Below are 72,089 nucleotides of genomic sequence, written 5' to 3' on the forward strand. Positions count from 1 at the left end.
CCACTTCTACCCAGCCTTTAGACATCCTAGTGAGGGGATCAAACAGATCTACAAGGGTGAGTTCCTTTTCTGAAAGCCTCCTCAAATTCATGGAGACAGTGAAAAGACTTGGATTTATCCCTTAGTATTTAATAGGCTTTGTCCTCACCCTTCTGTGGTATCTAGTTCTGGAAATACAATTATATTCTGCAAAGAGAAATCTACCTAACCTGTAAAGAAATGGGGAAGTGTTCTACTACTCCCATGGCAAATGGTATGAGCATCACCACTGCACAGATCTGTACCAAAAAGTAATAAACAGCGTACTCATAACTGATTTTACAATGCATCAAATGAACCAAAAAAAAAACCTGGAAAGCTTCATTCCAAAGCTTATTTTGTTTTTTGAGAAAAATCAACAAAAAATATTTCATTTCATTGACACTTTGCACAAGAATCACTTCAGGTATATGTTTGGAGAAAAATAAGCAAATGAAATCATGCTTAACATTCACAAAACTGTTGAAGGAAATGCCATATTTTGCAGTTAACAATCATTCAAGGCTGAGCAAGATTAACCAGAGAGGAGAAATTCTGAGCTGGTTGCAGGCTGAGGAGACCCAAACACAATTCTTACTGCCTAAATGATTGCCCTAACTGCTGAGCAGCTGGGCAGAAAGGGGTAGCGTCAGCTGCTACATATTTTCTGATTGGTACAAAATACTGACTTTGTCTCTAATATTTATCAAAAGTCTAAAAGATCGGCCATTCAACAAGGAGACAAAACACCCAAGTACTCTAGAGAATGTTTAATTGTATTTACTAAATAAAACAGCTCAAACAAGCAACAGTGAGAAACCATATATTTCATCTGCTAATAACACCAGAATACTTGCAGCTCAGCTGTTGTTCCCTGAAGGGGAATTACAGGTAAGGTTTAGGTCTTGCACAGAATCATGAATTGCATCTTCTGCTGGACCAAAGGAAGGTGAGAACTTCTCCACCATTTTTGTAATTCTAGCCCAGAAAATATATTCCAACTTACATAGCAAATACCACTTCAGATCATGATGTTAGGGTAACTAAACAGCAAAGCTTAAATTTTGCCACAAGCTTAGTTTTAGCTGAAAGAAAAAATGCTCAGCTCTAATGATAACACTGCAAAATTGCCTGAGGGTTAAAATACCTTAAAGAAAGGACTTATATAATAACAGTGACTAACTTATGGCGCTGGAAAGGTGTGGGAGTTTTTCATTGTTATTAACTGTAGCTTTTTGAGGTCATTTTGAGAACCTGTCCTATATGAAAAATGTTTAACTATTTTCATGCAGCTATCTAAAGCATATATCAAATTCAGCAAAAATAAATTGAAGGTGCAACTACTATTAAGGAATATTGTGGCTAGATTTTGATCTCCTATCTCATTTGGCTTAGAAATGGAAAATGCAATTTAATGAAAACAAATCTATAGTATTAAGTCTGAGGTCAGTAAAGCTAATAGACAGTATATCCTTAATATCACAACTACAGAGAACATTGACCTGTAAATGAATTAAGAGCTATGCTGTAAGTAATCTTTATACCACCATCTCAGCTTATCACTCATGGAAAAGTAATTCATAAGGGTACTAAGAAAGGAGACTACCTTTAGCTTTTTTTGCTAACACCAGTGATCTTCTGGATTGGGGATATGTAGTAACCTAAGCTAAGTAAAACAAAGCTGGTTATTAATTTAGCAAAACTTGGACTGGAAAGATTAGTGCAAAGACTAAAAGGTAAAGCAAGGTAAGACTTAATTGGGAAATAATGAGGGATCTGTTGTGGTTTAACCCCAACCAGTTGAGGCTGAATTCAAACTGAATTGGCTCCTCACACTACTCGGGACAAAACCAGCAAAGCATCACAAAGAGAGCACGCTTGTTAAAATGGGGTTACTTTTGATGTTCCTCAAGGGTAGAGGGAGGCACTGAGTCTCTTTAACATTTTCTGTAAAGACACTGGTACAAAATGCCAAGTTAATAAAATTTCCTGAATATTCAGTGATGAGTATTAAATCAACACAAGAGCCTGAATGGTTATATATCAAGAAGTATAACTAATCTTGAAAATAAAAATATTAGGAACAAAGTTAAAGTTTGCTGTATGAAATATAATATCACATATATAATATGAAATAATATCAGTATTAAATGTTATTTTACTAGGATTTCAGGTGTCAGAGGCAGTCCCTTTTCTGCCTCCCTGTTGTTCCCAACTGGATAGACATGCTTTGGTAGGCACAATCAGAGCACATCTGTGTATTTCAGCAGCAGGCAGCATGGCAGTCCAACTAGCAGCCTGTGCTGAGAAACCTGGGCCTGACTCTGAGTGGGCACCCAGAGTCAGGCCTTCCTTCTGGATAAAGAAGATCGGCACTCAAAGCCATTTGTAACACAATTATCAGGACTTCTTGTTGGAGCTATTTTGTCTTCTGTGAAACAGTTTCATGTTAAATGGAAGAACAGGAATGCTAGTCTTCTCTTATCAGACAGGTGCATCCTTTATAATTTACAAGGTCGTGTCCACCCTTTCTACAGCTTAATGAAAACTGAATAGTTTATATAGTGACTGAATAGTTTATATAATATTTGAAGACAATTCAGCAACTTGGCTGAGAATTACCTGCTGCATAATTGTCATGGATTGCAGCATTTCTTTCAGTGATTACTGTCAGGAGATTGTTTATAATTCATAGAGAGAAAGTCCTTGAATCTTTTGTGTATTTCCACATTGATGCTATCTGATGAGTACAAAGCTGCCAACCTTACCCAGTTTCTGGGCAGGACCTGAGCTCCAGGTGAAGCAGGTGTTTAAATTTAGCACAAAGATATCTTATGACTTCTGTACTCATCTCTGCAGCACTTTGTATTGGGCAGGCTGGACAGCATCCTGCTCAGTTTGGTAGCTCCTGTGAATTCCATTCTCTAGTGAATATAGGTCACAGAGCATAGAGATGACCAAAGTTTATCCCAAACAGCTGTGATACCAAAGGATGTTCAAAGCATGTATGTCTTCATGTCTTTGCTCCTCCTCCATTCACTCTGGAAAGAGTTCCCAGAGCATTAGTTACAGCAGTACTCCTCAGTACACAAGACGGTAAGCAGAATAATTATGGGTCTTTCAGTATAACCCTTTGGGGGCTCTTTTCGGTCTTGCTAATGCTAAATTGGATTCTTCATCCCATTTACTCTCTTCTAGCTAACAAATCTAATAATGCCAGCTGCACCTATCTTTCCTTTTTCCCTCCTGCTCTTCCCTCAGTTCTGCAGCAAGGAAAAAAAGAAAAGAAAGTTCTGTTTTGAAGTGCCAGATCACAAGATATCTTCAAAGCAAGTAAGCTCTGTTAATTTTCCACTTGACCTTTGGTCCTTACATCCCATTTCACTCCTGTTTTCTCTCAGAACAGTTTTTCTTTATATAAAAATAGAAGACTCAGTTCACAAAAGAGATGGGTGAACGAGTCCCTGGAACCATGTGGTGTCCTACTGCTCAGTTCATGTCTACATTCATGTCTCACTCAGGTCTGTTGAGTTTGAACACAGTGATTTAGACTCTTGCAATTGAGTCTAGTTGGAGGCCTGTATCGTGTGGTGTCTCCTAAGCTTCCATACTGGCCCCACTATTGTTTAACTTATTCATCAGTGACTCAGATGAAGAGGAGAGGTCTTCTCAGCAAGTTCACTGATGACACAAAGCTGGAAGAAGTGACCGATACCCCAGAGGGCTGTGTAGCCCTTAAGAGGGATCTTGTCAGGTTGGAGAGATGGGCTGAAAGGAACCTTCTGAAAATCAACAAAGGCAGTTGCAGGGCTCTAGGAAAGAATAGCCCCATGCACAGGATAGGAACCAACTTGCTAAAAAGCACCTCTGAGAGTAGGACCTGGCATCCTGGTGGACAACAAACCGTTCATAAGCCAGCAGTAGTTCTCTTGTGACCAAGAAGGCCACTGGTATCCTGGGGTGCGTTAGGAAGAGCACTGTGTCAAGGGAGGTGATCCTGCCCCTCTGCTCAGCCCTGGTGAGGCCTTGGAGTGCTGTGTCCAGTTCTGGGCTCCTCAGTACAGAAAAGACATGGACCTCCTGGAACAGGTCCAGTGGAGGGCAACAAAGATGATTAAGGGACTGGAGCATCTCTCTTATGAGGACAAGCTGAGGGAGCTGGGCCTGTTCAGCCACAAGAAGAGACAACTGAGAGGGGACCTTATCAGTGTACATGAATATCTGAAGGGAGGGTGTCAGAGGAAGGATCCAGGCTCTTCTTAGTGGTGCCAAGCGATCAGACAAGAGGCAATGGCAGGAACTGATGCAGAGGAAGTTCCACCAGAACATGAGGAAGAACTTTACTGTGCGGGTGACCACGCTCTGGAACAGGTTGGCAAGAGCATTTGCAGAGTCTCCCTCACTGAAGATATTCAAGAGCTGTCTGGATGCAATCCTGTATTATGTGCTCTAGGATGACCCTGTTTGAGCAGTGAGGCTGGACAATAATACCCATTCTGTGATTCTGTGAATTGGTTTCAATCTTTTGACAATCCCTGAAGCTGGTTCTATTCAGCACTCATTTACAGTACAGCATCATGTTCTCTAGGATCCCATGTCCCAGTTGCACTTGGCTGGTCTGATTTGCAACCTACCACAGAGTGTGAAGGAATGATCTTAGCACATCTCCACATTTAAAAGAGTCACTCCCAGATGCAGCCTCGTCCTGTCACAGGGCTGACACACAAACTCCTGTTTAAGAAGGAACATATATGAGATCTGTGATTTAGGAGGTCTGGGGATCACAGCTTTTATTCTTGTCTTTGTCCTGCAAAGCACTATGCACAGAATCTAATTGCAGCCTGAGTAACCGAATAAGAAATAAATCATCATTAATGACACAAGCAGCCCAGCATCAATTTTGAAAAATACCCAGGTGGAAACATCCAAACCTTGCCTAACACTGTTTCTGCTTTCAAAAAGGCTCTTAAATTGCCAATTTGTCTTGAACAGAAAAAAATTAACATTGCTTTCCAGACAGCTACCCAGAAGTGGCTGTAGGCATTGTGGCTGGATATGTTATTGGACTGCATCCCAAATAACTACTGTGTCTGGGAGGCAGGAGGGGAGAACAGGACAAACAGTGTGAGTCAGAAACACACAGCCCACAATTTGAACACACGTAACTTTTCTGCCTTTGGATTTGGGGTCATCTTTGGGTAGTTTGTCCCAAAAAAATCTTCTTTTTGCTTCAGGTGTTTTCCTTAGAGAAGAAGGGTGTGTACTGGAGGGAAAGGATTATTTCCTCAGCCTTGATCCATTTCCATTTTGCACATATTGGAGATCACGTGACATTTTTACAAGAATCTCCAGGAGAAAGGTTTGGAAAGGTCTTAATTGACTTCTCTGGAACAATCAAATATATAAGGAAAAAAAAGTTTGCTTTTTTGCACATGGTTCTAAGGATCACTCAAGTTGCCCAGCAAAACACTGTGTGCATCAACCCAGCCCCATGCCTTTCTCACCTTAGAGAGAAATGTGTTCTACCTTTTAATGATTCTCAGTCCTCACTAGCTGCTCTGCAAAAGCACCAGAAAAATAAAGGCACCAAAGAAAATACATGAAACAAACCAAGCTGGAACTCAAGAACTTTTTACTTAGAGTTTTCTTTATTAATTTTCATAAGCATGGAATTTGATTTTATCAATGAACATAGTTTTATTTTATTCCGCTCTCTTTAATAAAGACAGATGTGTCTCCATTAGTTTTTGGATTGGCCCCACTACAATCATGGAGGTGAAATAATTGCAAAAGAAATCTCAGATCACATTCTTCACATCCATTAAACTCATGTGCTAGCAGTTTGAGCACTCTCTTAAAGATAACAATGTCTGTGGTATCTTTTCAGTATGTTTTGTGTTCAGACAGGTTACTGATGAAGGCTGCTGTCAGTACCTTCCATATTTCTTTACTGTCTTCAATAACTCAGTAATGTTTGCGAATAAGTGACAAGTAAAAAACTCAGATGTAAAGATGGAGCTGTTCAAATTTCTGTTTGGACACAATGTGTCCAAGAACATGGAATGCTACCTGAAAGGTAAAATTTCAGGTAATTACAACAAACACTTTATTATGATCAGATTAATTATGAGAAAGTGATTTGGTAATGTGCAATATGTTAACATTGAGATAGGAAGTACACCACAGGAAAATAAAGACTAGTCCTGTAACTGAGGAACTCTTTTCATAGTCAGTTTGGATTAAACTCTGCCCAGTGTAACATGTGCTTTGTGTCTGTTCATATGAGCACAGTGGTGTTCATAGGACCATTTTATGGTCTTTTCTATTCAGCGGATTATTCACCTTGTTATAGTTGTGCCTGTTAAAGTAAAACACATACAGTAACTCAGAGTTACCAGACTTAAAAAATATTTTTTAGGGCTCTTGCAGTCAGCTTCGTGACAAAAAAATTCAAAAGATGGAAACATTACTGCCTTTACAATTAGAACAACACAAGGAGAGGAACTAGATTCAAACAGTGATTTTTTTTTAATCCTAGAAAACTCATGAGCAGTTTCTGAGGAATTTCAGTATTTTCAGGATTAGATGTATTTTAAATACTCACCAATATTGTGAAAAGGACCAAACATCTGATTAGCAAATATTCAAGCTCTGTATGGATTTGGTGTAGCAGACCTCCATAACCTTCACATACTTCAAAGCCTAATAGATATCGTCTTCATGGATTTTTCTCTCTGGGGTGGTTTCTATCCCTTTTGTGGACTAACTCTTCACTCCTGAAATGAGGCATCGGTGAAGTGGTGGCAGCTACATTGCCACCACCACGTTTGCGTTTCCTGCATGTTTCTCTCTTTCTTTCAGGACACTATTGCCATCTTTCCTAATGTTGCTCTTCACTCTTCTCTTTCATTTGCATCCCTGAGGAGGGGAATTAGGTACTTCTAAACGGGTGAAGCTCCTGTGAAGCTAAGACTGGAAGGAATCCTCATTCTGTGATCAAGTAAAGGGAGAGAAATACACATGAAATGTCATAAAACATTGTAAATAGTGAAACCTGAGCAGGTTATTGTGAAGTCTGCAGTTTCAGGAAGATGGAAAAATTATGTATTTGACAGATCATTCAAGATGCAATCTTGGGCTCTGTAGAAAAATAAGAAAACATTATGTTCTTCAGAGCAGGGCTAAACCCAGTGTGTCAAACCAAACAGCTGGTTCTTCTAGCAATGAATTCTTAAATACATGATAATATTTTAATCTCTGCTTCAGCCTTAAATGAGAATTTAGAAATCTCGAGAATTCTTCTCTCCCAAACCACACACTCTCACCCAGTTAAACACCCACTGTAACATGTGGATTAAACAGTTAAACAGATTTTAGGAACTGCAGATGAAGGAAGAGTATCCATAAGTTATGGGAGTGTCAACATCCTCAGTGCTTTATGGCTTCTGTGCATTATAAATTATCTTTTAAGCGTTACAGATAAAGTCTAAATCGCTAACTTGCAATAAATAGAAACATTAAAAAGAATGTTATCCTGGATGTAGCTCTGAAGAAGCCAGTGAGCAGGTACTGCAGTTGAAGTATCAATGTAAAATTTTCTAAGCACCACTGCAATTTGCTTCATGCCAATGGCATATTTCCCATCAGGTATAGTACACGTGCCCTTTCTGCTTTCATTCGTCTTTTATCTCCCTCAAGAGACCTGTTACAGCCAACAAGCAAAAGTTGTGGTATGGAGAATTATTACTATTATTAAAAATGAAATATAGAAGGAAAAAATAATATTATTTATGTCAGTTTAGTGAACCAAACAAGCCTAACTCCTACTCTTGCAGATGTGGGGGCTGAAATGCCAGAACTGTGTTTTCACTTCAGACTCTCCAGCATTAAACGTACTGTGCTTGTAGAGAAAAGCATATCCAAGAATGAGCAAAAGTGATGTGTTTATAAAAGAAAGGTCTACATGTTTTCACTTCTTTCTTTAAAGGTCAGCTTCGAAGTAAGCATAGACTGACTAACACCAAATGATGCCAGCATTTTGTATAGTACTTACAGGACTACAGAGGCATCACAGTTCTTTTACGCAGCAGCATTTAGCATGGGGTAGATATATTAAAAGAGTCATATTTTGTAATAAATAATATGGATTTTCTCAAGTCCTTCTCTGCTCTCAGCATCCTGGGGAGGTGGCCTCCCTGGCACTAAAACAGGCTGTGTGTCTCCCTGGGGACTTAGAGCTGAGAGGCAGACAGGGAGCCTGGTGGTGTCCTTGTGTTCCCCAGCACCACCCAAACCACGGTTGTGGAGCACTTGGATTCCACCCAGTCACCATTTCCTGATGGAAAACAATTCAGATGAAAACATTTCAATGAGCTCCACTAAATATACAAAAGTTTTGATATAAGAACCCTTTAATTCTAGGTTTATTTTCAAGCTTGGGAATAAGGTGCCAGCAGCAGTAAAATTGTGTAGCTTTGTCAGCATTTGCTGAAAGCAAAGATTTTGCCTGCAGAATTTCTGGTTCTTAGATTTGCTTAGCCTGTGTTGGGAACAATATGCAAAAATCCAACCAGTCCCATTGCTGACATTAATCACCTATTCCTGTCACTTTGATCATTCTGTGACTGAAAAGCAGAAAGTCTGAGAGAAGGAGTTAACACTGTTTTAGGAAAATCTGATGCAATTCATACAGGGCCTGATCCTGAAGGAGGCTAAACACCCTGGGCTGATAGTGGCCTCTGATGGGAGACAAAAGATTTACAGGTTCCACTGAGTTTCTCTTCCTACAAGCATTCAAATGTACCCCATTTAAACTCCGGCCATGACTCCATAGACAGAAGGAAGATAGATGGGAGAATTTTTAAACTGGGTTGTTGTGTTTTGCTGAAAATGAAAGGGTTGTGCCCTCAAAGAGCTATCAAGTCATTGTCCCCTTCCCCTCTGCTAACATATGTCTTAAGCTTTCTCTTTTATTCTTGAAATATTTTTACAAGCTGATAAGAGAAGAGGAGGAGGGGAAAGGGGAAAGGGGAAAGGGGAAAGGGGAAAGGGAAAAGGGGAAAGAGGAAAGGGAAGACTCAATCATTTTACGTTGTCTAGTAAAAAGCCAAAAAGTCATGTCCCTCTGCTGTGATCCATGGAGGGCTGGGCTCAGTTTTCCTCGGTTTCTGATGCACTGTGTATGGTGTTTTTTAATATTCTAGTCATAGAGATCATCCCACCGCATTCCAGTTGATAATAAAATTTCTTCTCATTAACGAGAATTATCAGTTCCCCTAGCTCAGTAGTCAGTCTTGTAGCATGGGTAATTTAATGAAAAATGCCTTGCCTTCATATTCCTTGCCACATCAGACCACAGTATTTATGACACACGGAGTTTAAATATGTATCGTCTTTGCTGTCTTTATACCCCTTGTTCTTGTTGCTGCTTCTCCTACTTATTCAAGCTGATTCCCAGCTGAGAAAAGTAGGTCTCTAACAGTCTGTGAGGGATGGTGACACCAATTCTCAGTAAACCGTGACAAATTTACGTGCTTCACAAAGCCAAAACCTTCTGTTTTCATCAGTCAGCTGTCCAACCCCTCACCTCCAAGGTGTTCTCTTTTCTGCTTTTCATAAAACATCACTTGAACAAAACATCACTTGAACTTTTCTCTGCTTTTCTCGTCTTCTGCACTTCTCACACCTTTATTACTTATGCTGTTCCATGTAATATTTTTATTCCCATGTATTTTCAGCAGAGCAAGACCTGCCTGACTGGTCATTCCATCTAATATTAATGTTACATTTCTAGATTTTTTGCACTTGGAAAACAGGACATTTGTTGTCCCTTCTATCTTCTTGAATACTTTTGCATTTATTTTTATTTAGATTATAGACTGCATGTCTTTCCTTTAAGACATCTTAAGAACCTCTTTGTTCCTGTTTCCTACAGTGACAATGTTTGTTGGAGAAGTCCCTCTTTTTTCTCAGCAGGTGACTCAATAAGTGTCTGATATTGAGACAATACTATTAGACAGATTAAGCGTCTCTTAGTTACAGATCGCTAGTCCACTGCAACAGTTTGCAACCTAATCAGTTCCCTTGCCACTGTGGCAATGAGTTCCAAATCTACTTGGCAGAAAAGTGGTTCTTTAATTCTGCACTATGCTGAATTTGGCACTTCCAGGTCACGTATCTTATCCTCCAGAATAGCCATCAATTTCCACTTTGTGCATCATGAATCTCCCCAGCCTTTCTACAGAACTGTATAAAACTGCAAAGAAAAGTCACAGTAAGGGTTTCTTTATCCATCATATTAAGCAAACAGCTCCCCAGCACATTTTCCTTACCAGCACGGGCTCTGTATAATGTAAATACTAATGATGAACATATGGATCCAGACCCTGATTGATTGAGACCTGCAAAGCAGTGTCAGACAGACATTATTCACAGTAATGTTTTAAAGCACTGCTCGAAAACATTTGAATCAATGGACTTTGTCAATCGTTATCCTGTCTTGCAGAACACTGTGAAACTAAACAAGTCTAAGTGGTGTTTAGTGCTGTTGGTGAAGCCACGCAGACAAACTACACTCAGAAAAGAGCCTTTACACCTACCGCTGCTTTGTATGATTCCTGCAGGCCACTGACCAGAGACACTTTACAGAAACAGGTTTGAAGATCAACAGCTCTTCCTATTAGCCCTTGTGCCCTGAGGAAATTAATAATGATCTCTTGACTGGAGTCTGGAAAAATCTGCTTTACCTGAAAAGATTTCATTGGACATCTTTGTTAAAAAATAAAATTTTCACATAGCAATACATTAGTACATAAACTAGAATGAAATTTTAAAAAAACTTTAATATGAGATTGTCATGGGTTAGCATAGCTCCGGAAGTGATTTTCTTGCAAAGAGGTGCTTACAGCTTCCTCTACGACCTAACAGAACCTATCAACTGGCTAGTTTGAATATTGACAATTTTTTAAGCCACTTAAAAATTTTGATACGCCTCTGTGGTCCACATTTAAGAATGGACAAACCCCGGGAAAGGTCTCTTGCTTCTGGTCTTGGGACAGGTAACTGGCCTGGGCCCGTGCAGCCCAGCAGGGCCGGGACACAGCCGTCCTGGAGCCGTGCGGCCCTGTTCCCTCCATGGCCGCCCCCCCAGCCCTGTTTCGTGCAGATGGCGGCGTGGCCCGGTTTCCCCCCTCCCCACCCTCTCCTGTGTGGCAGAAGATTCAGCTGAAGCTGCCCTGCTGTCTGGCACAGATCATGTGACCAACAGCGATAATCGAATTCCAGCTACAAGGCCTGGGTAAGATTAACCCTTTTAGTGCTGTAAGTTTCCTCCAGAACAGATGAAGCCTGCAGACATTAAGTAAAGAAGGAAGAGCTGAAACCCTGAGGGAGGAGAAAGAGGAGATGCTTAGAAGCTGAAATTCTGTTGTAAAGCTATGGTGGTGATTGGCTGTGATATATCAGAGTACCTGTTGTAATTCCATGAAAGCATGGGGGATGGAGCGTTCAAACTCCATTTGTGAGCAAAAGTACCTGTGCTGAAATAAGCAAATGCTGAAGCAGCTGTAATTTGATGAGAAGTTTGAACAGGGAAAGATGGAAGTGATGAGGACTCTTGCTCCAAATCGGAAGGAGAAAGACCTCTGTTCCTAGAGATGCTCCCAGAGATAGTCCTAGAGATGAAGATGATGAGGACCCTTTTGCTCCCAGGGAAGGGGAGGGCCTCTATTCCTAGAGATGAAGATGCTCCTGGAGATGGGTGAAGAGAACCTCTGTTTCTGAACAGCTCAACCTTAAAATGGTACCCCAGTAGCTCAAGATTGGACCCTCAAAAGCAGTTGTGGGGAAAGCTGCAAGTCGGGGGAAGGGACTCTCACATCCGAGCAGAGAACCAACCTGGGCGGCCATCTCGTGATACTGAAGTCATGAGAGAACTTCTTGTGGAGATGTCTCCATAGCATGAGCAAGAGAGACTCCTCTCCCTAAGTGAACTGAAAAAGGTTATCATAGAAGTGGTAAACTGACTGAAAATCTCAAGGGTTGTCTTTTTACATTATCAGTGGGAGAAGGGAGAAAGGTGGGGGGAGGAGAAGTGTTCTGAAGGTGTGGTATGATTTTTTTTCTTCTTTTAGGTCTGTTAATGAACTTCTTTATATTCTTTTAAGTTTTGTGCCTGCTTTGCTTTCTCCTAATTCTTATCTCACAGAAAGTAAATAAGTAAGTAATGAGTATTTTGGACCAAACCACTACACTCTAATTGCTGTTTCTGCCTGGTTACAAACTGAACCCGCTACAGAGATAAAACCTGAAAAGCTTCATGTTGGATTCCTGTACATTACAGGTCTGACATGACTTTACTATCCTGCTCTCCTTGCTTATATAAGGAGGACAATGACCAGAACAATTGACCAGAACAATGGTCCTGTTGTGAAGTGGGTATCAGCTTGGATATAGAAATCACATACTATATTGCATTAGAGTCTTTATTTATATCCCAAGATTTAAAAGTTTAGTTAAAAACCTTGGCCAAAATTGCCATGGTTGTATTGCCAAGCATTATTAAATGGGTTTAAGAGCCATATCCTTAGAGAAACCTGTATAACTGAGCAGAGATAAGGCTAGCAGTAGGTGCTACTACCATTAGTGGTAATCCACCAGAGAGTCAAAAATTACTTCTAGGTGTAACAAGAAGCCCTTGTATCAATTCTTCAATATTATTCTGCCTTTTGAACATGGTAACAGAACATGTTGCACTTGTCTTCCATCTAGCATCATGAATCTTTCAGCAAGCCTTGCAACTTGCAAGTTTTTAAACTCCACACTTCACCTCTGGACACTCGCTTCTATTTTATTACCTAATTCATTCACCCATTATTTCTTCAGACTAAAATCAATTATGACGCTTTAAAGCTATTTGCTGTGGAAGGTGCTTTAGTGTCAGACTGCTAAAGTAGACAGTAAAACCCTTGATTTAGTGACAAAAACATGGAGAAACACTGTTAGATGACTAACTTGTGTAAGCTCAAGGACTAGCTGGTCTTTCTGGGTCACAGAGTTTCTTTATGATAAATACAGGATTTCAGCTGTCTGAAAGCATTTTCAGGAAACAAAGATGGCCAAGAGGAAGATGGGCAAGACCTGAGACAAGTTTTTAAAAACTGTTGGAGGAGGCTTCCAAAAAGGAATGAAAGGAGTATGTGATGTTTTTCCCGGAAGGCCTGGCTCATAGCCTGCAGACAAAAGCAATGCCTTTGCTGTTGAGGCAGCCTTAAAATGTGTCCTGACAGATTGGCAAACTCAGCTGTAGCACCAATCTGGAATGGAAGAAGGGGCCAAGAATAAGAACTGTCTCTTCAGGAACAAAAGTTACCAGGAGCACTGCAAAGCTCTACTGGAGGATTTCAAAAGCATCCAAATCAAATTTAAGGTCTTGAATCTTTCCTTTGAAGTGCCTTTTGGTCTGGACCCAGGTTACGTAAAATATCTACTGGGATTTGGAAATATCACAAGTGCAAGGTTTCCTCTCTCAGGAAAACACTGCTGTCTCAGGAGCTGGTCCATTCTGTGGTGTAAACTGGGAACTGAGTACATCACTGACTTCCTCGCCTACTCTAAGGTCAAGGCAGGTTTTCATCTATTTTTACACACTTGTATAAAATCTATCCCAACAAAAATCCTATCAAAACAGGGCACCTTACTGAGCACATTACACTCCCTACAGAGAGGATCAGAGGACAAATATGTGACAGATGGCCGGTACAATGCTTAATGCACTGGTGAATGGTACTCAAATAGTGTGGTGATAAAGGCTGTAGAAGACACAATATAGAGGAAAACAGGTAGAATGCAGGGTGCTGGGGTTATGAAATAAAGGACTGACAATGGGAAGGGTGAGTGCTGTGTGACCTCAGCATATAGAAGAGTACATGCAAAAGATTCAGCTAGCTCCACAACAAAAACACACACTATTGTTAGAAAGGTTTCAGTGACCTCTGTCGTATTATGTGTGTGTTTAACAGGTTTTACCTGAGAGGGTGACGTACTCGTTTTAATGATCTCAAATAGGACTCTGCCCTCAGAGAAATCTTTTTTCCTCCATTCAGTACCTTATGTCTGTGATGTTGTCCATCTGGCAGGTAAGTGTTATTAAAGAGTAGCTGGTAAACTGGTAAGTTTGATGAATTTATGAGGTAAGTGTACGCTCAGCTGATAAGTAGTCTGATACAGACAATTTTACTTAAATATATTTAAAACATTTGGGGACTACTTGCAGTTTAAAACCATGGGGAAGGAAAAGGAAAGGGACAAAGAGAAATAGCTTTATGCTAATCTACATTTCATCTTATTTTTTATTCTGCAGTGAAACATGGGCTCTCCCTCAAGCTGAAATTGAAGATGGAGACAAGATTAAAACATGAAGGAGAAAAGGTCAAGAAGCTCAGTAATACAGTGTTGGGTAAATGAAGCCATGTTATTAGCTACCTCAAGCTTTTTTTTGAATGCAAAATATCTTTCCACATTACTGAATGTTGCTGGTTTTTGTAATAAATCTCTGGGCATTCTAAACCACCACTGTGTCCAGATAGTCAACACATATAGATCATGTTTATGCTAATCCTTGGACATTGGTTCTCTCCCTGCATTAATCATTACCTCTTTCCAAATTTAGTGGCTCCAGTTGCACCTTCTGTAGTCGAAGGTCAAAGTCAATAAAGCAGGTACAGGATTTAGGACTATGGAACCACCAGTTACTAGCAAAACTCTGCATTGACTTAAATGTGTATTCTGCTGTAATCCTGACCACCAGTTCCATATGATGGACTGTCTGTACTGTTTCCAGTTCAGATGTCAGCATTTGTTCTTGATGAAATCACTCCAGCCTTTTGCCACTGAACCCTTGTGTAAATTCCCCATCTATCAACCATTCACTTGATGCACATGTCCAAGATCAGCTGTGCACCCCAGCACCTGAACCCAAAGCTTGTGCTGCAGTACAGCCCCTGCATCCACACAGGCAATAAGAGCCAGAAAATCCCCTTCTTGTTTGTGTCATCTTAGGGATGCATAAATGGAAGAAGTAGAGAGGGTAATATTTGGATTTTTTTTTTTTTGTGATTATATATTTCACAACAAAATATCATGTTTTAAATTGTGAAGAGATGGCAAAAGAAGTGGTTTTCCGATTCCAAGCTCACTGAAGGCAATGGCAAGAACATACTGGGTTTAACAGTCTTCAGACTGGGCCATTGGTATTACTTGCTCTATTATCTTGTGTCCTCTCTGTGGATTTAAGTGATATTGCTATGATCTCCACTACATATTGCTTTGAACCTCTTACCCTACTGTTACAAAACAAATGTTCCTTTTGAACAAGGATATATTTGGAAAAGAAACTTGACATCAATTTCAGTTCCCCCTGTCCTTTTTTTGTGACTGATACAGCTTTATTGAAAAGAAACTAAAAGTTCCTGATGCGTTTGTTAATACAATATTTCTAAGGAAGACACTGACAGCTGACTGTATCATAAAAACTATGTATTTTAGAGGAAAAGTCTAATTAGATAAATACTAAACAAAACCAATTAGCCCACAGCAAAGATAGTTTGGTTATTGGTTCCTCCAATCTCACTGGCATTTATGTTGCTATAAAATCAGCACTGCAAGGAAACTAATGTAGAAACAATACTCATTATTATACCAGTATAATTAATATATTAATGTGTGATTATATCGCACATGAGAATTTATGAGAAATTAGTCAAAATGTTGTCCTTTGCCAATATGTATGCATAGTCTAAGTCTTACAATCTAATGCTAAATGGCAAACTGAAAAAACTCAGGTCTTTTGAGAAAATTTTTCTTAAAAAATTTCGGTCCAATAGAATAATTTTGTAGAAATATAACTGGTCTTCTTTTTTATCTTAAACTGTTTTCCCAAAGCCAAAATACTAACCTTTTCATGTAAAATAAGCTGCACTGAGGCACTATCACAATTTAGAAATATTTGCAGACATTTTTAGAACTCAAAGACCCAGTGACTAATAAGAAAGTGGGCAGAAAAAAGAATAGGTAAGAAAAATAGGATCAGTAATGAAGAATTGTCAAGGAAGAAATTAGACTAACAGAACAAACAAACAAAAAGTTTATCAAGGAAAAAGATATTTAGGCAATGTAAAACACAATGGGTAAAGATAAAACTTCTTGTGAGAGAAATATCAATGGAACTTCCAATTTAATGACGCTTGAGGAAAAATGTTTGTGTGGTCAAAACAACACATATGGACATTTTCAGAATAAAGTTTCTATTCCTCATGTAAGATGAAATCTGTTTTTGGAATTTTATTTTTCCTGTCTCAAGAAAAGGAAGGAGAGATTACATGAGATCCAAAGTATTGCAAACTTCTCACAAGCTCAAGTGTCAGTTCCCTCTGGTACTAACTAACTGTGACAATTAGGACAATCCATTTTAGCTGAAAGGGTGAAAACCGTGTAACTTCATACCCTTCTGAAATGAGAAAACTGTTTTTGTCCTGCCTTCCTAGGAAGCAGGAAGGACTCTGTGAAATGTTTGGGTTTTTTCCCCCCAGTGGGGAGCTATTTGTTGTCAGCACTGCTCAGAATATCTGCTGCTTTTACTCTTCAGGTCCCGAACCTGATTGTTAGGACATCTCCTACCTCCTTGTGGAGCACGAGCTTCTGTATTGACATTCATGCAGCCACTGACTCTTAACCTCCCTTTCCTTCAAAGACTTGCCTGTACGGTACAGTCACACACCTGCCCTGGTCACACACTACATCCCTCCATGGAGAAGAGAGGAAGAAAGAGAAGCTTAGTTATAAACCTGAGTCTGGGCTAAGCTCATGAGGAGTCCCAATTTCTACGCACAGATAGTGAGAGCACAGATGGGAAGGGGCAGCAACGGGGCCTTACGGTAACGTCATCTTCCAGAAGCAGTCAGGCCTTCTTAAAACACAGTACAGTGACACTGCTAAATGTAACCCTCAGTTTTGAAATAGTGTTCTACATTAACTGGTAATTTGTTTGTTCCATGACATTTAACTTCTTCCTACTTTTTCCAGGACAAATGCTATTCTCAGGGATGGCTGCGTCAAAAGAAATGACAGTGAAAACATGTGCAACACCTTATGTGCATCTTTGTTGACCCGGCAAATCATAAAGCAGAAAAGAAATGTGGCCTACTTAACAGCACACTCTTAGTGTGCATGACACTAATGGTACACAGTATGTACCAGAAAACAGCTTTTCTTTTATGAGCTGGCCATGCTTAAGAAGGCAATAGTCACAAATCACAACTTTACAGTCTAAGTGGTAGTGGTAAAACAATGTCTTCAATATGTGAGTCACATGTACTTGTACGCATGTATTTTTAACCCAAGAGAGCAAAATAATAAGCTGAGATAAACAGGATAAGGACAAAATGTAGGTAAAACACAGGGCTCCCAAAACAGAATTCCAAGCAGCAGTGCTCACTTCTATTTCTAAACAGAGCACCGTGAATTTTAATAGGTGAGTTAGATACAGAGGAGTTTCTTTGTTATTTAACCAAACTCCACGCAGCTGGAGGCAGCCCTTCACATTCAGAAAACTACCGAGGAGTTGATGGTGAGCAAAAGGAGGAGAAGAGAAAGAAGACCAGGTGAAGGGAATGGGGAAGGCAAATCAGGGCTCAGGCAAATCAGGGCTCAGGCTTAATCATCTTGAAGGGCTCTGTGGGAGACCCACAATGATGCTGATGACAACTGAAATACATTTTAAACAAAGACATCTTTTGTGGCAGCTTACAGTCCTAGTCTTGCTCTGACCAGCACAAAATATCCTCATCAGCAATTCAAATTACACTGTCCTCCAGTCTTGAATATCCATTACAGTCTGGAAAATTTAAGTTGATCTCTGTTTCCACAGTAAAACACCTGTTTCTGCCAGATATGTCTGTAGTGGTGTGTTTTCGTAGTAACTAAAATTAAATCATGCACAAATAACAAAAGCAAGATTCTCAGCCCTTATATTTTAATGTTAAAGTTGTAATTAAATGAGAAAACCCTAAGCTAATGTAATTTCAAACCAGGAGACCTGGAAGGTGTCAATTTTGTTCAGAAATAAGATGATTTAATGACTTGAATTAAACAGAAAACTTCAAAATATTCAAATTTATTGTGAAAATGAGACGATGCCTGTGGCTGCCAACCAGCTGGATATAACATGCAGGCTGTCTGCCAGCAATCTGGTATTTTAACTAGAAATGTAGATTCCCTAGGTTTGTAGCAGCATTATTCATTCTCCTCTTCTTGGATACTCTTTGGCTTGACAGATCTCTTTCAGCAACATCCAGTATCAGGTACTACTACTTCTGTCTGCCTAGGGTTTTCACTAGAAAGAACATGTTGCCTCAGTCAGTAATTCAAATACTTCTCTGCAGAGCTTCAATAAGTGAAGGGATTTCTGCCTTAGGAGTTCTGCATGGCAAACTGCTGAAGCAGTTGTAGTATAGCACACTGAAGACACAGAAAATGACAGGGAAAAAGGTTGGTTTGCCTTCAGCAAAAAAAAAAAAATTGCATAGTACTAGAGGTCAGGACCTTAAAATATGTTAAAATGCCTCATGTCAATTTCAAAAGAAATTAGATAACTCTACATTTCTGTATGGATCACAGGTCCAGCAGGTCCACGTTTAAGTGGAAAGCCACAAAAACATAATAATGATCTCCCTCTTGAGGACCTTTTCCTTAAGATTATTTTTATTGGATCCTAAACCTTTTAAGTTAAATTTTAAGAAAGTTCAAAATCCCTTAGGTTTAAATAATAAAATTGAATTTTGAAGTATAAATTTGAGAAGTCATTGTGGTACACGGACAATACAACTTATGAAAAGATGGTGGGAAAGACAGAACAAATATCAGACTCATTGATGGCAAATGAGGGCAAATACATGTCCTCATAAACCTTCAGAAAAATTTGTTATGATCAGAAACCCTCTCCAGGCAAAAATCTCACTATGGTTTTTTTTTGCTCTGTACTTATTTTCTGAAAAATTTCATCTTGTTCCACTGTGATGTGGAGGATACTATTGAGTTTATGTATCATTATAACTTCAGCCAACCATGCTGCATAAACCTGAAAGACATTTTTAACTGGGATGTCACTTACACACAGATTTACGAAAACTGGACATGACATTTTCCTTACTACAGTAATTGCTCCTGCTATATCTTTGGGAATTTTCCTTAGTTCTCATTTGGAGGCACTCATTTGTGTTGTACCATCTCTCATCCTTAATATGATGAAATTAATTTTGAGTGACATAGCTCAAGGTTTTCTTTCCTCCAGAATTTGAATTCTGTTTGTAGTCGTGCAGCTTTGTCCCAAAGTGCTGAGCAGCAACTTGCCTCTGTAGAAAGGGAAGAGCATTAGAAATAACTGAAACATTGTCTACAGGAAATTTATATTTGGGACAGAAACGCCCTCAGCTCTCCAGTCTGCAAGTTCACAGTCTGGACTGCAGTCAGAGTAGGTACTCCAGGGTGTAAGTCAGCACATCAGCATGGAGGCTTATCCTAGGCTAGGGTGAGCTGCTGCCTGGAAATGCCTGCTTCTCTTCATTGAACAGAAGAATGACTGTTCAGTGACTAATACCATTTTGAAGAGGACAAAACTAGATGTAATGAACCTTACCCCATGTGAGAATCACAGAACCATAGAATGGGTAAGATTGGAAGGGACCACAGGGGGTCATCTGGTTCAACCTCCCTGCTCAAGCAAGGTCATCCCAGAGCACATGGCACAGGATTGTTTATTCCAAACAGTTCTTGAATATCTTCAGTGAGGGAGACTCCAGAATCTCTCCGGACAATCTGTTACAGTGCTCAGTTACCCACACAATAAAGAAGTTCTTCCTCATATTCAGATGGAACTTCCTGTGCATTAATTTCTGCCTGTTGCCTCTTGTCCTGTTGTTTGGCATCATGAAGAACCTGGATCCATCCTCTCAGTGCCTTCCCTTCAGATATATGTATACATTGGCCAGGTTCCCTTTCAGTAACCTCTTCTTGAGGCTGAACAGGCCCAACTCTCTCAGCCTGTCCTCATAAGTGAGATGTTCCAGTCCCTTAATCAGCTTGGTAGCCCTCTCCTGGACCGACTCCAGAATCATCATGAACTCACAGCAAAATCTGACACTTAGCTGAGAGCATTTAGAAATTGTCTTATTACATTAACATGCTGTTGAAAGGTGCTATAACGTATATTCTTGGAAATATCACTGTAATTTAGGATGGATTAAAACAGAAGAACAAGTATCCAAGGATCTCAGTTTCACCCTCAGATCTACCACTTGTGATGCTTTCCTCAGCAAGTCCCTTAATCTCAATTCCACATTTCTAAACAATAATATACTCATCAGTCTTCATTCATGACTTTTGAAAGCTGTTCTGAGTTCTTTAGATCATGTAACATGCTACAAAAAGAGAAAGGGAAAGGGAAATAGTAAGTAATAATAATTGCTAGCAACTGGAAAGAACTTGCAATTATTTCTTTGACAGCCCAAACTGAGTTTCACTAAGAAAACTGCATTTAAAACCAAATAAAGTGTGTCTTTACATTAGTTCCTCCTCAAGCAGAGTTAGAGTTGTGTATAAGAGATTTCCAGGCCATTATGGCACAGCCTGGAGCAACTCTAATGAGACTGTCTGCTTTGCTGGATTGTTTTTAAACACACTTTTTCCAGTTACTTTCTAAAATGTCAGTTTCTCATGTAAATGAACCATGATGTTGGAAAATCCAAAGGCTGTTTTGTGGGGGTGGAAAGGGAAAGAAGCTGGCAAGCAAATCAGACCCTGAATTACTTGCATCACTTATTGTGCAGGGTTGAGAAAGGAGCAGTAATTTATCAAAAGTACAGAAGAATCAAAGAAGTTTTTGATACAGCAAACATTTAGACCATTAATGACAAGTAGAAAACACAGAAACCAGCACTACCAGTACACAGAGTAGGGAGGTCTGTTTGATAGGCAAAGTGCACGTGTGTGTGCATGTATAACTCCGGATCATCTCCTCTCCAGGTGACATTCAAAGACTGTAAGCAAGATAACGAAAAGGATTGCTAAATGTGTTTGCTATTAAATTGATAATAAAAATAAATTTGTTTTAATCCTGACATATGTTGGCATTTTTTCCTTTAAAGACAAAAAAAAGATAGATCATTGTCCTAAAAAATCTTTGCATTAGAGGAAAACACTTAAAGCTTATATATTTGCAGTTTGCAACACTGATTCTCAAAATGTTTGCTTTTTCCATTGCTTTGTACAGAATCCATGTCATGAAAGTAAAAATACTCCAGAGAGGCCCCGCCCATTCAGTTTTTAAAGTCTTAAAGAAGAGATTTAAGGACACTTAGGCATCTCTTTTTTGCTGTAATGGGAACCAGGTGCATAAATGTCTTTCCAAGTGTAGCTTCTGATTTTGGCTCTGCAGCTGACGACAGTTTTACTGAAGTCACAACAATGATACTGGCTTACACCTACCTTCAGAAACCCATATCCTTCCTGTTTAAAATAAACAAACAAACAAATGTGGATTAATTTAATGAACTTTTCTTGTCCTTTTAAATATTTCAGTTTGTTGCCAGCCTGTATGGTCCTGCATTGTTTTCAGAAGAATCTACTAAACCCAGTTTGCTGGTGCTCTATCTTGGCATTGTGGGAGACTGATCAAGGCTGTCATCACGGGTTATTACTTTCAGAAATCAAATGAGATGGTTATACTTGAGAGCTATCACGCTTGAAGCAGCTGGAGAAGAGGCAGGGAGTAGACACCTTCCATTGAACATGCATTGTTTTCCTAAGACAGTGTAGCTTTACATTTTCCTTACTATATAGGAATATATAGGAAATATATACCATATATGAATGTAGGAAAATAGAACGGGCACCCAGAAAAATGTCAGTATTGCTCACTGGAACCAGGGGATGACAGCTAGTACTGGTGACACTTCTCATTTTCTACTTTTGGCAGCACTAAGAATTCAGAATGGAGAAAGTGTTGATGCATTTTATGCCCCTTTTATACATTTCAATCTACTCTAGTTAATGTTTATTGTTAGTGTAACAAAAACAGACACATATTTTTCAGCTGTACAATGATCACAGGACTGGTGAGAACAGAGTGAAAGATTGAAGACACAGATCCAGATAAGGGCCTAATTTCCTTCTAAATCACCTGAAGCTTCATATGTAAAGTATTTTGGTATACAGTGTATGGATACACAGAGAAATTAGAGACAATCTGACTAAACAAGGTGACAGAGAGTATCAGCCAGCTTTCAGTCAGCCATATGCATAAAACCTTTGAAATAGATCTAATGCCTATGTCCAAAAGCCTGTTTACTTTTGCATAGAGTAGTAGTAGTAGGGAGAACCCTTTGCTGAGTTAAAAGTGTTAAGTACACAAACACTTAAGACCAGTGCATAAGACAAAAGTTTTATTGCAACCCCCAAGCTATTTAATTACCTCCTTCCTGACATATTTGGAAAGATTAGCACTGGCTTAGGTGTCTTCTGAGTCATGATGCTGAAGGATACCATTCCCTGAGTCCTCTTTTCTTCATAACTTTCACATCTTTTTCTCTCAGATTCTGCAACACTCAGTTCCTCCTTTCTCACCTCCTCTGGCTTCTGTCCACAGTTAATCAAATCACGAATTCTCAGTCTTTCTCATATAGAGCTAGCTGCCATCTCTGTCCATCCAAGAAAATGTAAATTTCTTAACTTCTCTACAAAGAAGGAAAGACATAAAGATTTGAAAAGCAAAGTCAATCATTGAGGATAAAGAAATGTCCAAGCAGTGAGAAGGAAAACAGGACCCCTGGACTAACACCAAGACTATGGTAAGGGTAGAAAAGGTGAAAGAAAAGTAAAGGTGAAAATTAAACCATAAAACCGAAACCTAGAAGGAAATACATATTAACGTGAGTCTTCCTTACCATTAACCTGTGATTATCAAGGTGGTGAAATATTTCTCTTTGCTTTTTCATATTTATGTTTCCTCTTACTTTTTACACTGTCACAGGAAACCAGTTTCAAGTTCACATCCGCTTTTACTTTAAGGCAATATGTTAGCAGCAAGGCTCTCAAAGACAGGTATATGATATGTTTTCACTGAAATACACTCTGCTTAAAGGGAAAGGCAGACATCTCACATATATTGAAATGTAAATATCTTCCCAAACGGATGATTCTCCCTGGAGTTAGATATTTCAGATTAGCTAATTATGAAATCTGCCTACATTGATGGATTTTAAGGGTGTGAGAACCTGACATTCCTTTCCAACACATATTTATGTCCGTCAGGTACCATATGACCATGTCATAAGCCTAACCCAGCTATCCGGGAAAGAAATTGTGACAAGCTCTATCTAATATGCTAGGAAGTGTTTAAATCCTATCCATTATGCTGAGCACAGTACATTGGTTGTGGCTGACGTGTCAGCTGCATTTATTTTCTCAGTACATTGTTACAATGCATTTAGGTTGTCACTCAATTTCTCTCCTCTCTAGAACAGCAACAGAAATTCAATGGAGATGTAATTATCACCACCACATTTCCTCTCATCAGGAGCATGATTGATTCTATTTGTAGTTTTAATATGACCAGGGACATAAGTGGTGATTGAGATGGAAAGAGGAAGCCCTTTCATTTTGTGTACATAAAGGAAATGTGTGGCCCCAGATACACAATTATGGACATAAAACACCTTCTATCTGCAGAACACCTACATGGCTGAAAGAAGTCACTTCACCAGATGTTAAAAATCATGTTTCTCAAAGAAGTTTGTCTCTAGAAAACATACCCTATTTTAGGCACTGCAAATTCTTCTTACACATATTTCCATTCAAAGTTTAGAGTTCCTGTGACCATAATGTTATCATTATAAAAGTTTCAGTAGTGCCCTTAGAGACGATGCAAGGGATGGATGTAAAATATTTGGGTTTGTCATGGATACTTGGAATTTTAAACTTGATCCCAGATGAAAAATTTCAGTTATATAGGCTTCTAAATAATGGGCAATGTTTAATCTAGTTAATTAATATTTTAGTATCTTGCTAACATACCATACGAGTTACTCTAAAAAATTTGGAAATACAGTCTCAGTTACCATGATAATTTACATCCAGACATTAAGCGTGGAACTCTATTCATACCATTCAAAGCTCTTAGCGAAAGGGCAAGCAAGGTAAAATTATTTAATTTGTATTGAAGATGGAGTGCAGAGAGAAAAAACCAGGATAATAATTTTAATTTGAAATCTCCACAGCATTTGGTTCATGAGATGAAACACACATGCAGGATATTTGAAGCATGTATTATTCATCATTCAAGCAACATTTTAACCTTCCATAACTTAATTTCATGGAAATTAGAAATGTCTGCTCTAGAGGCTGAGATTGATCAAGTGTACAGTAATAATCTTTCCTCCAAACTCTCATTTTAACAACACCCTAAGAAATCTATTCCAGATTTGTTTGGGATGTAGAAAGAATCTATTCCTGATATCATAAGACTGCCTTTCTTGTTGCAGTTGAATGGAAGCTTCACTCAAATTTCAAAAGCATTTTAAAAACAGATTCTGCTTTTGCTTTTTACATCTGAACTCAGCTTTTTGTTAAAGGGAATTAACAACTTGCTGAAAGAAATAGTAAGACAGAACATGAATTGTTACCTTATTCACTCTTTCTTGCTGTGGTCTCACATACGCAAAATTCAGGGCACGTTTATCATTCATGTCAGGCCCTCGAGAGAGACAACTTGGGTGATTTTTACTTTTGTACTGATTGCCACCAGGAGCTCTTTGGGAAGTGAATTCTAAAGCTTTCCAATCAAACAGATTAACCTGTAGTGTTTAAAAGCAATAGGTTAGACAAGTGCCAGACATTTGTCACTTCACTAAATCCTTCTTTCAAATGTATTAGCTAGGTGTCACCACCTCAAGAAAGAGAAGAAGGCATTTGTTTTTTTCATGGCTTTGTTCCTAGCAGTGTAAGAGGGGTTTGCCTCACTGAGATCCAGGTGTCAGTCTCAACCTTGAGAGAACTAGCTAGTTCATTGCAAAAAATCACGGCCTCGCCCTCAGGGAAGCAAGGCAGTACATACCTGCTACACGGCAACAGCTGCTCCAAGCAGGACATCAAACACACGGTGTGCCACAGAGACTGGATGTGAAGGTGCTTGTGCTCGAGTGACTCTTCCGTAAACTGCCAGCTCTCTCTCATTTGCGCCTCCCTCACGGCAATTCAGCCTCCACATCTACCCGTTTTAGTTCAGCACAGCTTGTCCTGCTGAAAAAGCTCATAACAGTTATTCTAGATTACAGTATCTTGGTTAACTCTAACGCAGGCTGTATTTCTTTTTTAAATACAGTGCTTTCTGTAAAGTGTCCAAAAATCCATTATTCTTCCACATACAAATGATCTCTACCTGTACTGTCCCCCCCATTACTACTGCAGGTGGATGGCATGGTACAGACACAGACACACAGCTCTGCAGTTTGTGATGTACAGCTGTGTCTGCTTCCAGTCCTCGCTCTCGCAACCCATGCATAAAGATCAAAAATGCTGCAGTGATATATGTAGACATATGGGTCATAACTGGAAATAAGAAATCTCTGAATCTTTTGCTAGCAGAGGACACTAGATTGTTATTAATAGCTTCCCAATGCTCTCATTTAACAACTGTTGCACATACACAGTTTTGCAGTTAAAAAATAAGTTCTTGATCATTGTGTTTGGACATAAAAATAAATATTCATGTAATGTAGAAAATTCCTATTTACTTACTAAGAGATTTTGCTTCATCTAATAGCAAAAATATTGTGCCATTTTCCAGGAAAGACAGACATCTCCTAGCTGGAGGGTATGAAGAGAAGGACATTATTTGCTTTGAGCTGGCTATTACTGCCTGTAACAACAAACCTAGAACTGCAGTGTAATTTCTGTCTCTTGCGTGTCATCATGCTTTCTTTGGGCAATCTAGAAAAATATGTCTCGACCGGGCATAAACATTCATCATTTACCATTGTGTTAAGTTTGATAGCAAATAGTATGACACCTTTTAACTAAAACACCATTGTAAACCATACAGATTCACATTCACCACAGGAGCTACACCTTTTATTCCTAAAAAAGCATCAGCTTTACATATGTGTACACTGGACAGTAGATTGCAAAATCCAACAGGATTTGCACGTAACATGCCTAGGTGCATATACAGAATTCCAGAGCTCTATTGTTGTCAGAAACAACATGGGTTAATGGGAGAGAAAAACTGGGTCCTAGGTGTGCCCCATTAACAGGGAAGTTTGTAATGAAACCATGGATCAGTTCAAGCTCTGGAACTGTAAGGCCTTGTCTGCATGACCCAGCATGCCCAAAATAAACTCTAAAATCTGTTTTTGACAGAAATAAACACAACTATAAAGGGAAAATAAAAAATGGTGTAAATGGGGACAAAAGAAAGTGACTGGGTTCCCAGAGAGTAAAATCAAAGCCAAAGTATTTCAAATTTTCTTCTTCATTTCCATTTTTTGGGTTTGCAGATTCTGATAATGAGAATTGCAGAAACATGAGCAGGACCTATACAGGATTATAAACCTGAAAAATGCAAACGCTAGCCATAGAAATAAAACTTGTGCCACCTGAGTCCAAGAGCTGCCAGTGTTGTATTTAAAAAAAAGAGAGAAAAAGTCCTCACTGATCTGCAAAATATTCTAGAAATTTTTTAGCAACATGTTAAAAACTTTCTTTTAATAAACATCACCCTTAAAACCTACTTTAAATAAAGGTTTCTGCTTGTGGTCACCCTTAAAATCTGCTTTAAATAAAGGTTTCTGCTTGTGGCTCTGGTTGTGCCGAGCAATATATGGAGCATATTCATTTTCCAGCATACCTTGTGGCTTAATACAGCGAAGACTACATTAGTGCTGGTTGTCATGACATTTCTCTCTGCAGCATGAAAATGTTTTCATTCTAGCATCACAGCTATTATTGAAATAACATAATTTCCAGGTTACATGAACTCTCTTCTTGCTTAGGATAATAGGTTGATGAGGCATTTCTATGAAGAACAGTGTTTTATTATTAGCAGTAAAAATGCATAGGTCTTCACAACAGACTTCATTGCAACTTGTGCATGACTCTGCTTTATTTTTCTGTTCTGATGCTGATGAGAAGCAGCAGTTCTGCTGTGGTAACATTTGACTCTCATAACAGCATCTGCAGTGCTTGGCCCTCAGAGAATAGTGGCAAACCCCAGTGGTGACATCTGAAACACTCATTCTGTGACTCTTCCCTCCTTGGCAACAGCCTCTGTTCTCTGTGCCTAATGTCTGCACCCCTTGCTGGGTTTCTGTAGGGCACAGCTGATTCCAAGGCAAATTTACTTTTTTAATAAAAGTGAAATTCCCAGCCAGCATAACAGTGAAGGCAGTGGATTGCTCTGAAGCAAAACATGAGGCAAAATGGACACAGAGTGGCTGGTTCAGCACCTGGGAAGGCTTCTGTCCTTCTCTGTTGACCACAGAAGGTGTCTATGATGATTCCATTCTTCTGTTGGCTGCCTCAGATAAACACCCAGAGCCCTCATAGCATCTTTCTCACAGGTGCCTGTGCTATGCTGTTCTACTCCAATCACAGATGTTGTGGCACACCACACCTTGGTCATGTAAGACCTTGAAAACCTCTTACAGCAAAAGATGAAAAAACCACTATTTTGTAGTACACCTGGGAAAGATATTCCAGGAAAACAATTAAATTTTAAATCACTGAATAGCTACTATGAACCCTTCCCAGGTGACCAGGTGCTAGTTTGTCATTCTGAAAAAAATCTTGAAGTTAGTGTGAGGGAAAGCATGTATGGTATAGACCACAAGAAGCAAACATAGTTTGCTGATCCATGGTTTGTCAAGAACAAGTAGCAAATCAAATCATATTTCTGGTCATTCTTTTTTTCATCAGAAGCTAGGACATGCAATGCTTCCTGTGTTTACTTTTGCTATTTCTGACTGTAGTGTGCCAGATTTTTCTGTTCCCCATATTAAAGATATAATTAAAAGGCAAAAAGATAATCCCAGTCTAAAACTCAGTAGCCAATAAATTTAAATTGACAAGGAAAAGTCATTAAATTTTAGGTACTGCATGTTAATCAACCCTGAAACTTACTTTGGGATGGAAATATTGCAAAAAAGTGTGTTTAGGAACTTCAAATGAAGATCAAGCATCCTCTGAAGGCAATTCTGAATAATATTGTTCATCTTGAATGGGAAAATTCATATAAGTAATGTTTTCTTCATAAGAACATTTTTTGAGAAAAAAAAAGGTCAATGCACACAATTATGTGTTTGCATGATTATATACTTATATAGGCTGATCAGCTAAGTGAATTTGAAGGGAAAAACACTGCAATGTGCTTAAGGATATGAAACATAAATTACAATTACTGATTTAGAGGTAGTGAATATATGAAGTGAGTTTTACTGAGAAATTTACACACGATTTTCCTATAAATTATTCTGAATGTTGGTCAAATGCTTACAAACTATTCATGGACTGTTTTGAGCAATGTAAGAATATGATACCTAAGATGCTTTTTATTACCGGTATCTCATGGTGTCTCATGCAGCATTCAGATAAATTACTTTCAATTTATACAATATGCTATACTGTTTGTTTAAAGCCAGTATGAACATGCTACTTGGTTTTACTTCAGAGAAATTGCTTAGTCTTACAAATTTGCACTAGTTTTTCCTATCTCCTCCTTTTAATTGTCAAACTAGAGCAATCCAAGTGTCCTATAAAGATATAGAAACTACCACAATGGAGTTAAAGATACATTATATATATTTCAGGCTGTGGGAGATGCTCAGATAAAGGTTGTCCAAAGAGTGGGTTTGCATCAGTCAGGCGGTGGGAAAGGTTTGGCAGAAAAGCAGCCATTTGGCTTGGGCAAGTCATCTCATTCATGCTACAAATTTTCTGCCTCGTTAATTACAGCAGTCTGCAATGAGAAGTAAACACGGTTTTTCAATATGAAACGGACATTTTCTGATGGTCTTCTCTAGAGAATGGAGACCCAGCAAGCCTGAATCAGGTTTTTTGTCTCTGCCTTTTATTACTGGCTCCTCTAATGAAAAGCAGGAAAATTTTCTGCAGAATTGGGAACCTTGGAAATCTTTCTAGTTGTGACTGGCCTTCTGGGCTTCCTGCCATGTAATTCTGGAAGCCCATTTGTACTGGAAGGAAGCTGGAAACAGGGTTTCCAGCCCAGAGATAATCCACCAGCCTTTCCCTATTTGTTTAAAAAATTATTTTGCTAATGTTTTGCAAAGAACCAGGCTAGGATTGCTATTACACAGGAAAATTTGAATCAGAAATAGGAAGGTTTCTGTTTGACTCATTTTGTGAGACAGTAGGCTGCTTGGCAGGGTGGTAGGGAGGATACGTTTGGTTCACAGCTAGTTGCATCCACTTTGAGACAGGGATACGTAAAATCAGCAGCAAACAGACGTTTGTAGTTGTAGAAATGTCCCTACTGAGGCTTACCATGTTTAGCTGTGTTGGTTAAGAAGTTGATACCCTTCCTGAAACTGATATTGTCAGAACCTTCTTAGATACGACCCCATTTGCCACATGACACATGTAAACCTGTGAGTCTGTGTGATTTCTGAGGCCTGTGATGTGACACTTGTTTAAAATGAAGAATATACTGACTCAAGTGAAGCGTAGTCTTTTTGTAAGCTCATTCACTCCATGCTTACCACTAGAGAAGGCATTAAAAGAATTACATAGACCAAACATAAAAAAACATGCTGTAGCAGTTATATTTTCTGTTATGGAAGAGTTTACAGGAAGCATATGAAGCTTGGAAGAGTCTTCAGAGGAAGAGAAGAGATGAAAACTGTGTCAACCAATTTAGGTGAACATCAAGGGAGTAATACGTTGCACAGGAAAACTAGTCCACAGATTGCACTGTACAAGAAACTCTCCATGCAGGAATAAAAAATTAACTCTGTCCAACAAGTCCAAATCTTGGCAACAAACTTAGAACCTGAGGGTGAAAAATAATGGCAAACAATTGGAACAAATGGAAAAGTTGCATTCCACTGGAACATGCTGTCTGGAGATGTTGTAGATGCTCCATCCTTGGAAACATTCAACATCAGGTTTGACAGGGCCCTACCATTGCAGGGGGATTGGACTAGATAACCATTAAATGTCCCATCCAACCTAACTCTTCTATGATTTTCTTCTCCTTTTCCTCATCTTCACTGCATTCTGGTCAAAGTGGTTTTTTCCACAACTTATACACTTGTGCCTCGAGTGATGGAACACCATTTGGTTTGAAGATATCTGCAATGAATTACCAGAAAACCTAATTTTTATCTGGGAGCACAGGTTTGAGGAGAGACTGAATTTTAAAAATACCATTCCATAGGTAAGTGAAATGCCATTCAAATGCAGGTAGGTACTTTAAACTGAGTTGATATGACATATTTAATTTTTAACTTTAAAAAATCCTGATTAATGTGAAATCGGTTTCTTCTAAAATGTATCAAATTTTTAAAACCTGAATGGTCATAGAATGTAAAAAAACTATATTACGCTTAGGAAACACTGAGGGGTATTGTTATTAAATGCTGTAAATATCTCAAGGTTTAAACAACAGGGAGAGAGAACAGCTACTGAGCTAGCAAAAACAAGCCAGAATTGAAACTAGAGCAAATAAACTGTCCCAGATAAATGAAAGCTGTAAATCAGAGGAAAGTGTGAGATGTTGTTTCCAATAACTGCAGTAAGAAATACAGCTCCTCTAAAAATGCAATGGTATACATGAAAAAACATTTGTTGTTTATGATAGAATAATAGAACAGCACAGGCTGTAAGGGATCTCAAAAGATCATCTGGTTTCCAACATTTTTTGGAAAAGGGTGAGTAAATTATATTATCTGAGATGCTGTCCAATCTTGAAAACCTCCAGTGGTTGGACTCTACGAAGTCTCTAGGAAAATTGTTACAATGAATGACTGTCCCCACTATAAAAAAAAAAATTCTTTCTTAAATCAAGATGAAATGGCACTAAAGAACCTTATGATGTCAAAGCACTTGACAAATCAAGACAAATCACAGACAAAGCTGGCTCCCTCTTTCTCTCTTTCCTAATGAAAAAAAATAATTGCGTGAGTAAAATTTTGTTCCCAAGAAAACTGGGGTTTTTTGGAAGCCGTATTTCTTGCTGGAAAAACCCATTCTTGTATGTCTTTACCTATCCACCATACATCTAAGTCTTTGAGACAGCTTCAAAAGGGCCAGCACAACACTGAACTCCCTGTCTCTAATCCTTATCTTTTAAATGCAGCTAGTGAATCTTTCATTCTACTCCCCTAACCTTTTCATGGGTTGTCAAGGTGGATTAAGATATATTTTAGGTATCTATTTCCTGATGTGTTCAATCTGAGTTCAATATCAAAATACACCTGAAGCCCTGGCTTGGGTTCTTACAGCTGCTGCCTAGTGGATATTTTTATAGTAACTAATACAATGAAACTAACTTTGCTGAGATTTCTATTTTATAGTGAATAACTATTTGGGCTTCCCAGAAAAAATACCTCTTTCCTAATTAAGTTTAGAACTATTTATAGATTAGAAGAGTATTTCCAAATATCTGAAATTAAAAAAAAAACCCCAAAACAAGAGGGAGGAGAAAAAAGATGGCGTTCACCAGCTGACATCACAAATTTCAGAGACTTCCTAGAAATAACAATCCTGAACAAAATCCCAATGTGATCACACAATGCTTGTTACTTTATCGTCAATTCTTACACCTGTTTTCTGAACCTTGTAGCTTTGCATTCATGTGTTGCAGCTTCATTGCCTCAAATACTCTGTACAAACTCACAGAACTGAGGAAAACCGAACCCTGGCAATGTTTAGTAAGCTGTTACTGGTTTTGCTAAGCAAGTCACCCTGCTTAGTGCCTTTTTCCCTGTAGAGGTAGATGTACTTGTGTATGTCTGATTTCTTTTGTGTATGTCTGTTTCTCTTAGAACAAGCTGCTCAGGTAATGTCACTGCTACTAAAAAATGTCAAGGACATACTTACATCCCAGTTGAAATTCACCTCATTAAAATGAGTGATTGGCTCATTTTTGAGCAAACTGCATAATTAACTGCCTCTGTGTAAAGCCCTCACTCTTCTCTCTTAAGAAAGAATCACATTCCTCTTAGCGCCCAAAACATAGATCTCAACTGCTGTAAAGGTGACTTTACACTTCAGACAAATATTGGCTAACCCTGACTTCTTGCTGGCAGGTTTCCATCTCCATAATAAAGTTCCCTCATCAAGGACTTGTAAGCACTTCATTTTGAACTGTATATGGACATCTGACTGTTCCACTATTAAAAAGAAAAAAGAAATAGCAACCCTAGAGGGTAGGACAATTCAATTATACATTTAACCTCATGTGAAGAAAACTTCTGAAGTTTTCTCTCAAAACTAGAGAAAAATGCTGCAAATTTGATTTTGAATTTCCTGACATCAGAATAAGTCAAAGCACTTTTGTTGTCCTGAAGAGGATAGGACATGAAAGTTATTTGACAAGTTATGGCAAATCAGCACTTAGGATACATGTCCCACACTTAGAGATAAAACACAACTGATTTAAAGAGAGCCCTGGAGACTACAGCAGTAATTCCCAGATGCCGCACAAGCCAGTCTAGGACACTAACAACCAAGAGGTCTCTGCTACCTTAGAGCCTTTACACACTACCCAGCAGGCAGGTCTGAAGACGAACCCTCCTTTTATTGCTGCAAAATCCAGAGGGCCCAGACACAGCCTATGCAATGGGGCAACAACCAACATGCTGGAAAAATTCACTTTGTGCCCTGAAGGACTGCACTTAGTAAAACTATGCCACAGCTTGTGACTGATAACAGTCACGTAATGAGGCCCCATCCTTCATGGAAAGGCAGTGAGCAATCCCCTCCAGCAGGCAGTTTAGTGTAGAAGCAGGTGCTTATCCTTCCCCATGCAGTGCATTTCAATTGCAGTTCAGTAATAAAAAAGCTTTAGAAGGAAGGAATTTTTTTCCAGGATATTCACCTCTATTTTTGCTTAAAATTTCCTAGTGAAATACAACACTTTCAGACACAGCCCTTAACAATGTCAGAAGTGATGCATTGTGCTCTGTCACACTGGAAAGAGGAGCTTCTTAAGAGCAGATAGCTATTCAGCTATTAGCTGATCAGCTATTAATTCTAGGTGGATAACACCCATTGCCGTATGGACTGTACAAATATTTCCTAAACCTTTTGATTGTTTGACATTGAGGTGGATTTAGCCAATTTAGTAGTGAGCAACTGAGTTTCACAGATGACATTTTTTCAGCCCTTGCTGGGCTGCTTGTTCACCTGCAAGATATGGAGGGGGACATTTGTGGAGGCTGGGTATTATTTGCAAAGTGCCCAGTAAAACAAAACCTTTCTCTGCGATTGTGAGTAATAAACACTGACAAAAATTAAAGATTAAGTCTCAAGCTGGGTTGCTGAATAACTACATTTATAGCTGCATGAAAACCAGAGTGCAGCCACACAGAATCCCTGCCAGGAGGTGAAGAATCACACAAAACCCTTCTTTTATCCCCTTTTAAAACCAATTGATTTTCAGACTTCAGCATTTCAAAAAGCACAGCATCTCTTGGGAATACCTACCATGATTCCTGACACAACTCCACTGACTAGCAATATTGACAACTTAGAACAAAAGAAAAATGAGAAAAATGAGAGGATATTTAAATTAGGAAGGGCCTAGTGGGGCATGTAATTGGAAGAAAACCTTTTGTGAATCTCCACTGCACCAGTGGCAGGAAAGGGCACTGCTTTAAGGATTTACATGAATAAGACAAAACAACTTCATAATTGTCAGAACTATGCTGGGTTAAAAGCTGAAAAGAAATTGTTAGAAAAGCGCAGGAGTCAACTCAGAAATTTAAAATGGCAAACGGAGGAAACCCATTTCTTGCTGTATTTCTTGGGAAATAATTTATGTGGAAAATTAGGACATTCACAATGGTTTTTAAAAGCAGCACCCATGCATGCAGTCACAGTTTAGGCTAGGATCTGTGAACACAGGAAACTCTAACTTGTGGCATATATTTCCAAGTAGTGCCAAAGTACATCAGTAATTTCAGTCAGGGAAACATGAGCCACTGCTGAAAATCTAGAACATTATTGGTAGCCTGTCTGACTCAATGGTACCTTCAGAGACTATGGGAGGTGTTCTGCCTGTAAATGTGCATTCTCAGCCTGAGGGCCTCTGCACTGAGGTCTCACGGAGAGAACTGGTAAAATATTTAGTACGACTTTTTTCTTCCAAAAGCACAAACACAGAGGTGTATTAAAATGCAACAGTAGTGAGTGTTAGGATTCCACACAGCAGCTTTTTGATACTTCTTTCAAACCAATTATAAAAGTACCAGTCAGCAGAGCCAAACTTCTTAAAAGATGCATTTTTGTTCATGAATGGTATACTTGTAAATGTCTGCTAAGATATACACAAAAATAATTCTACCCAGTTTTATGATTCCTGTCCTATTTCAAAGATACGAGATAAGAAAGAAGTGCTGCTGGCTGTGATTGGATTTTGCCTAGATTCCTGTGACTCTAAGAATCAGAGAGTACTTATGTTAATAAGTCAGGTTCCCACACTGCAGAGAAATGGTGTTGCTCCAGGGACCATTCGATTTTTCCACTGGCCTGCCTAGTCTCTGAACTGCCCAGTTATTTTCCTTAGTTAAGAGTTTTAAAACTTGGCACATGGCTGAAGTAGACTCTTATCTACTATTTTTATATGTTATATTATATACTAGTAAGCATCTGCACAGCAAGAGATTCATGACTTCCCATCAGAATGAAATTAGGCAGGCTACAGTAATCTTAGTCACAGATCCCTTCTGTGACCAGGAATGGCTCCTTCCATTTCCACTCTCAGAGCAGCTTGAATTCCATATGTCAGCAAAGCCTTAGCACATTTCCAGGTTTCCTGTTCATCCTCAACACAACAGGCAAGGGAAAGTAATTTCATGAGAATGCCTGGATAGGGAGTAGTCGCAAAATTCTAAATCCCTTGCAAAAAGCTTCCTGTATCTATGGTGCTCTGATATGGAAGTAATGGCATATTTAAGCTGGTCTAAGTACTAAGTATCCTGGACCACCTTACAGCCTCTGACTTCCTTCCAAAGCAAGACAAAAAATGGTACCAGCTGTAAACAAAATAGGTCCATTCAGAGAACACATCCAGTTCTGATAAGCCATAAATTCATCTCTACCTAAGAGGTCTCTGTCTGCCGTGGTCACTTATTATGGGCTGTAGGTATTTCCTTGTGACTAAGTGTGTTTTAAAATCAGGACCTCCTCTGTACCAGTATAACAACTACAGAGGCAAAATGACAAAGACTTTATCATCAACAAAGCTATTTTTCAGAGGAGGAACCTGGTTACAGTAAAAGATCTTTCCTACACTCTGCATAAGACTAAATGCCAATTGCCATGTGGTCTTGCCACACACCTCTTGGAGGGGTGGTGTCATGCTGGTGACATTCTCTGAATTTACTGGCAGTGTTGGGTGGCAGAAGAGACAAAGGCACTGTAAGCTGTCTACCATAGACCAGGAAACACTCCAGAAGTCATGTTTTTCATAGTCATGAAGGCCTGGTCAAGTATATACTCATGGTCCTCTGAAAATGAATGGGGAAAGGAGGTGTAAAAAGGAAAATAACCACTTCTTTGGAATTACCAAGTCCTTTCAGAAACAAATGAGCAAAAATGAAGCCAGCAGTTCCCAGTAATAATAGTTTCAGGAGAAATACAGTCCCAAATTTCATTCATTCAGAAAGTGCACTCAATACTTGGGTGGCTCTGGGTAAGAGGAGCCTGAATCAGGTTGTGAAATATGTATATCAGGCAGCTGAGCCCCACAGGTATCTCAGGATACTCAGACACCATTGCTCTGTTCTTGGCACCCGTGTATTCTCCTGGGACCCTGGAAAAAGGAGAGTTTAAGGACAGAGTTCTTCATTGATACAGTGACTGGGACATACACATCATGCAAAGATGATGATAAGAAACCTTACAGGACTGTCTGCAAGTTTTTATGTCACTACAAACTATTCTGCAGACCGAGACATGACAGTGTGAAGCAGATTTCAGCAAACAATTCTGCTTTAGTCTTCCTGTATTATAATGCCAATTATTATTTATGATCTTTCTAAACATGGAATTAATTGCAAGAACCATTAAAATTGCAAGGACAGACTTCAAGCCACCGTTGTTGCACAAATATCACATATATTAATCTGGTTATTGCTTTTAGCACCATGGAAAGCCATAGCAAATACCAGCTGAGAGTCAAAGAATCTGGAAAATACATATTAAGTAATCTAGGCAGTTCAGAAATCTCACTTATTTTTCTAAAGCTACAAAAGTTTTCTGAAACCTTGTGGTTGGGCTGTGAAAGTGACAACAAAAGAGGTCATGGCAGTTACAGAACACTGCTGTTGCTGTGTGTACTAGAAGGACTTCATTTTGAACCTTGAAGCTGTTTAATTGACTATGCATAATATCCATCTATCTTCCAGTTGCTTGCCTGTACTGTCCCTAGTTACAAATAATTCTGACATGCAGTAGTAAGCCACATATTGCTGTTGCAAACAGACACACCCAGATTAACACAGAACATGAGACACTACTTTTATACTGCACAACCTGCTTTCTTGTTTCCTGGTGTGGACTGTTTATGGTTGTTAGAAGTACTTTTTAATGGGAACATGCAGAAATTGATATTATGTTCTTGTTTTAAAGCATATGTTCTGGACTTAACAGCAAGAAATTCTGGGGCTTATTGATTTGGAATGATGGAAATCAAGCTAGTTATGTTTTAGTGTCTATAAGCCTCCAACATAAAGTTGTGAAAAAAAAGAAATTTAGGAATACATCAGATGAAGCATTTCCACTCAACACAAGCAAATTTTGTTCAATATAAATAAATCTTGAGAAGAGGGGCTGCAGAGATGCATTCATATGATAACTTGTAGAGTGTAGAGATTTTTAACAGAAGGAAACCAGAAAAAACTCAAACTCGGTAAGTTATTATGCTTGATGAAGTGCAAACAATGCTATAAAATCCTCAGTGAAACCAGGCTCTAGGGTTGTCAAACTCATGATATGACAGTCCTGTAATGTGTGAGAGGTGAGATCCTTTATTTTACTCTTCCTTCCATGTTATTACAAGACAAGAGCAACCCCACTCCAAAAATGACCCAGGAATGTTTGCCTATAATACATCTAAGAACATTTTCAAGAAATATTTTACAAAGTTAAAAGCTGAAAGCTGAAAAGGAGAGATTTATTTGCCACAGGGTTGGTAGCTGACTGAACGCCATGCACTCAGTAATGCACCATTTGTGGAATAAGATCCCAGATTCTGAGAAATACTCATCCTCTGTGTCCACTTGTCTCAAAAGTATTCTGCTATGAACCTATGCCACATTCATGGAAATACACCAAGAGCAATGAAAAACAGGCACTCAGACTCTAGAGTTCCATACAGGAAGGAAACAAACACACTGAAAACCCTTTTACAGCCCATAAACTCTGCACAACTGCAGGTTCTTGGCTTCTACAGGAAGTTTTGTTGGAAACAAATCCACTTCACTGCCCAATAAAACAGAAAGGAAATTGAAGAGCTAAGTGAATACTGAAGCACTTTTTCTGAAGTTCTTCTCTAAGAAGCAGCATTCACAGCTGAATTGTTGTATGAACAAAACTTTTGCTTGGATACAGTTTTTCTTATAGATAATGCATCTGTTCTACTTTTTATACTTCTCAGCATAGATATATGTGGAGTTTTTTTACACCTGTTCCCGAGAAACTTGGCTTCTGATATGTGAAGAAAATCTGTTCTAGAGGAAGAAAGAGGTGGAAAGAGTTGCTTCACTGTTTCCTTTTCTGCCTCTTTATCATTTCCTTGGAATAGATTGTATTCATAAAAAGATGGAGAACATGCACACGGAAATGAATTTGCTTGTGTTGTTCACAATATTTAGATATCCTTATGCTGACTTGTTATAGCCGGCATATAAACCCTAAGCAACACAAGAGCCAATACTGAGCTCTGCAGGGGCAATAAAACACTTCCCAGTTATCCTTGAAGATCCAGAAGAGACTGCTCACACTGTGAACAAGTTTGACAGCAGAGATAAAACAGACACAGTTAGTAGCTGGGAACCTGAGGTCTGTGCTAATTATATGTCAAAAATAGTGTAAAGTTTTCCTGCAGGTGGTCAGGCAGATAAAACATTACAAATTAGCAATAAAGAACTCTGATTTGAGTCTTAACATCTCATGTGAAATTAAATTTCTTCAAGGAGAACTGTGCAGAAGCAAAGTCAGACTGGCATGCCTTAAAGCCTTTTTGACACTTCTCTATACCTCTGCATTTTATGGAAGAAATATTCCCAATGAAAAACCTGACTAGCCTCTTTATGTCACTAATATTCTGGTATTCTAGCTGATTTCTTAATTAACTGACTATTGAATTCAGTTTTTAAAGCAAACTTGCCAAGCAGGAAGGAATTAGAAGGGCTGTTTTGGTTTTTTTAAATGAACAGTTTCTAATCATGGTATCTCCCTCCAGCTCCTGACCAAGTATGCATTCTTGCTGTTCTGTGCATCTCATTGGTTATTCAAAGATGATACTTTAGTTTAAGGTGAAAATAGAGTAACTCTTTTAAAAAAATTTAAATGGAGCCAAATGCTTTGATAAAGCGTGGGAACATTTTCCTTTCACCTCAGTTTTACGGCTGTTCTGCTATAGTTATTAATCTCTTTCTCTGGCCTTTAATAAAGCTTGGCTCTGTTGTGTGCATGGAGGAACAGTTCTTAGAATAATTTCCAATTGCTTTTCACCTTAAAAAAATTCTGATTAATTAACATAATTTTCTGGACTGTATTATTGTTTTATGACAATTAACTTCTCTCTAAACAGATGACTACTAATACATCATACAGTCCTGAAATCTTCTATTACAGTGAATCTACCTAAATTAAATCCATTCTCATTTCAGTAAGAGTTACCAGGTTGTGTGATACTTACATTATTTTGTATTGGGGTTATAAACTCACCTACTTTACATGCTTAGAATTGTTCTGTGAAACTTCTGCCTAATGTTCAGTTCATGGCTGGGAACACTGAGTTTAAGAACAAGCCTCTTATGCATTAACATAAAATATGAGATGTTTAATACCTTAACATATTTAATTACTACTTATATAAAACCCAATATGATTGTTTAATTTTTCTTTTTGTAAATACTCTTTGCTAAATTAAATACTTCAGTGTGCTTTTCTAAAGCATGCTGGCTAGTGACCTCAGACTTCTAAATTAAAATAACATTATCCTATATTCCGAGATTGATCCAATAAGTTTATATTAAATCTGTGTGGTTGCTTTCTAGCTCTAATACAGTCACCATTAAAAAAGACCCCAAATATTCTAAAGTCTTCCCTATTCCAGCAGAGCAAAACCAGTGATGAGAAACACTGCGGGCTTTGGGAAAGAGATGGGAAACTCAGCAGAGAAGTTACAGGTCTCTCTGCCCTGAGTTAACCAAGATGTACCTCTGATTCTGCCTGACTCTAACCAGCTCTGAGCCCAACATACTGCAACTGAGAGGACTTATACAAGAGCAATGTCAGACCCGAGTTTGTCCTGTGGATTTCTGTGGTTTCTAAATTTGCCAAGATCTATGTCTTTCTAGATGTTACCAGTCCTAGGAACTGGGGCAGAAATAACCCCAGTGTTAGGGAGTATGCACAGGAGTGTTCTCTTCATCTTCCTGAGCCTGAAAATACAGAGATTTCAGCCCATGGTGGGCCATGCTGAGGCAGCTGAAGAGAAATTAGGGTGTTGTGCTGCAGCTAGAGAATATGTGAATTGCCATCTATTCAGGGAAAAAACAGTAACAAAAGCTAATGTCCTCTTTACCTCCACAAGATGCTTTCCCCAAGACATCAGTGTCTAACACAAGTGCAGGGTTGAAATTTACTCTGATCTCTAGAGCTATATAAGTATTTTGTGAACAGGAGCTAGTATATCCTGCCATTTGGAGTGATTCTCCATGGTGTCTGAATGGCTCTTTGTAGCCCTTCACCCTCAAGACCAAAGTCTAGACAAATCTTCCAAGGTTAACAGCAGATGGGAGCCCCTATCTTAGGCCAATACCTACTAAACAAAGTGGTAAAAAACCAAAACATGGCCTATTTGTGAAAATCAGAGCAACATGATTGCAAGAAAAATAACAAAGTAGAAATGCCCAGTCAAAATAACTTATTCACAGAAGCAGTAATTTTCAGCAGCCTCAGAGACTAAAGAAGAGAGGTAGTAGTACATCCAGATCCATCATATTCCACCTGTCTTCTGTATTTGTAGGATGGAATATTTGTGTGCAAACAAGAAGAGCAAAAAGAGCTGTTCAGCTCGTGTGCTGCCTCATCCCTGAGGATACTGTCCTCATCTCCACGTACAGAACTGGTAGCACTTGCTGTGACACTTCCAGAGCACTGCTATAAAACAAGCTCCCTGGAGAGGAAAGACAGAACAGACTCAATATTGGTTATTACTAAACATCCATAACTGAACTGGAAAAATGTTTTGTGTCGTTGTTTTAAAATCCATTCAGTGTTGGTGGAGACACCATGGAGATTACACAAGATAATTTCTCGCAACATTCAGGAAAAAAGAAACAGAGTGTTCATCATCTCACTCCACCTCATGGAAAATTCTGAGTTAAAGTACAAAAATGCACAAAAGGATAGTGAGAGCTCTCACACACCTTCAGGGGTCACCTTAATACCTTAAGGTCAGCTGTATGAGAGGGGTTACCCAAAGAAAAATGACATCTGTAATTGTTAAAAGTGGGGGTGAGTCACAGTAAATTCCCCAGACATTTTTGTGTGGCAAAGACGGTCACAGACACTTTGCTGAGTCAGGGTAATCAGTTTTAAAACTGGAAATGTTGGTGGATGGCCCACTAACCATTTCTTATCCAACTCCAGGCCTTGATGACCTGTGTCCTTCACTTCTCTGTTCTGTCTTTCTGTACCAGTCCCATGTTGTCTTGGCTGAGGAATGGCATTCTCCAATTTAGTACTCCCACTAAAAACAACCTCCCACACCACTCTCCCTCCTACCCCTCCAATTGGAAGTGAAAAATACAAAGACCATGTGTTAAGAACAATTTACTGGAAACAGTGGTGAGATAAGAAAAGGAACAGTAACAGCAACTATATTATTAACAAATGGTGTAAGGAAAGAAGTGATTTACATGGAAAAACTCCCCAATAATAGCCAATACTAGGCAGCTCCCTCTGCCATGTTTTCTCCACTGGAAGGAACCCCTTCTTCCACGAAGAGAGTCTCTTTACCCCACCCCTGGCAATGATGAGATGGTATAGAATAGCCTGTGTCCTGGCCATGCCCCCTCCTGCCTGCTGCAAAAGTAACCCTGGCCTGGCCAGAACCAGGGCACACATGAACACCAGGATAAGCTGGTATTGAAGCTGTAGGCAATGTCACATTATACAAGTGCCTGAGCAGCAGGAAAACTAGACATGTGAGAAGTGCTAAGTTAGTGCTACTAACTACTGTTGGTAGTATTGTGCTGTGTCTCAGGAATATCCCTGCAATCTGTCGGTAAAAGTTTCTTCTAGTAGTGTCCTTGCTGCTGATGACTAATCTACCTGTAAAAGAGTCATAATGAATATTCATCCACTCAAATTCTAAATATATTTGCCATTTTTTACAATATCCAAGTCCATTGCTACACAGTCACTAAGGAGGTGTTCCTTCCACGCACTTCTTGCAGAAGGCTAATATGGCAGAAAAACACCACCAGATTTATGAAAGAAACCAAGGCACTCTGGTCACTGTTGGCTTGCTTTCCTCCCCATGAACACAGAGCACCCTCACAAAGTCCTAGAAAACCAGCTGACTGTATGAATGAAACACCCCTGCACATCAATGCTCTGCTGAATCGAGTCTTGACTAATGTCCTCAGACTCCCTATACCTGCCTCTCAAGTGCATCTGTTTCTTTCCAAGGGTTCATATGTAATAAAAGCCAAATCTGCCTTGTTCCAGTATCTTTGGTACTGTGGCGCATTAGTCATAGTAATGGTAAGAACTTACTATTTACAACTCTATAATCTTATACTTAAGCCACTGAGGCAGCATTTCCAAGGCCTCTGTGTCAAAATTTTACCCCATCCTATTATATTCTTACTGTTATTCTCACAGCCTTGCACTTGCAAATCTTGATGGTGTTGTCATGATAGGTCTCTTGTTCAATACCATGGGCATCACTGGCATGTGATTCATTCCTCTCCTAGCTTCTGCCTTTCACTCCCTTTTTTATTTTTTATATATATGCTATATATACGTTTGTGTGGATATATATATATTTTTAAGAAAAATCCAAAGCACAATGCACAAGGAAGCAGCTAAGAGTCATCTAGATCCTCAAAAAATATTATTCCATTTTTTATGTGCACAGAAGCATAACAACTAATCAGTGTGCAACACTGACACCTAACCAGCATACTTCAGCTAACATTAAGAACATTCTAATTGAAGACAACCCAGAGGGAGTTTGTGTGGATCCTAATGAAAAAATATACTTAACATTAGGGGAAAGATGTCAAAAACTCACCAGAATCATCATCATCACTGTAGCTTGCTGCAATTCAGAGAGCGCCCTCGAGGAGGATACTTGTCTGGGATCCTGTCCCTGCTATTCTCAGATAGACATTGAGTAGAATTTTCCCTTTCCTGTTTTTTATTTTCTGTCCTTCTCTTCTTTTCATTTCTTTGTCCCCAAGAGTGTCTTTAACCAGAATATCCGCCAGCTGGGAACTGTCCCCACCCATAAACCTTGATGAGTGTGTCTCAACACCCTTTGTGTAAAATTCTCTTGGGCTATTCCTAGGTGTGACTGCTACAATGACATAAAAGGTTTGTTTCTTGCTCTCCAACAGCAGTGGTATCTCTGTACTACTGCAAGCATGTATAAATTCATAGATATTTATTTATGCTTGCGAGTACGTTATGCAAAGTGGTGAAAGAACATCATAATATTCTTTTCGGGCATCCATCTGTTTCAATGTGTCAGCATTGATGTTTCAAGAAGAAATCCTTCCTTGAAACACTGTGAATTTTCTAGTGTCCTCTTTTTTCCTCTCTATCTCAAATTTGTAAAGTAGTTGACACCAGATGGTAATGCAAAATTCTTTTTGTTTGCCATGATAATGTTGTGAAAATGAGTAAAATATGCCTTCCTAAAGTTTCCCACAGCCACACATCCCTCTCTTTGTCCTAAAAAATGTAACCTTGCTTAGCCGATTACTCTCTGTCTTCAAAGCTCTGGTTTTGCAGTGTTGCACAGTGAAGCACTGAATCCATATCTGAAGAGCAGCTGCCTTGTCTTGCTTACAGGTGGCTGAAAACAGCACATTCAAGCCTCATATGTCAAATGCAAGTCCCACATGAGGGGGTGAGCACTGGAGGCAGTGGTCATCATCTGTGCAAGTTGTTACTGGTAATAATAGATCCTTGTCCTGACAGAAATCCTCAAGGCTCCTTTCCAGAGAGCTTTGTTCTACAGGCTGGGTCACTTCTGCTCTGGGTTGAAGACAGAGGCAATCTACAGAAGAGGGGCAGATTGAGTGGCCCCTTTCTCTCTGCCAGTCACCCATGTTCAATTGACACCAGCACCCAGACACAAGGAAGGTAAAAAGACTCAAATCATGAAGCATTTCACCTGGGTACATGCAGCTGAGTCTCTACTACAAACATAACTGCTGTGGGAGAGCAGACATAAGAGCCTAAGTCTGAGGGTCAAAGTCAAGCTGAAACCACAGTGAGGAGTCTCCTAACATGCACACGGTACCAGGAATAATGTGAAGGTCTTAACACAGCAACAGTATGTCTGGGAATCCTAGGAGAAATCTACTATGTGCCTAGAATGTGCCTGGATGTGCTTGTTACATCATCCTACCTACAAGCTTTATTTTCCATCAAGTGTCCTTTTAAAACAATTTACATGTAAAAGAAGTTGGCTAAAAGTCTAGTAATATCTTTCCATTTCAATGGTTTTGCTATTCTACTCTCCCTGTGAGAAAAAAACGTTGCTACCTCAGCTGCTTCAGGAAAAGCTAACACAGTGGTCACATAATGTGTACCATTTGATAAAATAGGCACAGAGGAATAGATTATCTACAACGTCTTTCAGAAAAAGACTGACTCAAAAAATATAGCAGAAGTTAGGATTTCCACTAGAAAGTCTTAGCTTAATTTAGTAGATTCCAAAGTAGGCAGTCATATATGAAGAATATAGAATTCTTTCAGGTTTTCCATGTGGTTTCTCTGAGGTAAAGCAGAGTCCAGGCACTTGCTGCAGGTAAACGAGGTGGGTTTCATTTTAGGTACATATTCAGATGAAGCAATTTAAGGTTAGATTTCTGTAAGATCCCTCTCTGTGGGAAAGGCCATATTGTAATGCATCCTTCCCTGCCCCCTGTAGCATTTCATAAATCCTTCTCTGCAGGAAACTGAGTTTCAGCTGTCACATTCCAAAACCTCTCAACTGGTATAAATTTCAACTTGATGATGATATACCCAGTCTTAACTATTCCTTTAAAAGCAAAGCATATTTTATTACTCTCATATCTAAAAATAAGATTTATAAACGCTATTTTTCAATGAGAGAAATAAAATTACAATTACAATTATGTTACAAAAAGAATTTTATAGGGTTGTGTGTTTTTTCCTAAAGCCATGGGAAAGCAAGACAAATAATATGATGCAGAAGGCAGTTTCTCAGAAAAAGCTATCCCAAAAATGTTCATAACATCTCTTATTGTTTGCTAATATATTAAAACGACTTTTGTACTTGATGACACAAGCATTGCTATACAATAACAAAAATTCACGTATATAGATTATATTTTAAAATATACATCCACGAATTCAAATAAGCCATCCTTTGGCAAACAGCAGATACACATAAAGGACCTTGGAATCTTTGAAACCTATTGCCTAATTCAGAGTTCACACTGAAGATCAGCTGCAAGGCTATCAAATCTATCAGAGGAGAAATATAAGTTGCTACATTTCTATAGCTAAGGATCCATTTTCTCCCCCTCTTGGACTAGTCCTGTAAGTCCAGCTATATTTGAGGTATGTTCCAATTTAAAATTGACCTGAGTCATGGACACACAGAGTAGGAATCAAAGAAATTTTCTTGCTGCCCAAAACAAAAAAGAGCAACACACAAGAGATGTATCCTTTCCTTCAGGTTGTCACCTCTGGCCTAACCTGGCTTGGTTTTCCTCATTTGCAGGGCTCAGATTTTCCTGGGCACAGTGTTCTCTTCTGCAGCTGCCTGATCATTTGCACTTAGCAGGTGCCAGGAACAGTAACCTCCATGCTTCAGTCCTCAAGCAACTTTTCTTAGGGCTGTTCTATTAATTTCAGTCACAGCTGTAGTCAAAATGTGTCCACAAAAGAAATGTAAACCTCCTGCCTGCCAACAACAGAGGAAGCTGTACTTCAAGACCCCGCTTCTGCCTAGCATGCAGTCCCCAAAACTGTTGGAAAGAAATCTTACTTAAGGCTGCAGTGTCAAAGGGCTTTTACTGTGTTAGTCTCTTCTGCTTTCCCCTCCTCCAAATAAAAGAAAACAAAACCCAACATCTGAAAAAAAAGCCTAAAAAATATCCAAGAAAAAAAACCCAACAAAACAAAAACCCCTTTTAATTAAGGTGGTGTGCTTGTGAAGGGGACATTGACTGCTGAGGGACAGAATAGACACTGTCACCTCACCTCTGTTTCTGTCCCATAGTCTGAAATCCTATTCAACTTCTCACTATTTCACCTTCATCCTCTAAATCAAATAAGGGAACATAAAATTACTTATCTCACTAGTAATGCTCTGAATTGGTTTATGATCCTTACCTATGCAGAGGTGATGGATTATTGTGTTCTTGATTAAATGATTGTTTTAGAAAGTCAAAAGTGTGATATACTACACTTCCTCTGACAGACTGCACTGAAAGTGCAAGATCTGACTGTTTTATGGCAGGCTATCCTGAGGGCTCTGAACCTAATTTAAAAGCAAACAGGTTATTAAAATCAGAAAAACATATCTACCATCCTGGAGACATATCAACACATCTTTTGCCACAATGTTTCTCTCATAAAAAAATGCATGGGTGGAGAGCTGAGAAAATCTTCTGCACGAATGTGGCTTTCAGAAAACTTTCAAGAAATCATATCCTCTCGATCTCCTTTTCTTTGCCTTTTCCCTATCTTTAAAATTCCCATGTATTTAAAAAAAAGACTTCTACACAAGCACAGTCTACATAGAAGTCCAGAAAGCAGCCTGTGGTGCATTGCCACTTACATTTGCAGGTCCTTTAAACTGTCTTTATGTGTCTTTCCCAAATTCACCAGACTCAGAGGACAGCTTTACAAAAAGCACTATGGTTACAATTTACTTTGGAACATTAATGAATTTTTGATTTATGTGTGAAGAACAGTTTATTACCCATTTTCATTCTTAGCAGATTTACTTAATTTGCTGAGGCAAACCAACCAATTGTAAAATCAAATTATTTAAGGAAAATTATAGGATAATAAGGTAGTTGGCATTAGTATAGTAACTATTATAATGTGCAGAATATTGCATATTTTGTGTTTTATTGCAGAAAATACAGCAATCTGCTAGTGGAATTTTTAGTGGCAGAAATATGCAGGCCATATATTTCTCTTTCTAAAGTAAATTTCCCTTTTAAACCTCATTCAGAGAAGGATGGTTCTAAGACCTGATTGCATCAAAAGGCATCAATTTACACAACAACATTTGGGTGACTCTTTCCTGTGATTCATTCTAAACACAGTGAAAATCAACAAAAGCCAGCAAAAGGGATTCTGACTTAATTTTGTGTGCCTTACCTGTATATCCCAATAGACAGAGATTCCAAAGGATCAGTGAGCCATCATCATCACAATGAAATGAGAGGCTAATTTTTGGGAACTTGCTCCAGTGGAATATTCAGATTGATGCCATTTATAGTATGAAAGGATTTTCTTAACCTGTCTGCCTGGCAGACGATATTAACCAAGGAGTGGGCAGGGACAACATCATAGAAACAATATGTACATGTGTTCATCATGGAGATGTATAGTGTCTCTCTATTGGACTGTTTTACTTCAAGGGCAGTTTCAAAAGCTTTCACAGAAAAATAATTATATAATTAAATATATAAGGGCATTTAAAATACAACTCTTACTTAGGCTGACCTTGTAAGGTTGAACACGTAAAATAATTCCGGATGAGAGGTAGGAATTGCATTCTCACATAGATATTTTTTTTAATTGACTGATGTGTCACTTTCAATTTTTCTACTTTAAAATTAAGTACACAAAAAGTACACAAAAAGGTACATAAAAAAGAGCAAGAATTACCACTGAGTACCTCAGGATAAAATTCCCATTCCAGCAATTTTTTCTCCTACAGATATCAGGAGATGTCTCTTCTCATAGCTTGAAAAAATGCTTCGGGATATACACATATATATTCATACTGATCCAATCAGGAATTTTTAATATAGAGGAGATTTCAGTTGGATTTGGAAGCCATGTGTAAGTTACTTTATCCTTCTCCTGAAGTCTTACGTGCAGAGTTATGGCAAAAGAGTCCATTTTCAGCAAGAGATGCCATTGTTGGTGGAATTCTTCAGACCAAACCAGTCACCTCCTGAACCTCTCCACTTGTACCACTCAGCAGAAAACTCATATATGCACATAATATCTTTCTACTTTCACTTGACTGATTTCCCTCTTCATGTAGATATGCCAATGCTGATGTGTTCTTCATCATTTTACTATTTATCACTGGCCAATTTTATTATTATGAACACAAAACCGGAACAAATGTTGGAAATTTTATCCCAGTGTGTATTAAATCTTCAGGAAACATTATCGAATAACTATGGTTTTGTTAATTGTGGATTTAATGAGTAGTATTTGCTAATGTTTCTCATACCTCTTCAAACATATTTAAACTGGAAACTTTCTCTCCACAGCTCAATGCTGAATTTCATTCCATTTATTCTGCTTATAAGATAATCAGAAACTTTATCACCATTATCAGACAGATCTCACAGACTTCACTGTGACTTAGTCACAGGATTAAACCTTTCCTGAGAGAGTTAGAATTACTTGTGTGAAAATACTTTGTTCTTTTCTGCTCTCAGCTGAATTTCCTGATCCCACAGATTAAAAGATTTGTGTGTCAGTATCTAATCCTGACGTCCTGACCTACACAGTTTCCTCCCTCTGGAAAATTTTCAAAATCTGAAAAATACTTTACATAATTAGATTTCTTTTTAATGTGATCTGATCCTCTTTATCATTATTCTTTATTGCAAATACTTTATAAATACAGATATATAATTGCATACACACCTATACATCTAGTTCATTTATATATTTACTTTACATATGTGTATATATATATATATAAATTTCCATATATATGTACATATGCACATTTCCCAATGTTTTTCTTTAATTTGGCTCATCACTATGCCTGGAATTTTCTTTTATGTACTTCACATGCCTTATCTGCTGAGAATTTTCCCTCTTTTTCATCTCAATACCAAAAGAAAAGTCTACACCGAAACAGCTAGAACAGTGCCTTCATCATCATGTTTCTCTCTTTGTCTCCCCTGCCTGAGCTCTGTATGAAACACACAGAGATCCCGTCTCTATTTCCTTATCTTCTATACAAAAATACATCAAGAACAACAATGGATGCAGTGCAGCAGCAACACAGAGTCTACTTAAGCCTCTCAGCAGCATCATACCTGCCTCATAGCACAGAACAATTTGGACATGAGAGATGGTAGAGCCAGCACTGATTTTTTAATAACGTACTGTGATTCATTGGACTACAGAAGATGTGAAGTACATTGCCCAGACAGTCAATAAGTACAGCTATATAAAGTACAAGGCTAATTTCTAAATAGAATTTCAGACAATCATTGTTTATCATTTTGCCAGCTACAGACTCTAATGTCTTTGGGGCCTGTCTGGAACAACTTGAGGAATCAACCAACAGCTATCCATTAAAAATTATTTGTCTTTTGTTTATAAATAAAATTTTCATAGATTATTCACAAGTCACAGAAAACCAGTAAATAGCAGAAATTAAGTCCTATCCTTGTCTCATGCCAGATCTTCCCAATTAACAGACTTTCTTTTTCCTCTCCTCATCTGCTTCCTCTTTGCATTTTTGAAGTTGTGTCTTCAGTGTTTGATCTCCAAACAAACAAACTGAGCCAGTCAGGAAACCCTACTGACAGAAAACTTGAGTCTATCAAAATATGAGTCAGTTGCATCTCTAAGTCAACAAATAGATTGCCCTTGATTTCATAAATTATGCAATTAGTCCAAGAGGCAGCTATTAGCATCCCAGATCTGCCCTGCGTGCTCACAGTAGCGCAGCAGTTCAACCCTGCCTTTCCTCACCTGTCGTCCATGCATACTCCATATCTGAATACTTATTACTGAAATAATTCAGCAATTCATTTTCAAAGTCAGCAGCTCACATGAAACTAAAAGTAAGGGGGGAAGGGAGGGAAGGAGAGGAGATGTGGGGTGAGGAAAGGAGAGGAAGGCCACAGGTTAAATGCTGTGGGTATGTGACATCTACAGTTTTCAGTACCAGTTGTACACTTTTACTTTCTTTCCAGTGTCATGGTAAAGTGACATAAAGCTTCTGACTGACAGGTCACTGTTAAATTTATTCCCTCTTCCAGTGTGGAAAAAATTCGGTGTTTTATTTTGTTCACTGTTTCTGTCTTTTTTTCTTAGTGTAAGCAGCACATGAAAAGGGAAGGAAAGGATTTCTATTCTGGACTGACAAGGTAAAATGAGAGATGTTAGATTATTTTAAATGCAGTGTTTTGCAAGGGCATTTAAAACCTGATATTTTCTAAAAATATATGTTTTGAAGGGTTGATGTTATTCTTCAAATAAAGAAATCAGTAGCAAAAGAATTTGCTTGGATTGTTCTGAAATGAAATTTGTTTCTGACCAAGCCAAGTGTATTTTTGTGCTTTTTTTGTGTTTTTTTTTTCTTGTAGCTGTTATGCCAAAATAGTTATTATTCCCACGACTCAAATCATCTTTCTAAAAATAACCTTGGAGATCAACAAATGTAACATTAGTGATATTTTGCAAAATGATCCCTGAAATAAAATAAAAAATACTAGAATCAAAGTGATTCTCTAAAACCGTCTACAAAATCACAGACACATGAATCCTTATTTACAAGTATTCAGGAGGCCTCAGTGACCTTCACAGTGCTGTAATACCTCATTCCAGACACTTCCCATTTGAAAGCCTGGTCTGGTTAGATGAAGTTGGATGATTCAGCATTAGGCTCATATTACTATCTTTATTAGCAATTTGGAAGATGTGATAAACTGCCTGTGAATTTAATCCACAGAATTGGAATTTACTTAATATACTGGGGAAAAAAATGCCGAGTCTTAAACACTAGCCCAGCTACCCTCTTGCTTCTCTCCAGCTCCCCAGTTCTTTTTCATCTCTGATGTGGTGTGCAGAGCAGCAAAGCCCATTCCCAGAGTGTGGCCCAAAATGTGTTCCATGCACCAGAACTGCAGTGATGTGACAGACTCATTCAGACTGTCTGTGAGAGACTATTACAGAAAAAAAATAGTGACTGATTAGCAAAATACAGGACGGCGCAACGATGTGAATCTGAAATCAGCTGGAAATAACTGCTTAGAAAATGTCAATGCAGGAAGAGGCAGCTGTAGTAAATAAGCTGCAAGAATGGGAGGTGAGATATTCAAGCTGTCACTACAGACATCTTGAATAGCTTTGGGCAACTCAAATTGATAAATATTTTCAAATTTGGATGCCTATATTTGTGCATTAAATTTCATGGTTTCACCAGTTAATACTTCTGCATGTCTAATAGAGACACATTTAAAAGTCTAGTGTTTAAGCACCTCCACTTGAAAATGAACTTTTTTCACGTGTCAGACTGTTTCAGCATTCCCCCGAACAATGTGTACTAAAAGATCTTTTGTGTCAGCTAAGAAACTGATAGATTAATGATAATAATGATGAAAAATATGATGAAAACCTAAAATGAAATATTGTACCAAAACATCAGCATTATGGTAAAGTTTCACACTGAGTTCCTGAGGAAAGATCAAGCCATTTGACACAGCATTAATGTGGCCATTAGAGTGGTAATTTAAATTATTTGCAATACTGTATCTTCTGCTAAGTATATTTCAAAGAGGAAAAAATACACCAAGAGGTACTGTATTTTTTAGATTAACAACTTCCATCTAGCCTTATTTGGAAAGAAACAAAAAAATTTTAAAATGTGCTCAGTAGGGTCAAGGCTGGATAGTGGTTCCCTCACTCCACACTCCAATTCTCGTACACCAGCACACGTCCAATGGAAAAAGACATAAACGATCCCCTTCATTCCCATCACCATTGCTTGTGGTGCACTTTGTGATCTCGCCTAGGTTGTTCAGGAGGTCCCTTAGCTGTGTCCAATCACAATCATCAAAGACTGTACAAGCTTCACAGCTGGTGAGAGATGTGAAGCTGGTGAGCTTCACAGCCTCATCAAATTGAAATATAAGCACAGGAACAGTTCTGTAAATAAACCTCAGATTAATTCCTCATGCCAGTTCTTAACTACAGACCTGTTTCAGGTTTTCATCTGTCGTTTCAACTTACTGCCAACACTGGAAGTTTAAACAGCCTTGCAGGTCACAAAATGAAAGGGACTTTTCAGCAGGAGAAACTGGGCAGAAGATGCAAAATAATGTAGTGCTACAGCTGAATACCTTTTGTTTCCCTAATGTCTGGTTATGCTTTTGGAAACAAAAACTGTATGTAAAAAGTAAGACTTCTACCCTTCTACTAGACTTTTGTACACCAGTTTCTCCTGTTTCAATGTTATGTGCCATGATTACATGTATCGTACCTGTTTTTCTGTGCTGACAACTTGCCTGAGTACACAGTGCTGGACAGTGTCCCATTAGAATTTCAGGCTGCTGCAGTTCTGGCCAAAACAGGTGAAAGATGGAAAGTGGGGGCAGCAATGGGCTCAGTCTGATGCAAAAACACTAAATCAGTGGTTTTACCTAGGGCAGAATGAGCTAAATAGAAGCAGATAAAGGAATAGCCCAAGTATGCTCCGAAGTTGAGATGAAGAGCCTGCAGGGGAATGGAGGGCTGGAATAAACTGCTAGTCCACATGAAAGAGGGAAACTCCAGCCTGAACTGTTTTTTCATTATCCTGTCATAGGTGAGGTAGTTGCAGCTGCTTCAGCTCACTAAAGTCTCTATCAGTCCTCTATCTGCAGAATTTTTTTCCCCCAAAGTTAATTTTGGAAGACTTCATGGAAATAGAAATGCCAACACATTTGTTATAATAAATAACAGTTTTTTATTAACTAGATCAAGAGCACAACTCCTCATACATTTTCAGGGGTTTGACCCAAAATTTCATAGTATCCTACATGCCCTAAGTCAGGCACGCTGCATTGACAGGGAAAATGCAGATATTACAAATTTTAATCCAGTTAGCTATCAGACAGATTTCAAATGCTGCCTATATAACAAGGAAGATTGCTAGAAGAAATATTTTGAAATAACACTTTTTATTCAGACAGGGAACTGGGTATTTGGCTACTTTTGCCTTCATCTACCATGATTTCTCAGACAGGTGTACTGGAAATGACACAGATGTTCCATTCTGGTAATTTTCATTTTTAAAGTGATACTGTGATAGGTGTGCTGCCATCTATGATTTAAAGGAACTCTGGAGACACTCTCAGATTACAATGGAGAATGAGTGAACTTCTAGCAGTGCCAGCAATCGTGAACACACATGGGGAACTAAGCTCTCCTTGCATGTCCAGCCTCTCCTTTGATTTTCCAAGCAGAATAGTAGTTAAGCAGAGCTGATCGTACCAGCTTGTTCAGAAGATGCTAATGAAAGCATAATTTAGAAACTGAAATACCATGAAAAAAATCCTGTCGAGAAGATTCTATGATCTTCAAGAAATTGTCCACAAATACTGCTATCTACAGAAAATACATTACTTGATTAGCTTCTGCTCAGAGAAGGCAGTTGTGCTTCTCCATGCTGTCACTGTAGCAGAAAAGAGAGATGCTGCACCTGCAGACTACAGCATTTGGGCACAAGCCAGAGCAGAAGATAACAAAGGTACCTCTTATAAATGCACTGGGTTTTGAACAGGATCTTAATGTATTTTAAAACACCTAAGAACATTGATACGAATAGAGCAGCACAAATGTGCACCAGTAAGAGATCCCAGTGCTGCTTTCTAACAGTTCAATCTCACAGCACTCACTTGCTGTAAAGTTTAAAGTAGTTCAGAAGGCATGGATTCATACCATTACCTCTTAGGAGCATCTCTTCTGCAAAAGGACATTACCAATATCATTACAAATATAATACTATTCATTAATAGCTTGCCCAAATTTCTTTTGAGGGCTGCTCTTGGGTTTTACAGGGTTTATGTTGAGTTGTTTGGGGTATTTTTGCTGTTGGTTTACTTTTTCTTTTGTTTGTTTGGTTTTGTTATTTTATTATATTCTCTTCCATTAATTTAGACAATTAATTTATATTTATATGCACCAGGTTGGATGTCATCACACAGAGGGGTAGTCACAAATGCTAGGGAAGATAGATATTTCCTCTGGTTCCTGAAGATAAACTTCCCCAGGCAAGTAATAAGTGCATAAGGCTAATTTGACTGGACTTTGCAAAAGCTCATCTTCTCCATTTAGCTATTGCAAGATCCTATGTAGATTAGGCTTCCTAAGCTAAAATACTTTCTAATATAATCCATATTTCCTAGGGACCTTCATAATCATCTTATGTACAATTGCCTTTTCAGAAAATAATTTTCTGTATAAATCAGCTCTGCTTGACCTTTGATCTTTTCCTGTCACTGTTCTCCAGTCTTCAACTGCATCCATAAACCTTCTCATTGCCAAGAAACACAGGTGGTGACATTTGTGTTGCACTAAGATAGGGTGTATCAGTATTTACACCTCAGATATGGAACCGCTTTTATCTTTTACTCATGTCCACAATTAAACTATCAGACATTGTGAATTCTAGTTTTACTTTAGAGTAGCTTCCTTCCAGATGCTGTTATTTCATTGATGTTTTCCAATGAGTACATATTCCAAGAGGTACCTACCCCCATTTGCCACTTCTATTTCTCTACAAGACTTACATAACTGCTTTTAACTTGCCAGGTGTTTTTATGTTAGGTATATCTGTGAGTTAACTCTTTCAGGAAAAGAAAAATGAGCATATCAGAAAAGCAATTGCCTCGAAGTAGTTCACATCCTAAGTTTATCAGATAGCTTATCATCCAGTAAAGTACTAGTTTTTCACTACTCTGAGTTGGATTCTTTTACTGACTTTAAAAACAGCTGCTTATTTGTGTTTTTCATCCATTTCTGTCTTTCTTTGCCCAGACAAAACTGTGTTTGGTCCAATTACATCTGTTGGAGGATGAATTGATCTGCTACTTCACTATGTCAAATATCTGTTTCATTAAGAGATATTTGTGTATTATGTTTTGCTAATGACAGTTCTAGGAAGTAACTAGAAGCTACCAGAAAAACCATTTGATCCATTTAAATAATAAGGAACATGAGTAAAGGCAATTCTACTGCATTACTCCTCGCTCTATTATGGATACATGATCCCAAATAAAAAGTGGCACCATTAAGGGCCCTGTTTTAGAAATGCACATGAAACGGAAAAAACATGTTAATTTGTGTAATGCCGAGACAGACTAGCAGCTCCCTAGCAACGCCTTTCCCAGGTCCTGTGAACAGAAAAAGGACCTGTTTAGCACAAATCTGTACAAAGGAATAAATTATTCTTTAGCTCTCTGCAATGTGCTGGTGACAAGAACCTGCCTGAGGTCCATTCCATGCTCTCCAAAAGCATCAGCTCCAAAAGTGCAGTTGTAACTGTCTACAACTGCTTATGTTCATCTTATTGAACATTTATGGCCCATGTTACAGAGGAGGTTAAATTATTCAATGTCATGGTCAGTTTTGGTGTTACAATTGAAAAAATCTCTCTTAACAAACTAGCTTAGAAAAGACAGCTTTTCGCCTCACAAGAAGCATAACTAATGCCATAAAATCAAGTAAAAGACAGCCTGTCTAATAGTGGGAGTAGTTTTAAATGTATTGATATTGATGTATTGATAACCAATAAACATGACAAAAATATTACCCATTTGATATTTAGTAAATCTGTTGCACTTAACTCTGACAATCATAAAACTTTTTCCTAGAAAACTAGCAAGTTTAATTTGAAACTATCACCATTCTTATATTCGACGTTATTATCTGAAGTATGTTCATGCGATGGTAAGGCTTTCAAGTTCTTGATTAACTTCTTTTTTATGCACTGTTAATTACCCCACTATTCATTCTCTCCTATCAGAAAATTGTTATATTAACTTCTACTTATATATTAAGTCATTATTTATATTTGCTCATTATTCTGTAGGGATTCTGTACAAAGCCTGCAAAAACTGTCACATTTTTAAAACTGAAGTGTAAAAATTGATACAAAGTTGGCCATCTCCATCTGTGTGTCTTAATTTTCCACTCGATTCAGAAAGAGATATACATCATTGCTTTCCCTTTATAGCTCATAATCATTCAGGATTGGGCAAATATAACTATTTTCAAGCTTCATTATAAAAAATAGCCCATGAGTTCTGATCCTGTGAGGACATCTAGTGAGCAATTCCATACAGAAAGAAAACAGTAAATATTCCTACAACATGTACAATGAACATTTTCATCAAGTCTTTTATTGCAGACAGGTATTATTTTGTTTGTGTTATAGCAGCATCTAAAGCCAGGCAGTAGTTGAAATAGGCTCCTTATATGTTTTTCTATAAGCATGCAGAAAAGAGAAATCTATGTCCCAGATGTTTACACTCTCAGGAAAAATTAGTTCACACATTTTCACATGCAATTATACAGCTGTGCTAACATACCTTTCACAGCCTGTTTGAAATATCTGTCCTGGTATTATTCCTGTGATTACCATAGGGTATATAGACTGCTTTGGCAGCAGCAGGAGCCTTCCGGGAGGGCTCTCTGGAGACGGGGTGCAAGGAGCCAGCTGCCAGCCAGCTGTATCTGGCACTGGGAACACTGCACAGACACACTCTGGACCAGCAGGGAAACCACGTGAGAAGTAGTGGAAGGGAGAAGAAGGTCCCATGTATTTCACACAGACTGCACAAGACTTGACAAGTCTGTTTACAGAGGAAAAAAAGAATGATTCTGAGACCCAAAGCTGAATCAACACCTGGATTCAGTTAAGAACAAGGCATGGTATAAAGACAAGATTTATCTTCCTTGTTTTCTCTTTTTTTTTTCCAGATAGAGGGTTCCTCTAGTCATTGCCATACTTCAATCTGAACATAGCATTTGAATGTGATTAAATTAGACTGAAAAAGGCATAAAAAATTCTCAAAGTTTGACTTTTTGATAAATCATTCAGTTTAACACATGCAAGCTTTTTATCAAAAATGTAATATCATTCAACAAATGATCAGCTATAGAGTGCCTTAGCTACAAAGTATGCTGTATCACCTTAATGACATTTTAAAGAAAGGAAACAACATTTCAAAGAAAGCCTCTTACAATGTGCCTACTTGTAACATCTTAAAACTTGGAAGATTTAGAAGAATACCGCATTCAACCTTCAAAGAAAAAATTTCCTTTCATACACTACATGAACACCGTGTTTACTGATGTGTGTATAGAACTGCACTTTCCTAACCCTCCTTTTGTTCTCTGCAAATGCAATAACCCTCTCATTGAAAGACTGCATAAAAAGACTCAGACTATTCTAAATTAAAAGCTCCAAACTCTGTTTATAGCAGAGGTATTAATTGATAAGGCCTCCAGTTTCCATCTAATTATTGTACTAGCCAATTTTGCCAAATCCTCATTAATATTTAAGAAGTTGACAGGTAATTCAACAAGCTTAATGAAAACTAGTAATGAGATACAGAAGGTATTTTTGCTATATCTCATGACATAAGCATTGGGAATCCAAAATATTGGAAAACCCTGTGAAAAGAAGAGAAAAAGAAATAAATGGTTTGGTAAATTCATTAGTTATGACTCATGTTTTGCATGCATGGTCTTTTTCAGTCATCCAGACACATTTACACTCTCAAGAAACTTCCAGTCTAGAGGACTGTCACTACACTGAAAATCACCCCCTTGTGTTAGAGGAGATAGCAGAGAAAAAAGGAGTTAGTTTTTTGTATTTGAAAAAGTAATTAGGTATTGTTGGAAAAATATCCTTCTCATTTTCTTGTGAAAACCCTTCACAGAATAAATGATAATGGGTATGTGCAAATAAGCAGGACTTAAGACTGGATATGGAAATTGTGAAAGCTTTTTTTTTTTTCTAGAAGGTAAGCATTAAACATTAAACAGCACTAACGGAAATGAATGTCTGAAAATATTTTGACAACTTCAAAAAAAGATACTTGATACTGATTTAATTTATACAATTATGTTAAACATCTGAAGGACAACTGCTATGTTATGTGATTTGATGAGTTATTTTGTAAAAAGTAATCTAAAATAAGGTTATTATCTGGTATTGTTTCTGCTCTGAGACTTTTTAAAATTATTCATAATTACTTGAAAAAACTAACATTTGTAAAATTAAAACATTTATAAAAATTGCTGCAGAGGTACTTTTGGCATGAATCTTCACACAAGTAGGCGTGAATTGTAGGACCACCCAGAAATTGTAACATCATATACTTACAATTAAGTGAAAAGCAAACATTAGAAAGAATGTCAGAGAAAAAGTTAAATAATTCTGATATCAACCCCAGTATCCAGTGACTGCACCCAGTTTACCAAAGGAAGAAAAATCCCTGTTCATCATCAAAACATCATTGATTCTGTCTCTCACGAAGTCTATAACATCTAAAAGAAACCTGACACACTTTAACAGCTATCAAGGGCAAGAGCTACTCATTCATCAAAATAACTGTCTCCTAAACGGCTGTGAAAAACTCACCCTTGAGAGTCATTATACAAAACGCATAATATACATAGGCCTGCACATAAAAATGCTAATGTCTTGTTTTATTGTAAAGGAAAGGTTAAAATGTGACCTCTCATTTTACACAACATCATTCACAAAACTGTTATTTGATTAAAAGACTACTTAACATCATCTCTGTTGAATCTAGTGTTTTAAATTCCCCAGAACAATAAATATGAAGATCAAATGAGCTGAATAAGCAAGGAGTGCTTTCTGTCAGAACAGCCAAACTACCTTAACTGCATCAACTCATTAGTTCAGGCTCTCATTTCTCTTATCACTTCTGATTCCCTGGCATGGCCAGACATCCCCATCCAGGCCCAGCCAAGCTGGACTAAACAATTCCTGCCCTCATTAAGGTGTCTCCTCAGCTCTGTTTGAACAGCAGTAATGATGTGCCCCCCTTAAACTGTGCAGGTCAGAATGACTCAGAGGAAGTGACTGTTTTTACCTGAAGTAGTGGAGGAAGTGCTCTCACCATCTACTTATGAGCAAAGCTGTGAAATCTTCCAATGCACCTCACAGGGCGAGGAGGGATGGCACCATTTGTTAAGTAGCACACTGCCTTGGAAGTGAAGCAGTTTGGGAGAGTGGAGCTTAATTTAGGCACACTGCTTTGCAAATACAGATGCCTCTGCATGAGGCATAACCAGGAGGATCCCACGGGGCTTTATTCAGACTTCTACATCACATTCTTACCATCAAAAGTGCTGGGAAGCACAGTGTAGGAGGCTCTGTGTGGGGTAACTGAGGTCGGCTGAGATATCTAAAATCAGTCCTGCCATCTCTAAGGCAGTGATTTCCAAAGCCTCCCTGAAATCTGTTTCTTCAACTTGCTCCCTTGAAACTCCGAGTTCAAGAGTTTACTTAAGCAGATGCAGTCACAAACAGCACAAAAATTCAGCTCATGTTCATTGCTTCATCTGCTTTTACACTTCCTTTTCAGAGCACTGATGAGTGGATAAAAACGTGTGGCTGTATAGGAGCCAGCCTACATCTAGTGCAACTGATTTCCACTGGATCTGAACCAAGCTGTTGGGACATTTCTGTCATAGGAGAGGTTTTATGGTTTTTTGCTCACCTCCAGGGTGGGCCTGAGCTTACCATTTGTGTTTGTGTTGGTAACCCTCCTAAATAAATCCACATCCAGTTTCAGGAGAACTTTTATATTCATGCCCTTTTTCTGCATCAGTTTATCAAACTACTCATGGCAGTATGGCCATTTTTACACATCTGATATCCTACTTCCATTTTGTTTGCCATTTCCCTGCTTTTCACTACAGCTGAAACAACTGATTTTTCACAAACCACTGGAAGTGGAAGAATAAAGCAGTAATCCTTCCCTCGGTCCTTTCCAAAGATGAATGCATTATCTTCTCAGTAGAAATCATACTAAATTATAGCATAAAAAGATGGCATGCAAACACCAACCTTCAGTGCATCTTACATTTGTGTTTTTTGCAGTCATCATTTATGAATGTATTGATGATCTTAGACTTTCACTAATTTTAATGAAAATATCTTGCATTCAAGAAATGAAAGCTACATAAAAGCTTAAATTTGCTCATCGCCAATGAACTTTATAATATAAAATTTTAATACCAACTGCAGCTAAAAAAATGCATAAAAAATTCAGTTGCTGAGGAAAGTAACTATGCTACATTCTGAAGGACTCTTATTTGTTTATTTCAATAAATAAAAATATTTCCATCAACATAAAACTCCAATGTCATATACCTATAGGTATTTCCTCCTATGATGTAAAATTCTCACTGCTTTGTTTGTTCCTGACACTGTATCTTTTTTTTCCATGTAAACTCAATTACAAATTTTTTCCCTACTCATTATAGTTAATTTGCCTGGTTAACTTGGAATTTGAGCTCATGCTTGAATCTGAAGAGAACCATCTGGATCACATGCTGGGAGTACTGAAGCGTGAGGATGAGAAGGGAAAAAGGAAGGAACTTTCTTCTACTTCAGACAGCATTTTCTTTTAATTTCTATCTTTCACCACACCTATGTTCTGCTACAGTAAAACAAAGTACTCACGGGAAAACAGAAATGATAAAATCACGTACTTCTAAAAGTTACTAATTGTTTCTAGATATAACTCCAAGAACACAAAAAAAAGACCCCACATTTTGAATACTGAGCCAGGAAAACTAAAGCATTCATCCCTTTCTGGCAATGTGTCCCAAGAAAAATCAACAGTTTGAGTAAATTTTTCTCAAAAATCATCTCACATTGATTGAAAAAATGGATTTTTTGTTTTTGTGGAGAATAAAATGAATCTGAAAGCTTTTTACAGTTCAGAGAAGAAACAGAAAAATTAAACACCCTTCAGAAGCAATATTCTAAATGAAATTTTTTTTCTAATGGACTAGGATTTTATTTTAAATGAATTAACATGGTATTACCTCATTTAAACTCCTTTCAGGATTTTGAGTAAACACAACTTCTCAAAACACAAAAGAGCTGTTTTAAAGCAAAGTCAAACTATCCTGTTCCGCAAATGTAAAAATGTAAGGCAAATGAATTGTTATATTTTGCTGGCCTTTTTTCTGAACAAGAATTCACTGAAATGGGCATGCTTACACTAAGTATCTGTTTAACAAAAACAACCTTTTTAAAAACCTTCTGCCCAAAAGTTTCTAATTGACCCTAATCATACTGTCTTTAAATGGATGCTAAGCTAACAATCTGCTACATTCCAGATTTTCAGATTTATAGAGATAACAAAATACACAGATAGTGTAAGGAATATTTTAAAGTACATAAATGTACATGTTGCCTTTGAAAAAGGAAATTAGCCATCTAATCCTTTCTGACACCTTTGAGAAATTAATTCAAATCTAATTTTGCTATCACATTTTGAATTATCCTTGTTTCCTTCCTTCGAAGAGAATATGCAGAAAATTCCCATTTTGCACTCAACAGTTTAATTTTCTTAATTGTATCTTGTTTAAAGAAAAATTGTTGGGGGAAAATCCTGGCAACAGTTTCCAAGAACATAAGGTAGGAAAACATCACCATTCAAGTTGGACTGTGTTTTGTCATTCCTACTTGACAACACAGAATCACATCAGTAGCTGGACTAATAGATCATTAGGGAAAGATTGGGATATCAGCACAGTTGGCTCTGCTCTACTCCTGACTGCCTTGTTTGTTCTAAACAAGAAATCCATCTGTTGTTATTTTCCAAAACTTAGAGGAGGAACTAATAACCAGAGCTAGGGAGATGCAGTTGCCATGAGCCCCCTGGCTGGACTGAGCTGGTTTCTTTACAGGTCATGTCAAATCCTGGCAACTGGCAGAAAATATTGCCGGCATTTCTAAAATAGCCAGCTCTCCTAGTCTGTGTCCAGCTTTCATTTCTGCAGTATTTCAGACCTTCTCAATATTTTTGAATGTAGCAAAAGTATGTTATTCTACACTTTTGTATAGTAAAACAAATACCAGAGACATTGAAGTAGAGCAAAAAAGCAGAGGAAAGAGGAAGAGTGTGTATACCTATTATAGCCAAGTTTCAGGCAGAGATATCTACCTCCATCTGTACAGGCCTCATTTGTATCAATGCCCTGTATATCTTAGAACATAAATCAGTCCTGTTCTTCACACTGGATTGTCATTCTGCTGGTCTGCACAGCTCCACCACTCAGTCTTTCCATCTTGTTTCAGTCAGTCAGTACACACATTGACATCTGCAGCGGCTGCCATAACATTTCTGCATGCAGCCTATACTGTCTCACCAGAGGCATACATCACCTTTTCAAGACAGCAAGCTACTTCTCTTCTTTCATTTTCATTCATTTGCCTTTCTCCAAATATGAGTCATATGGTCATCAGCAACTGGAACAAATCTTCAGTTGGCTCTATGTCTCCGTTCTGTCTGGGGGAGAATCTGTGAGCTGCCACACGGAGGATGCCATGCCAGAAGTGTTTTAGTTTACCAAGCTGATGGGTTAGGAACACCTCTGCACATGGGCCAGGAATGGATAGATGTTCTCCCAGAACACACTCTGAAATGTTACAGAGAAGGACTGCTAGGGGACAAAGGGGTCAGTATTTCAAGTGCCAAAATAGTGACTAACTGCAGCTCCTTTATGAATGCAACTACATAGGTATGGCTCACCGCTGTAGATACTTGGACTCCCACATCCCAGAAAATGGCAGCAAAGACAGGAAAAACAGCACTTCCAATTTGTCAAACAAAGATGGCAAGGTATAACTTAGATGTTAAAAGCCATCAATACCACAAGTATCAAGCAAGTGGCACAGTGTCACCTGGATTCTCAGCAGTGCTGCAGATCACAGACTCATCTATGACTTGCTGCAACCACTTCCAGCCCTATCTTAGCACAGCAGCTACACCAAAATTTGCAGCCCCTGTATGCCTTCAGAAGACAGTTACCTGACCTCCTCTACACCTGCTGCAAAGGATGGCCTCTCCTGATCAGAAACAAGGATGCTGGGTCCCCTTTGCACTGACCCTGCCCTTTTACGCAAACTTCTGCAAGGCCATGAGAGCAAGAGCTGCACCCTGAGATGGAGAGCAACAGCTGAAAAAAAGTAGCCCACATAAATACAGCACAGTCACACCCACAGTGCTTGGATTTATATCTCCACAATAGCAATCCTCTATCTCCTTGTCTTTTCTTATATGTATGTCCCATTTACCACTCTTTTTAAATATATGTGGAAGAAGTTTCACATTTACATTGTAAAGTCTGGCAGACTATTTCGGTGTCCCTTGATACAGAAAGAAATACACTGTAAATGTATTATTATTACTGTTAAGTATAGCACTGTAATATTTAATGAGATTAGGCAAGTCAGCAAGTTTTTAATATTGCTGGAAAATAAAATGTATTTTATCCCTGTAAGCTCATGAAAACAACTAGGAGAAATGAATGGAATATTAGATTATTCTATTACTAGAAAACAAGGCTAATAATTCTTGTACTGATTAGCTCCCTATTGAGACTACCTGAATGCATTTATTCTGCTTGATACACAGTTTAGGTACTAAAAAGCTGGTCTTTAATTATGCAGGTTTTCTGTCTTTACTTCATAGCTTTTGAGTAACTAACTAGAATTAAAGTACTATTTGGAAAGCCTGAAATTAAATAATTATCAATTTTCCTAGACAATTGGTTATTTAAAACTTGTATATGAGTTTCTTATTAAGTCACATAATTAATAGCTGGTAGCTGTGTGGACACCAAGCTGGTGAGGGTCATCAGAACGTAAACTAGAGCTAGGTAAAATGTTTAAACACTAAAAAAGTGGGGTTTTAAGCAAGAGCAAATAGCTTCTGAATTACACATTTCAAACCTCTCCTGATGGAAAATGGTTACAAAGATTATTCAGGATATGAAGTCTATGCAGGACATCACCTCCTGAAGCACCTTCACAGTCTGATGCAAGTGCTGGTCCCAGCAGAATGAGCTGGAAAAGGGAAAGACACGGAAAAAATGAGCAAGGCCAACGTGTGCAAGAGGTCATTCACAGCTCTGACAAGGCTTCTCCAAGTGCTGGTGAAGTCCTTGGACAAACCTCCCTTTTGCCACTCCTTTCCTCCCACTCCTTTTCTCTCTGTCAAGGCTGTGAGGAATTACTCATTTGGAGGCTTACCTTTCCTCTTCCCACTGCTCCCTGCCTCTCTGATACAGGCAACAGTTGGCATTTCAGCCAGCTGCTCCCAAGCTGGCTTCCTGCAAGAGAAAGAAGGAAAAGACACGATCCCCAGCCCTGCCCTTGCTCATCAAGCATCCCTCTTGGAGCTGGGACAGGGTTTGTGGCATCCCTGAAAGCAGAACTGTCTCTTCTCTACTCTAGGCAGCCCCTCTCCTTGCGGACAGCCTGGCTTCAGGGACCGTGAGCCCTTGAACCATTCCCACAAGTTGGTAGGAGAGAAGAAAGCGTGAGGCACAAGGTTTCCCTTGCACATCATCTCAAAAAGAAATGTCTTGTGACCCTTGGCATTGAGGACAAGCAAAAATGCTCATTCCCTCTCCCAAGAGCTTAGAGGATCTCTCCAACATTCATAGCCACCTGACATTTCTGGGGAATGAGGACAACTGAGAGGAGCAGAACCCTGCACTGCCATGCACTTCAGATGCGTTTTTCCTCCCTTTATAGCAGACATATCTGTTTAAGAAATAGTAGAGGCAAAACCTGATGTAACAGAATGAACCTCTGTGGGAGAGCTCATCTACATCACACAGGTCTATTTAGGAAAGTTACTGTCAAGTAAAACAGCATATGAACTTCTGTGAATTTTTATGTTTCATATCATCTCCCCTTAAGAACAGCCTTAGCAAACAGTACACTTAAAAGATCACTACATGAAGTTGCCTTAACTGCTTGATAAAAGCATTCCATTGCAAAGCTGTTTGCATACTATAAATTTACATTTTAGGAATTGTAAAAAAGTTGTTTGCTACACTGCATCACTACCAACAGGTTAGAAAAAGCTGACAAATATCTTTTCCAATTAAAGCCATGCCACACCATCCTAGTGTTCATAAATATTGGAAAAAGCGATGTCAAGGGAGTGAGTATTGTTCTGTGCTGTTCTGTAGCTTCTAGCTTTGACTCAAAACTTAGCCAAAGTCCTTTCCCTGAATTTAGTGAATTCTGAATCAGGATGTGGATGCCCATTTTATCCACATATGTATCTAGTCACAAAAAAATATAGAAGATTGCAATTTGTTTGAGTATCTCCCAGCAGAGAAACCAGGCTTGCAGCTCTGAAAATGCTTGATGCCTGCTCTCCTTTTATTAGTGTTGACAAAGACTTGCTCTAGAAGGTCACAGCCTCTGCTTGCTGCTCTCAGCTTGACGCCTTGTGGTTTTTTTGTCAGAGTGAAAGCACTTTACCTTTTTCATTCTTTGCAAATAAAGAGTCATGTCCATTTTGGTAATGGCTCAGAAGGACCCAGAGATCAGAGAATTTCTCAGGAAGCCAAGTGTGGTCACTTTTTAGGTTTTCTGCTTGAACTGCAACAGAGAGCAATGGTAAGCCTTTTCCCTTTTTCAAGCAAAAGAATTTACTGAGTGAATGAAAAGAAACATGCTGTAAAATATAACCACTGCAAACAGTTGAAATGTTCTTCACAGTTTGCCTTCTTTTTCCAAATGCCTCATTTTGTAGGAAAGTACCTGAAAACTAGAAGAGGATTAAAAAAATGGACAGGAAAGGAGCTGTTATTCAGGGCTTATGCCACTCACTACTGATATTATTGTATGTGTATATACATGGATGTGCACTTCTGCCCATGTTCATGTACATGTATGGTTAAAAGTGTTTGTGATGTATGATAATCTCAGTTATCGTTTTATTATAAAATAACAGCATATAACATATCAAAAAGGAAGTGACAGAACAATACTGTCAACTAAACCTGAGACATCAGAGAACACCAGTAAAGTACTATAATACCTCCTCACAAGAGTTACCAGAGCCAAGGGCTGCTGGTGCAGCCGGGTTGCTACTAGGGAGTAGAGTTGCTCCACTTGAGATTGCCGACTGCCCCCTCCTGGTGGTCTGTCTGACAGTAACACTTGGTAAGAGAACTGCCTTCTGAATAAAAATTGAATACTTAAAACCTCACCTTTTTACACACTGGCATTTTCAGAGCACATCCTCCAAGCACATTAATTCCAGTATATGAGTTGATGCTCAAGCACTGGCTTTAGGGTTGGTGGAGATTGGGATGGAAGACAAAACAGGTAACTTGAGCTAATATTCCTTCTACCCAGGGATGTTCTTACCTTAAGCACAGTAGATGGCCCAGGGGGCTCACCAAAGGACTCAACATACCAACCTAGGCCACCTGGTGCTCCAGCTGCCCTTGTGGTAATGGTGCACAGACAGCGTTAAAAAAAGGCTGTCCCAGTGTCCCGTGGCACAAAACATCTTCTGTGTTAGTCAGAGGCAGCCTTCAGTCAGCAGTGTCTGTACAGCCCTCCGTGGGGCATTACACCAGACCTGCATCCTACCTCTTACACTGGGCTCATACAAAGTTCAGACAGGTTTAAGGTTGAGCTAAAACCTGATTTTGTCTCAGCCTTATAAAATGCAGTACAGTTAAGAGCGCAGTACAGCTGTAGCATATGCATAAATAATGTGGAAAAATCGGCATATTTCTCATAGAAATTAGTAAGCCCATTACCCACATTCTTCATATTCCCTTCTACTAGGGTATATTACCTCTGTTTAATTTGTTCAAAATGACAAATCACTTATCATTTGACACAGTCTTCAAAAGAAAATACATTTCTGAGATGTATTTCTTAGGGGGAAAAATGTATCATTAATATTGAAAACTAATTTTGACTCGTTTCCTTAGCCACTCACAAAGAAAATTCACTTTCATATGCACTCCTAGAAAGGGAGCCTGATTGGTCTGCTCTAAAACTACTGTCTAGTGAAAATCCCATAGCAGCAGCCATAATGCAAACTGAAAACACTTCAGGCTCAGACGCGATGATAGACCACTTGCATTCATTAGATTTTTGCAAAGAGGTTTCCTAAATTATCTTTTAAAACTCCCAGGTTTTCTTCTAAAGAGCACCATCTTTCTTGCTAGGCTTGTGTTCTACTGTAGCGGTGCAGAGTTTGGTTCACTTTTACATCTTTTTCACTTTCATTGCTATGGCAATATTGTACAGCAATCTTGTAAATCCGGTATCTCACACATACAGTCTTCAGCTTCAGGTTCAAATTTAATTTTGGAACTCAATTCATGTCTGCTATATGCAGACAGTCAGAAGGACTTGTACTTTCTGTCAGGTATCCTGTCCCAAGGCTCTACTTCTCAAAAACAACCTCACCCATACACCCAAACTATTTGAAACTCAGACAAATGACTGACACTAGAGTTAAGCTGAGAACACAATGTTTTCTTTTACTTTTGTTCTATTTTATTAATGTCATTGAAATTTTCAATTTGTCACTTCAATGTCAATTTTCTTCATTATTTTCTTCTGTAAGCTACAGACAGCTATGTTGCTCATGCTAACTCCAAAGTGAAGATAAAGATTTTTCAAGAGCTTTGGGGTTTTTTTTAAGTTTTTATCTACTTATTTTACAAAGGACAATATAGTAAAGACATGGGAAAATCAATTACATTTGTCATTTATAACTTTTGAAAGACTGCTGAGTCCTTTACTTTTCTCTCACAGACTATCCATCTCACTTATGCAGCTTGTCACATTCTTTCTTAGGCTACTTCATTAAACTGGAGATACATTAATACTGTGCGATGTTTTCTGACTTGAGAGGTAAGTAAATTAGATTTATATAAAAATTTTATAAAACCTAAGGCCTGATCAATACCTGCAGGTGAAGGGCTGCTGCAAAACCCCAAACAATTTTCCTAAATATAGAATAGTCTCCCACTTTGTTTCAAAAAGTACCATTTTCCTTTGCTTTTCAATGGACTCAAAAGAGGTGCTTCATCATCATTTTGGTGGTGCATCACATCTGAAAAGTCTAAATTATAGAAGGAAAACTCTTTAACCATCAGTTGATAGGTGCACATGTTACTTACTATTCTGTGAAAGATTATTCGTAACTTCCCCTTCCCTTATAGGGAAGTCTTTCAAATGAAAATATCTTCCTTGATCCTTTTTATTTGATAACATCCTCTCCTGCATCCTTTATTAGTCAACCAGGGGGTCTGTTTTCCAGCTATGCATGTAGTATTTAAAAGAGGGAGGAAAAACCTCCATGCAACTGAGATTCCTTAGTAACTGGGTATATTTAACTAGAGTCTATCAAAAAGATTTTATAGAAAAAGAGAATGAAAGGAAATAAACGCATAAAAAATGGACCTCAGATTATCATATTTTAAATCCATAAAGAATTAATACCACCACATAACAAGGGACAAGAACTACCCTTAAACTGCATCTGAGAAGCAAAATCACTTTGATAATCCCCAGTATGAAATTTTACTGAATCTATTGCTAGCAATGGAAGTAACCTCAGAGTTTAACACCTGACCCATCGTGAGCTGGGCTAAATTCAGAATGTCACAAACCTACTGTAGTCCCTACTAATAGAAAAATTCAAGCGCAAAATGCAATTGCAATTTATTAGTGGAATTTTTTAGAGCCCCTAATGACAAAATACTTCAGACTAGTTTTACAAATGTTTATAAAATTTCTTTTAGGTCAGAAAAGAAATTTAGAAGAAAACTTTGAAGAAAAAAAGGAAGTGATAATCTTGCACAAAGAATGCAGTTAGCTTTGATCATGCAACTTGAAATTTTCATGCTCTATTGTGCAAATAAATCCTCCATCTACTTCCCATTTTCTTTAAAAAGTCTAACATGGTCCCTGAATTGTGAATGAGAGCAATGCTAAATGCTGAGATTGGAAAGACAACAGGACACCGGCCATTTCCTAAGCATTATGTGGAAGATGAAGTCTCTAAAAATTTAACTTCACAGAGTCAACCATTGAAAAAAAAAAATATTCAGGTTTTAAGGATTAAAAAAAAATAGATGTACATACCCATCATGAAAAAATTACAAGCAGATGAGAGATAGTACAGTCCATTTATTTAAGTTGTCACTTTATTGATAGTGAGTCGTAACTTATTGCATCTGGCTTCAGTTTTTAAATGCGAACATAAAAGTCTTTTAAGTATCTATTTCTGTATGGCATTCAAAAGAGACTAAACTCAAGAAAATCTACAGTCAGTATTACAAGAAAAGGGTCCAAGGGAAAGGTTAGATCACTCTTCATTCTGATTTAAGTTTGATGATGCACTATACATGATGAGGGTACCACTATCTCACAACCCATCAGCAGGTAATTCATAAGGAGGTCAAAGAAAGGAAAAGGCCATAGAATCATGCATAATTTAGCAACTTCATCAATAAACAATTCTTCAATAATAAAAAAGAGCATTGAAAGAGGTATGTGGAGCAGGAGAAAGGGAGCAAAAATACCACCAACACAATTTGCAAGCAAACTTCAACTTTGTGTGCATACAGAAAACTACATAAATCATTCCCCAATTTCATCAACATGATAACCACGCATGGAAATACAGACACACATATATTTATACTTTGTACATTACACTTGATCCACTGCGGATGATTCCACAAAAATAAGTTGGGTAAATAAATAAGAAAAAAGAACAAGATGTGGCTAAAAAACAGTAAATAAACATTCAGTCACCTTGGCCTTCCACGAACTTAGCTTTAGTAATGTGTCAATATTAAAGGCAAAAAGGCAATATCTACAAACAGTGAAACTCTTCATAGAAGCATTTAACTACAGTGGTCTGATCAGACCTGACGTAGCTCTTCTGATACTTGAATTCTGTCATGCTCATAAAGGACTTCTCCCTGTTGCATGTTGCAGTGTAACAGATCTTTTATTATAGCCATGTGGCAAAATTCATACTTCTAAAAGCTATTACTAGAAATTTGTATTCCAAATTACTGGAGAACAGATCATCCATGGTAAGATATTCTATTTAATTTCAAGAAAAACTCTCCAAATAGATTTATGGTAACTTTGTCATTTAACCCAAGCCAGAAGTCATGCCCCACACAGCCCCTCAATCATGCCCCCAACAGCAGGACTGGGGAGAGAACTGGAAAGGTAAAACTTAGAAAACTCATAGGTTGAGATAAACACAGTTTAATTGTGAAAACAAAAGCCACACATCCAAGCAAAACAAAACAAGGAATTGATTCACTGCTTCCCATGGCAGGCAGGTGTTCGGCCATCTCCAGGACGGCAGGGCCCCATCACACATAACAGTTGCCCGGGAAGATAGACACTATCAGTCCAATCATCCCCTCTTATTCCTTTTCCCCCCCACTTTCTATACCGAGCGTGATGTCACAGGGTCTGTTTGGGTCACCTGTCCCAGCTGTGTCTCCTCCCAACATATATCTCATGCCAGTGTGGCAGTACGGAAAGCAGAAAAAGGCCTTGGCTCTGTGTAAGCCCTGCTAAGCAATAACAAAAACATCTCTGTTATCAACCTGTGTTCAGCACAAATCCAAAACACAGCCCTATACCAGCCACTGTGAAGAAAAAATCTAAAAAGAGTTATCCTTTCAGAAAAGGTCATAACCTGTGCAATCAAATGACATCAAGTCATAGACATTAACTGTTGTAAAGTCTTTCTCAGCTGACTCATATTCTCTCAAACCATTACTGAAATCTGCCCTGTTAAAATACAGTGCTGTAGAGAATAAGCAGAGTTCAAAAGGATGGAGACTCCACAACCTCAGAGTGCAATCTGTTCCAGTACAATATACACCATTTCTGCAGCTCTGCTTGTACTTCAAGTGCTTTTTTCTGGAGAGTGATAGCAAATAACAACTTTTATACTACCTTATTTTTAAAGGAACTAGTGTCTTCACAATGTGAGCTTGACTTTCAGTTACTGTAATCACCTCTTTTTCTTTATCCATCAGCATCATTCTTGGCCAACTAACCTCTAAGCACAAACAGTGTTTGCTCAAGTTCAATTTGACTTGACATCTGAGCTCAAACACTTAGGAACTAGCGCTGCCTCAGAAAATAGGCCTTGTCAAAAGACAGTTCAACATTCCTGTGCGTTCCCAGTCTGAAGCTGCATGGTGCCTTTGTGTTCCCTGTTGTGCCTTCACTTTACAGCCAAGGAAGAAAGCAGAAACACACAGAGGTAGCTCACTGACAAGTTTAGCAGCACAGGAACCTGATGCCACAGGAGACTTTGCAAGGTGCTGTGGTCCCCTGTGATGAAGGAGATGGGTTGGCAGGTAGAAGACACACAAAGAAGAATCCTTCCCTAGCCACTTCTACTCAAGTTGGGTAGGAATCAGTACTGGCATAAGACGTTTGAATTTGGGTGTCTATTCATAGATGTCTACGACATATGGTAGGTGTCTGGCTTTTCATTACAGTTGATGAAGATCTAATCACTATAATCCAAGGAGAGGATAGCAAATTATTTCACCCAAAAATATATACTTACTGGCCGTTTAGCCTTGTTTGACCTTGGCCCATCCTGGAGCTGGGTGACATTTTCTGTCAGACATGGAGGAAGCTTCTGGCAGCTTCTCACAGAAGCCACCCTTGTAGCCCCCTCCTCTGCCAAAACCTTGGCATGCAAACACAATACAGGTTAGAGAAAAGCCTTTACTCAATCTACCTAGAGTTTACTAACTGTATTGATTAGGGCCCTTGGTGATAATGGCTGCTCAGACATCTGCATCCCATGGATAGAACTAACAGATACCTAAATTCAGGCATTGTAATCTAATATTGAGTATCTGCTTTTATTTCTGTTTTACATCTATTTTCATTAATCCAGAAGAGAATATAGAAAGAACGTATATCTTTATAAGAACCATATTAAAAAGAAAACACATTTTCTAGTAGGGAAATATATACTTTTTTATGATTTACATAAATTTTTTTCAGTCTTTGTAAGTCAAACCTCTAAATGGTCCTTATAATTCAAAAATAAAGATGCTTCTCACTCATCATTCCAAATTTTAATGGAAAACATTAACTCATCATAATGCTAAAATTAGAAGTGTCTAGGCAACCAATGAAAATTAGTCACAGAACTATGTAATCCTTAAGGGCATCCTTCACTTTGAGCATCTATATAAATCCATCTCTTTAGAGCAAAGCAATATGCACATGCTTAAGT

At 38.4% G+C, this 72,089-nt stretch overlaps 1 long non-coding RNA gene across 1 annotated transcript; it reads right to left on the reverse strand.

The window, feature by feature from the left end:
- Window positions 1-19,797: 19,797 nt before the first annotated feature.
- Window positions 19,798-25,356, reverse strand: LOC104684910. The gene is made up of 4 exons (XR_751050.2): window positions 25,181-25,356; window positions 24,750-24,920; window positions 22,541-22,802; window positions 19,798-20,489 (listed from the first exon to the last, which is right to left on the reverse strand). It is a non-coding gene; the product is annotated as an uncharacterized LOC104684910 (long non-coding RNA).
- Between the last annotated feature and the right edge of the window lie 46,733 nt (window positions 25,357-72,089).

Source organism: Corvus cornix, chromosome 5, assembly GCF_000738735.6.
Source record: "Corvus cornix cornix isolate S_Up_H32 chromosome 5, ASM73873v5, whole genome shotgun sequence".
Classification (NCBI taxonomy): Eukaryota; Metazoa; Chordata; class Aves; order Passeriformes; family Corvidae; genus Corvus; species Corvus cornix.